General features: G+C 41.4%; 6 protein-coding genes across 9 annotated transcripts; 1 reads left to right on the top strand and 5 right to left on the bottom strand.

Annotated features, from left to right (window-relative positions):
- Positions 1–25,394: 25,394 nt before the first annotated feature.
- On the top strand, positions 25,395–26,387 carry LOC311050047 (P2Y purinoceptor 3-like; the record flags this gene model as incomplete). Its single annotated transcript, XM_084064013.1, has 1 exon — positions 25,395–26,387. The coding sequence occupies one exon, from the start codon at positions 25,395–25,397 to the stop codon at positions 26,385–26,387; it is 993 nt and encodes a 330-aa protein (XP_083920139.1).
- Positions 26,388–27,084: 697 nt separating this feature from the next.
- On the bottom strand, positions 27,085–42,736 carry mfsd1 (major facilitator superfamily domain containing 1). Of its 2 annotated transcripts, XM_084065433.1 has the most exons (17): positions 42,502–42,736; positions 41,580–41,632; positions 41,315–41,427; positions 41,169–41,211; positions 40,991–41,058; positions 40,701–40,809; positions 40,491–40,593; positions 38,933–39,031; positions 38,454–38,565; positions 35,975–36,031; positions 35,471–35,627; positions 34,901–34,998; positions 33,383–33,495; positions 33,050–33,097; positions 32,697–32,763; positions 28,076–28,181; positions 27,085–27,864 (listed from the first exon to the last, which is right to left on the bottom strand). In XM_084065433.1, the coding sequence occupies exons 1-17, from the start codon at positions 42,662–42,664 to the stop codon at positions 27,805–27,807; spliced, it is 1,569 nt and encodes a 522-aa protein (XP_083921559.1). In that variant the 5' UTR covers positions 42,665–42,736; the 3' UTR covers positions 27,085–27,804. The 2 variants fall into 2 exon arrangements, with proteins under 2 accessions (XP_083921559.1, XP_083921558.1); XM_084065432.1 differs by lacking the exons at positions 27,085–27,864; positions 28,076–28,181 and adding an exon at positions 28,444–30,180.
- Positions 42,737–46,161: 3,425 nt separating this feature from the next.
- Positions 46,162–51,886, bottom strand: LOC311050178 (P2Y purinoceptor 13-like). 3 transcript variants are annotated; one of them, XM_084064158.1, is made up of 5 exons: positions 51,707–51,886; positions 51,331–51,394; positions 50,390–50,591; positions 49,905–50,300; positions 46,162–47,230 (listed from the first exon to the last, which is right to left on the bottom strand). In XM_084064158.1, the coding sequence occupies exons 3-5, from the start codon at positions 50,570–50,572 to the stop codon at positions 46,802–46,804; spliced, it is 1,008 nt and encodes a 335-aa protein (XP_083920284.1). In that variant the 5' UTR covers positions 50,573–50,591; positions 51,331–51,394; positions 51,707–51,886; the 3' UTR covers positions 46,162–46,801. The 3 variants fall into 3 exon arrangements, with proteins under 3 accessions (XP_083920284.1, XP_083920285.1, XP_083920283.1); XM_084064159.1 differs by lacking the exon at positions 51,331–51,394; XM_084064157.1 differs by lacking the exon at positions 51,707–51,886 and having other exon boundaries at positions 51,331–51,520.
- A 3,829-nt stretch (positions 51,887–55,715) lies between these two features.
- On the bottom strand, positions 55,716–56,705 carry LOC311050584 (P2Y purinoceptor 13-like; the record flags this gene model as incomplete). Its single annotated transcript, XM_084064669.1, has 1 exon — positions 55,716–56,705. One exon carries the CDS (start codon positions 56,703–56,705, stop codon positions 55,716–55,718), a length of 990 nt encoding a protein of 329 aa, XP_083920795.1.
- A 3,195-nt stretch (positions 56,706–59,900) lies between these two features.
- On the bottom strand, positions 59,901–61,888 carry LOC311050582 (P2Y purinoceptor 14-like; the record flags this gene model as incomplete). Its single annotated transcript, XM_084064666.1, has 2 exons — positions 61,848–61,888; positions 59,901–60,868 (listed from the first exon to the last, which is right to left on the bottom strand). The coding sequence occupies exon 2, from the start codon at positions 60,858–60,860 to the stop codon at positions 59,901–59,903; it is 960 nt and encodes a 319-aa protein (XP_083920792.1). The 5' UTR covers positions 60,861–60,868; positions 61,848–61,888.
- Positions 61,889–66,167: 4,279 nt separating this feature from the next.
- On the bottom strand, positions 66,168–67,516 carry p2ry12 (purinergic receptor P2Y12). The gene is made up of 2 exons (XM_084065588.1): positions 67,251–67,516; positions 66,168–67,157 (listed from the first exon to the last, which is right to left on the bottom strand). The coding sequence occupies exons 1-2, from the start codon at positions 67,506–67,508 to the stop codon at positions 66,330–66,332; spliced, it is 1,086 nt and encodes a 361-aa protein (XP_083921714.1). The 5' UTR covers positions 67,509–67,516; the 3' UTR covers positions 66,168–66,329.
- Positions 67,517–70,000: the final 2,484 nt, after the last annotated feature.

The raw sequence follows: 70,000 nt of genomic DNA, 5'->3' as shown, positions 1-70,000 counted from the left end.
ATAAAGGACTTTGATTTTGGAGCAGTGTCCACACAATGCGTTTTATGAGCGGGGGAGCGCTTTGGATATCATGTCCATAGCGCTCACACAGAGCGTTCATTCACAAACGCAATGTTCGCATGAGCGCCATGTTACTTGCACAAATAGCTTAGCTGCCTGAAACAATGTAAGAATGGACTTCTCATGGTTGTGGTAATGACTTACGACTCAACGTCAGGTAAATCACCGGGTCGTTACACACGGCCATGATCAAATGAGCAGTCTCCTCTCTTAAAGTTCAGCTAAGCATATTGTGACACAGCACAAAACCCAAAGTCTGCAAATACTTTGAGTGCTCACATCCCCGGGTATTGACTAGCAAATATGTACAGTATTTTGTCCACAGACCTCCTATCAGAAAATGGTTTGTTTTGAGACCCCCACAAGATGTGTTGTGTTAAAATGGTTCAACAATATGAACCCCCTCAAGGACCCCCAGGGGTCCTTGAGGGGGTTTCCCAGCAAAGATAGTTAATATATCACCGAAATCAGCTAAACTACTTTAACCCTAATCATTGGAAAACAGCCGATCTACAATCACAACACGTCATGATGCGACGCGTTGTGATTGTAGATCGGCTGTTTTCAACTTTGCTGGGGACCCCCTGGAACCCCCTCAAGGACCCCTGGAGCCCCCCGGACACTACTTGTAGAACCACTGCAATCTCTCTCTCTCTCTCCCTTCCTCTCTCTCCCACTGATGTGCTGCCTTGGGATGATGCGCCATTGAGGAGCCAATGACCACTTCTCAATAGGCTAGATAATGTGTAATCTAGCCGTTATGTACACTATATATACACTTTAATGTCTCTTGTCTCTTAAAGACCCTTTTTGTCGAACGTGCTCTATTCTCCGAGGACATCTATCTCCTGTCGCCACTCCTTCCTTCCTCAATACCCTCCCTCCACCTCTCTCTCCCTCCCTGCCGAGTGCTTGTAAGCGTGCACGCGCACACACGCGCGCACAAACACACACACACACACACACACACACACACACACACACACACACACACACACACACACACACACACACACACACACACACACACACACACACACACACACACACACACACACACACACACACACACACACACACACACACACACACACACACACACACACACAACCCAGTGAAGGAAATGTTGTCCGCAGAGGACCCAGGATCCTCTGATCTAGTTAATGGACAGTAATGGTGGCTGGCTGAACAGAGGAAGGGGAGGAGAGATGGAATAGTGAGGAAGAAATTGAGAGAGAGAGAGAGAGAGAGAGAGAGAGAGAGAGAGAGAGAGAGAGAGAGAGAGAGAGAGAGAGGGGGGGGGGGGGTAGAAATAATAGGAAAGAGAGAGGGGGGAGGAGTATTGGATGGGAGGGGGGGGGGGTGGGGTGATGAGGGTGGGAGAGGAACTACTCCAGAGGTTTCCTATCACAGCAGGTCAGGAAGGAGATCAGCCCCCCAACTCTCCTCCTCCCTTCCTCTCATCTCTCCTCTCTCTCCTCTGTTCTCTCCTCCTCTCTCTCCTCCAGGGAGCTCATTACGGCACACTCACTGACCATGAGGACTGAGTCTATTTGACTGGGAGATGGGCTAAAGAGGGGCACAACGCGCACAAGCCCTATAATGTGTAAGAAAGAGAACGAAGGGGTGTGTGTGTGCGTGCGTGCGTGCGTGCGTGCGAGAGAGAGAGAGAGAGAGAGAGAGACATAGAAAGGCTGAAATAGAGCGAGAGAATAAAAGTGCAAAAGGGTAGCACGTACGGGAAGAATAAAGTGTAAAGAGTGAGGGTGAGTGGAAATGTGGCACGTGAGAGCGGATGGGGGGGGGGGGGTGGTACATAAAGTGGGGATAATGTGCCAGCAGATTTGGGTGCCGGCAGTGGGTTTCTGTAAGAAGCATAGCCTCGGGTATCGGGTTGTTATTACTGCTGCAGATGGTTGTGAGACACTTCGAGGAGATTTATGTGCTGTTAGAGCTCCTGCATGCGTGTGTGTGTGTGTGTGTGTGTGTGCGTGCGTGCGTGCGTGCGTGCGTGCGTGCGTGCGTGCGTGCGTGCGTGCGTGTGTGCGTGCGTGCGTGTGTGTGTGTGTGTGTGCAGAAACACGTGTTGTGTAATTGTTGTCAGTTAAATGGCACGCTTTCGAAATAAATAACCTATTGAAACCTCAGGAGAGGCACGCTGTGAGCCAAAGCATCCAATCAATCTATACACAGAGTGTAAACTGCCACTCCTCAACACACACACACACACAGGCTGCTGTAAATATCATATCACATGACATCTACCACATGTCTGGGTAGAAGTGGTAAATTAAAAACTTGCCAAAAAATAACGAATATACAAATCTTGGTTCAGTCAAATGAAAAATGTGTCTAATCTGAGTAGACAGAACCTCCATTTTAGCCCTAAATATAAGTACAGATAGGTCAGTCCCTACTTCCCTCACACCCACCTACTTTGTGGGGAACACAATGATACTTATTTCTATGGATACAATACAGTATATCCAACATCTTTCACGGGGGCTTCGATGGACTCGACTGATTACCCTCTCTTCCTGTGATTCACAGACAGACAGACAGACAGACAGATAGATTCAGCTTTACACATAAGAAGAGATGTGCTATTCAAGGTCATGTTCGTTCTATACATTCATTTCTATGGCTTTATATCCATTATTCTCTACTTGGCCATTCCATCTCTTCCACTCTTTTCCACATTACAGCTTTGTCTCCATTTGAGAAACAGCCTTCATTGATTTATTTTGCGGTGGGGGGGCATGAGATGCTCTTTATGTGCCACTTAAGGTTGTATGTGTGTTTGTCTACATTTTGTCTACATGTGTGCTGTGCAGTGTGTGTGTGTGTGTATGTGTGTGTGTGTGTGTGTGTGCGCGCGTGCGTGCGTGCGTGCGTGCGTGCACACGGGCTGTGCGAACTCTGAATGGGCGTGTATGCATGCACACGTGCGTGTGTTGTTCCACAGATCTAATAGTCAACATAAATCTTTGGTAAAGGTTGGAGAGGCCAGTAATGGCAATGAAATGACGCACACGCACGCAGGCGCACGCAGGCACACACGCGCGCACACACACACACACACACACACACACACACACACACACACACACACACACACACACACACACACACACACACACACACACACACACACACACACACACACACACACACACACACACACACACACACACACACACACACACACACACACACACACACACACACCTCCAGCCTCAGTCCTTGCTCACAGAGACGCTAATGCAGAGTTATTATTCCCATAATTACTCTAATATCCGCCACAGCATTCTGACCTCTTCCTACAGTCCCAACAACCATCCATCTGCCTCTCTACCTGGACACATCAGCTCTCGCTCCTCTCCTCCTCCTCTCTTTCAAACCGCATGGCCATGATAAATCTCTGCGATACCTTCCCGATGGCCTTGTGCAAAATCAATGACTAATTTGGAGCATTGCTTTATATACCCACTGTGTGTGTGTGTGTGTGTGTGTGTGTGTGTGTGTGTGTGTGTGTGTGTGTGTGTGTGTGTGTGTGTGTGTGTGTGTGTGTGTGTGTGTGTGTGTGTGTGTCGTTCATGTGCGTGTTTGTATTTAAGCCCAGGCCCCCAGGGCAGTACTTGCATGTATGCATGCACGCTCACAATTCTACATGTATAGGTTTTCATTTTGTGTGAGAGATCATCATTTTATCTCTACAACAACGTGAGACCAAGTGTTTCCCAGAAGACCAGCTCAGCCTGCTTTGACAGTAAATAAGCTAATAGGCAAATGTCATGGCTATTAAATGAGTTAAACCTGATCGATGTCGGCGCACACGCAGAGGTATATAAATTCATTCAAAATGAGACTCCAACTGACAGCAATAAAACAAGTCATCTGTTAGCATCTATCTGCAGAAATGGGGGCTGGCAAGTGTGTAAAATACATACTGTATATCGCTGCTGTCGGGTGGAAACCACGTGTCTCCATGTTTCAACCGTGTTTTCTTTCGTTTTTTTCCGTATACCCTAACTAGTCATACAAGAGTGTCGCACAAAAGTAGTGAAAATAGCAGATCTACAAGCACCTTGTGAACTTGTAGATCGGCCATTTTCACTATCTTAAAATGTTTTTAAAATCATAATATGAACGGTTTTGGACATACAAGGTTTCCACCTGACAGCGACGATATGCTCCTGTCACGCCGCACACACACACACGCACGCACACACACACACACACACGACACACACACACACACGCGTACGTTGTCAAGTGGCAGTAGGACGAACCGTGAGGGATGAAAAGGGGAGGGTGGTTGAAGGGATGGAGAGCTCGAGGCATGGATGAAGCCATCACTTTGCGCACACAGAGAGACGCATGGGGCAGTGAGAGATGAGGGGATGATCTCCCACGCATGGAGCAGGAATGCTTACTCCAACACTTTCCCTTTCGCGTGGCCCCCGCAGAGGAGACAGAGAGAGCAAACATGTCAGAGACTGGAATGAATCCATGCTCCCTCGCCCTCTGTATAGGGGAAACAAACGCAAGGCGTGCGCGCATAAAGATCTCCAGCGGCGATGCACACCGTATTTCAAAAATACCTGTCTCGTGTTGAGTTCTCTTATTTCTTTATTTTTTTTATTCGCTATCTCTCTGTGACAGACAGTTAACTCTGGGTTCTATCTTTCAGTGAAATCCTTCCCATGAGCGATCAAGAAGCCCAGGTAATGGTGGAGCTGCTGTGACGATAGCTACAGTATGTGAATGCATTCCATCGCCGTACATCTCCAACACACTGGGTTGGATCACAGGATTGCAGCTCACCCATATGTCCCTAGAGGGCTGGAGTCAGCTGTCAATCATGAACATGTACTCAAATCAGTTTCAGCAAGTATACACATATTTTACACACATTCAAACGCACGCACGCACGCACACAGTGTAAATTTCCTGAAGGAGAACTCCATAAAGTTTCCTCTATGGAGTTTCGTAATCGTATGTGCATATTGTCTGTATTTACAGACTGGCTCAACTGAATTCCGATGATGCTTTCCATGCATTAAACAATTATTTAGTTAACAGCAAGCTCACACTGCTGTGCAGTAGGTCACAGCTGGGCTAGCAGTTCCGTGACTGGCTATGGGTGGCTAGCCCTTTTTATATACATAAAAACATTTAAAATGTCATTCATTATCTTTAAGGAATTAGGAAACCCCCTTTAATTTCTCCCATAGCTTGAAATGCTAATGATGTCAAGACTTCCGAGGCCTTCTGCACAAACTATAACAAAAGAAATGCACCCGGATTCAAAAATCAATCACGGCACAGAGAGTATCCTTCTTATCAGAAATTCTGCAACTGAAATCCAGCCTGTCCACTCCAGAGTGCAGCAAAAAACAAACGAGCAACACATCTGTCAACTGGGATCCTCTCAAGGCTCTTGTCTTACCGTACCGTACCAGGCTCATCTATATTTATCACCACAACCACAAACCAGTCTCTACCAGTTTTCACTGTTTCAGCAAATTTATCAATATCAGTGAAGATCCTGAATGTGATCTTTAGCCCAGATAAAGGTTGCTTAACCACGTGAATACGATATACGAGGTTGTACGCAGTGGTGTAAAGTAACTAAGTACATTTACTCAAGAGCTGCACTTAAGTACATTTTTTACGTATTTATTACTAGTATTTCCAGTTTTCAGTACTTTTACTTCTACTCTAATACATCTCAGAGGCAAATAATATACTTATACTTACTTACTTTTACTTAATTTTGATACCAATACTTTTGTACTTTTACTCAATAACATTTTTAATTCCGGACTTTTACTTGTAACAGAGCAGTATACATTGCAGTATTGATACTTTCACTTAAGTAAAACGTGTGAGTACTATTTCCATCACTGGTTGTACACAGTGCCAGCTTAACGGAAGGGCTTTAGGTGCTGAAGCACAGGGCACCAACCTTGGGGGGGCACCAAACAGCGTGGAGAAAGTGAAAGAAGACAGAACTATCGCCAAAAAGCGCCGAAATTTAGAAGCAGCGGCTGCTGACAAAACGGTCAGGGGGGACCGTTTGTCAGCGGTTTGTCAGCCCCCCTGCTGACAAAACGGTCCAGGGGGGCACCGACACGGGTCGGAGCACAGGCCACCACGAAGGGTTAATCCAGCCCTGGTTGAACGTCACACTTTATAACCATTTTCTACACGCTCTATGCGTTACAATATAGCAGCGTTTTCACCAATATCATCATTTAATATGTTTTTGTTATTATTGGTATTTAATTACAAACAACAATGACATCATCATCAATAAACCTCATTTGACTGAGTTGATGTAATCGAGGGTGCATGAAACTAGACGATGGAGAGATGGAGAATGCTAAGGAAGGCCGACGTGCCGAAAGGCGTCCGTTTCTCTAGAATAGATAGACTGCTGCAGCTGCGAACCTATTTAAAAAATAAATTAAGAATATAACTGAAGAGAGTGCGGATAATCCTTTCATTATATGTGCGCTAGGCCTGTCACAATTATTACATAATCGCCTAATTGCAATTATGTGAGATAATCACAATTATTTTTGCATAATCGTCATAATCATTTCCATGTTGAAAAATGTTATATATTTTCCAACCTTACATTTTTGGGGGAAATAGAAGATCTACAAGCTCTATAGCTTGTAGATATATAGTTATTAAATTATGCCAGTTATTTGTCATACTGTATCTGCCCTGTGGGCCTTTTGTTTGCGAAGCCAAAAAGCTAAACAGAAATGTAATTTCTATTCATAATTGTCCAATGTTCAAGGACAGAATGACAATTAAATCCTCAATCACAATTATTTGAGTGACAATTAATCGTCAAGTAAAAGTTCATAATTGTGACAGCCCTATAGTGTGCTTGTGTATGGGCAACACACGGGTCAACTGTATAGTCAGCCAAATGGAAAAGGCTGACAGGTCCATCAAAGCGGAGCACTGTGTGGCCCCCAGTAGGACCCATTGATTTATGGGCAGGCCAGACCAGAGCACACCAGGACATGTAGAGCTTGACCCTCGCTGTAAATAATACATGTATAAGCTGCGGTGACCGTCACATTGACGTGGAATATAGTGACAGAGAAGAATCCTTGATACGGACAAAAGCCAAGGTTCAATGTTGTGGTGAGGTGTGTGTGTGTGTGTGTGTGTGTGTGTGTGTGTGTGTGTGTGTGTGTGTGTGTGTGTGTGTGTGTGTGTGTGTGTGTGTGTGTGTGTGTGTGTGTGTGTGTGTGTGTGTGTGTGTGTGTGTGTGTGTGTGTCGTGGCTGCGTGCGTGTATGTGCGCATGCACATGTGTGCATGTTTGTGTTTGTATGTTAGAGATAAAGATATACTTCTCTAAATGTATATTATAGTATACTGTATGTCTTTCAGTCTATAGAAATCTGTGCATGTGTGCGTGTGCACATACAGTGTGTGCATATACAGTACATGTGTGTATACTGTATGTGTGTGTGGTGTTTAATATCACAGCTTCATGAAATATGCATGAAGCATGTTGATACCTTCCCCCTCCCCTGCAGGCCACCTGCAAGGTCCCTCAACCCCACTGGACTACCAAGAGCTTATGCAATATGAACACCAACTCCCACTCTCTGTCTGTCTGTCTCTGTCTGGATTTGTCTTTGTCTGTTTTTGTCTCTGTCTCTGTCTGTATTTGTTTCTGTCTGTATTTGTCTCTGTCTGTATTTGTATTTGTCTCTGTCTCTGTCTGTATTTGTCTCTGTCTCTGTCTGTATGTGTCTCTATCTCTGTCTGTCTTTGTCTCTGTCTCTCCTTAACTCTGTCTTTGTCTCTGTATCTCCCTCTCTCTCTCTCTCTCTCTCTCTCAATCTCACGCACGCACGCATACTCACTCGCACCTACCTATGCACGCACTGTATACACATACTGTATGATGAAAACTGGCCTCACATTGATAGATAGATGCGTGTCCTTCAGAGAACATGGCAGCTACAGGAGAGAGATGGAGTGTGAATGAGGACAGAAAGAGAGAGAGAAATTGAAGCCAGAAGCAGAGGCTGAGAGGTGAGCGAGTTGTGTAGTGACAAAAGGAAGAGGTGGAGAGTGCGATGTAAGTCAGGGAAGACAAATAATGCGGTTGAATGGAGGACAGCAGTGCTTGAAGAAGATTAATATAGGGATGTCCCCTCATAGTCGAATAATCATCAATCGGTCGGTTTGGTCTTATTCGATCAAGACTTTATTCAGATATACATTTCTTATTAAATAACTATATAACCGTTTAATTCTACCAGTCTTAGACCAATAGAGGCCATTGTGAAATCAACATTAGATTGTTTAGATTGTTTAAAAAAAAAGGAAATTATACATCTATACACAGACTACCATTACAATAGGTCTGAAGATAAGCACCCAAGTTCCAACTCCCTCCACACACACACAGGCTCTGGACATGTTCCATGAGTCAGACAGTAAACAGAGGTTGAATAGAGGTTCTGCCACTTGGTTTTTTGGCTCCGCTCATTGAGCGAAGCCAAAAAACAATCTAATGTTGAACTACATCACCTACAGTACCTGAAAAGGCTGGTCTCTGCATGATTATGTAGCAAACACAATTTTATAGATTTGATGATTAGCCAATAAAGCCCTATAGAACCTATAAACTTAGTCGTACAACAAAAAGCTATTATTGGAAAATACATTTTAAAAAGTTACATTTTTAAAATATTTTGAATTGTGTACATTTCCACAAGATAGGGACAACCAGGGTTAATGTGGTTAAATCCAGGAATCGATTGGCTAAGAAATTCCTGAGCTGACTTAGAATTAGTTGAGGACAGCCCTATGAATCCCTATTAAACAAGAGGGCTGCAGGAATAGAGAGATGGGGAGAAAGAGAGAGACAGGGAAGTTACAGTAACTCTTTCTAATTAAGAATACATTTGCTGCTGTGCTAATGAACAGCAAACTCACTGATGCAGGACAAACAACCTTAAAACAAAAACACACACACACACTCGCACGCGCCATGCACACACAGGGTCTCAACAGGATATCAGCCCATCTGTTTATGGAGAGAATCTTGCTCCCTCTCCAGCCCACCGTGGGACAGTGGAGAAACAAACAGAATCCCTTCCCAGTTCCCACACACACTAGTGAGAACACAGACATGTCATCATATCTCTATGCTAAATCTCCAGAGTGCAGTTAGCGCTCAAAGGTAGCTTGGGTACTGTATGTGCACAGCAAAATGCTCAGTGTTAATTTAACCACTCTATATGTATACTTCCCCCAGGGGTCTATACGTGGCCCTTTTTTTTTACACCAAATCTCTTTGCCGAAAATAGTCAATCTACAAGCTCACACTGTGTCACATTGCAATGCATTGTGAGATGGTAAATCTGCTATTTTGGCGCTGAATGTTCGTATATTATGGCATGCCCACAATAGGATAATAAGCTTCATGTGGTTAACATATACAAATGCTTGTGTTGGTATACATGAGACCAGAGAGCTAAGGCCTAGCTGGGAAGCCGGATTAATACTGAGTTACGCGCCGGTGTTGTGGTGTGGTGTTGTGCCGGTGTGTGTGTGTGTGTGTTTTCGGTGCACGATACCGTGCGAAGTAGATCAAGCCCTTAAGACTAAGAGCAAGCACGAACTAGGACAAATGAAGTGCATAACGAGAGAAGTGCAGAACAAGAGAAGTGCACACTTCTGCGTTAGCGTTAGTGTGGGTGTCTAACACGTCCTTATCTGTCACTCATGACCCGGCGCATTCTGAAGGCCTCTCTTTTTCACCTCCACATTCATCTCTGCATCTCAGCCTTTTCCACGGCTTTGTTTTCTCTTTCGGTGCTTTTGTTCCCTATCTGCCGCTCAGAGTTGTTTTATCCTCTGTCTTTTGTCTGGCTGCCATGCCCCGTGAACACTGTTTAATTCTCCTCTCCTCTTCCCCAAGGGAAAGGGGGGGCGGGGGGGGGGTGAGCCGGTAGGGGGGGGGGGGGGCACAAGGGCAAAGGCACTTCATTAATCAATCAACCAAGTTGGAAAATTCACCTAATTAATGACTAATTACAGATCCAGGCACAATGCCAGATGCCATCCCACGCACTGCCACTGCCACCTCCCCCCGTCGTGCCCCAAATGAGACGAGGGGTAAACACCCCTCCCCTCCCTCCCTCTTTCTCTCTCTTCCTTATTAGTCTAACCATCCATCCACTCATCCATCTGTCTCTCTCCTTCTCTGTTGAATCACACAACCGCGGGTCATTAAAGTGAACTCAACTCAAACCGGAGAGATGTTTGTGATGAACATATCTCTGCTTATCTGTCAGTAATTTCCTTCTTACCAGAGAAAGTTCTGCAGTCATCACAGCAGTAGTCTGGAGGTTCTTCAGAGGTTCTGGCACAACGTGATGATCCGTGCTGGTTTGGTCTTCCCTCTGCCAGCTGCCTCTGCGAGACATGGTGGCACGCCAGGCTCGCTGAATCCTGTGTAAGTATGAATGGAAAGAATATACAATATGAAAAGATAAAAAGATAAACCACTAAGGACTGACGGACTGACTGACTGACCAAGAACTGTTTTACATATTACTGGAGTACACATATATTGTATTATCTCAACATGAACACCACCACACCGATAGAATTATTGTGGCAAGTGGCAGACATGACTGGAAGTATATCCTGCTTTGCATTGCAGATCAAATCGTTGGTTTCATTAGAATTTGACAAGCACAGGATCAGGAATAACAATGTCACCGTGCAGCAGATCACAGTTCTCCAGTTCTCACTCTCATTAACTCCAGCTCTCCTCAGCCTCTTTCTTCTCACTCTCTCTCTTTTAAAAATAAAATTGTATAACTTGTATCTTACTTCCCTGAATTTTGATGACATGCTTTCTTACCCCCCCCCCCGGCCCCCCCGCCACCACCTCTGTTTTGCAATACACCTCCACACAACCTTTCTCTTTTTTCCTCTGTTCTCTCTTCCCTTTGCTCTGATCACTGAGGTCCAGGATGGAGTGTAGGATCAATTACTCGATGGAGAAAAACATACACTTCCAGTGGAGCAGAGAGAGAGAGAGAGAGAGAGAGAGAGAGAGAGAGAGAGAGAGAGAGAGAGAGAGAGAGAGAGAGAGAGAGAGACAGAGCCACATGGAACAAATTGAATTAAGCCATATTCCTTTAGCTCCAAAACCCTTCCCTTCACCTTCACTGCTTTTTTTAAACCGTTCCATTCCCCCTCCTGCATGTATGTTTACCTGCAATGCTTCATAATAAGAACATCTCTCTCTCTCTCTCTCTCTCTCTCTCTCTCTCTCTCTCTCTCTCTCTCTCTCTCTCTCTCTCTCTCTCTCTCTCTCTCTCTCTCTCTCTCTCTCTCTCTCTCTCTCTCTCTCTCTCCTCTCTCTCTCTCTCTCTCTCTCCTCTCTCTCTCTCTCGCTCAGCCTCCACTCTCCAAGTTTATTCTGCACACTTTTCCCTTTGCTGCGTTGACCTCTCCAAACCCCAATCGTTTTTATTCTACCAGGCTCCATTGCCTCCCTCTCCTTCATCCCCCGCTTTCATAGAATTGAAAGCTCGAGGCAAGAGCTGTCCCTCCCCTCAGACAGCAGCTATAAAACCTTGGGCCACGCGCAAGGGAAATAGCATGAGATGGCTACCTAAGTGGGTTCTCAGACTCCACACTGACCTCCGATCTTAGCGTTTAAACTCGAGCACAGGGAAGATTGAATTAAAGTCACACACACTTTAGACTGATCTAATCACATAAACAACAATGCGCTTTTTGAGGTCACAGGGTATGCACGGGACACACAATGTGTGTGAGACTAAAACGATGCACCCACAGACACACCCACGGTAACACACACTCAAATGTCTTGGAGATGTACACTACACAAAAGTCTACGGGTTGCACTCACACAATGGCCTTGGTCTCTCGATGCTGCTGTTGCTCACTGCGATGGGGGCTATTGTTATCCTCCTCATCACTCTTACGGCAACGGTTTCTATGACAATAGGGAGGGAGACAGAAAGACGTGAGGTCAGACAGGGACATGTTTGATAAAGGAAAAGCCATGAAGGACCACAACTGTGATGTGGTATGTTTAGCCCATTGACTATTTAGTACTATTTAATTCAAATATCCATTACTTTTTAAGTGCACCATGATGCTTAGCCAACATTGAGTAAATGAGTCAGGTGACGTTTAAAAGCTAAATGTATTTTTTTTTGCCATTAATGGGAAAATAATCCATGTTTATGTACACTGGCTGAAGCTGTTAATAGTCAATGATATGTGTTGACAGCAGTATACTTTAAATCCTAAAGAACACAACTGTTTTCAACTCATCTCTCTATTAGACTATACTTGTAGTACACGTTTGAGAGACTCTGGAACAGTAAACGCTGCAGAATAGTGCTTTTCATCTGTGGCAAAGGTTTTTTAATGCAAACGGCAGCATACAGGTGCATGTAAAACCTATGGTAAAAGTATGCCTTAATGTAGCAGGGGTTTGCAATAGCAGAGTTGGGGCTTCTTGTACTGGAATATAGGCTTTGCATGGTACAGACCAGGTTTTCATGGTAAGGAGGATATTCGAGGTGGCATAAGTAATAGTTTCATGCAACAGTGAGAGTTCTTTCATTGTATAGCGACTTACCTTTCCACCTTGGGAACCCCTTGTCCTCCACTATGGTTACAATAGCGATGGTAGCGCTTCCCTTCCTCCTGCACAGACAGAGAAATGAATTATCCCACCACCGCAACACAGGGTTTCATTCTCCATACAAGAGAGAGAATGAGCTGTGCCTCTATAAGATCAAATGATAAATCTGCAGTCTTCGGTGTCTCTGTAATGGCTGTGCCACACACACACACACACACACACACACACACACACACACACACACACACACACACACACACACACACACACACACACACACACACACACACACACACACACACACACACACACACACACACACACACACACACACACACACACACACACACACACACACACACACACAGACAGACAGACAGACACACAGACAGTCAATGCATTGCTGAGCATAACTGCTCTCACTTTTCTTTTTTTATTCACTCTACTGTTTGTCAACCTGAGGATGACAGATTCTCCTGCTCTGTTGCCAATACAAACGTAACGTTTAACAGACACACGAACATGCAGGTTAAAGAAAACCACTATCGCGTATGTGTGTTTGTACACAGCTAAATCCTGTGTGTTAATTTACCTCTATTCACTCAACGTTTCACTATATGGCTGAGGGAGACAGCCTGCCAAGCCTACCTTGGCAGGCTGTCTACTAAAGATGCCTAATCCTGTGCCCTTGTGCGTACCCATTATGGTAGAATATTGTTGACGTGTTATAGGGATATTTGCATTTGTGCCAGTGTGTATTTGCATCCATGTGTGTATGTACACAGGTTCTTGGCGAACAGGCGGCGCAGATGCCAGTGTACTTGGAAGGTGCCAACCAGGAGCCAGACAGGGTGGGTGGGGTGGAGGGACGGACCCGGGCAGCTCTGGGGCTGTTGCCATAAAGCTCACTTAGACAGGACAGATGGATGTATTCACAGAGCCGCTCCTCTCCATCTCGCTCATTCACTGGCCTATCTTCAAGCCAGCAGGGTGCAAGCTGTGGGTTTGTTTGTCTGTTTGTATGTGAGTGTGTTTGTGTGTTTGTGTGTTTGTGTGTGTGTGTGTGTGTGTGTGTGTGTGTGTGTGTGTGTGTGTGTGTGCGCGCGCGCACGTACGTGTGTGTCTTCTAGAGACAAGTGTGTGTTTTCATAGTCATGCAGTACTGTTGCCGAGTGTTTTTGCTTCTTCATTCGGCAAAAGCCAATGGGAATTAACCACTTAAGCCTTAGGCTATACTTCTACAAATAGCAAAAGTAGCCGATCAACAAACTAACAATTTGTTGCATCGTGTTGTGAGCTTGTAGATCTGCGCTTTTCACTATTTTAGAACATTTTTGAACATGTTCACCTATGTCGAGAGCAGTGGGAGGGTGTCTCATAGTGATATGCTGTCTCATAGGAGCAATAGAAAGCACTATGACTACGACATTTTTACATTATACATTTTAAATGGAAATGAAAAATGGAGACCAGTTGAGTTTGCATCTAACTTTCTTCCCTGGAGATCTTAGCATCGGCTGCTGCATTATGGAAAAGTTACAACAGCACCACAGTACCAAGGGAGCAACACAAAATAAATGCAACGTTATTGGCAGGAATCTTAACGCTGTCGCATAATTTAATTGAATTACTATCATAATCAAAGTAAGGGCAAAAACTTGAATAGTTTGTGCACGTGAAGATAGTTAGTACAAGGGAGAGAAAATGTATGTGTTATTAAAATGATAATTTCCTACAGGCCTACTTCTATCACTGAGATCGATGGGAAACATACTTGATTGCACGTGTCGCAGCAGGCACATGCACAGGCATGCACGCACACACATGCCAAGACAAAAGCCAATTCCCTACTGTGTGAGAGGAATAGTCTAGTCTTGGTGGATGCCCTTCAGACAGCAGTGTGGTTTCCTCTCAGTGAGAACAACATGCAGACATCATTACCTACCCACACACACACGCACGGTCGCACGCACACGCGCACACACACACACACACACACACACACACGCCTACTTATAACACACTTACAGCACAAACAGCAATCCGATCCCAGGGTGTTTCATTACAGTTGTGAGGTGATGTGTTCTAACATCTGCATCAGGCTGGTTAGCTGGCGCGCCACTAGGCAGAATGGGCCCAGGGAAATGTTCAATCAGTGAAAGAGCTGTACCAGTATGCTTGTTAATTGTAGCATTGGAAATCAATTTACATGAGCAGCGCTCACAAGGGGTAGTCCACAAGACAACAGTTACTCTTTCACCTGGGTCCTGTGTGACGAAAGAGACCCTTAGTAACTCACTGACTACGGTGCTGGTACACTGTGAAATCCTGAATGTCAATGTAACTCTGAGCGTGTGAAAATGGACCCCGACGCTCAAAGTTTGACAGTGTATAATTGACACTATCATGCAATTTACACAACTCGAGTGGCCGTTTCAACTGGGTGTTATAGCTATGGGAAAACAGAGCTGATTTCAGCAGGAGGGAAAGGACATCTTTATCTAATTTTCTCACAATGCCCTCAATCCTTCTTGAGGAGGAATTGGATGGAGTAGGGCAGTAAGTCAGATTTACAGACAGATAGACAGACTTTCTGTCTCTACCCCATGCAGCTGCACCACCATCTATATAGCAGGCCAAGGCAGGGAATGGAAACTAGTCCAATAAGGAGAGATAAGGCTATGAGGTATGAGGCTACCAGCAAGTATGCAGATATGATATGGAATTAATTTCCTATCTATAATTAAACAGTTCATCAAAAGCAGACAGGCCCATCCCACTAAAATCACACACAGGTTTTATACCGTGTATTATTTTGTACCCATGTATGTGCTCCATGTATGTGATCCTATAGTGTTGAATGCTGGAGTTATGTAATTGCAGTAACACAGTGGACAGTAACACACATACTTGTAATTGAGTACTGTACTATAACTTTCACCCCACTACATTTCAAATACAAATAATATACTTCTGACCCCACTACATTTCTAGGAAGGGAAAAAGTGGTACACTTAAGGCCTATTTCAAATAAAGTGAAAATCACAGATCTACAAGTATAGTCTTTGTAGATTTGCCATTTTCACTATTGATATTTTTAGATTAGAATTTTTGGTAAAATGGGAAAGAAAATATACCTTGTAATTTGTACTAATTTGCAACTTTCACTTGTACAGTAGTTAAGTAAAATTTGACCAGGAGTATCTACTGTATACTTTCTTTACTTTGTGTATTCTATGTGGTCTATACTTCGACCCAAGTACTGGAGTTGAGTACTTCGTCAGAGAAATTAGCATTTGGTAGGTCTTGAAAGTTAGCTACACTTCAGCTTAGCTCCGTTTTTTTTTTCGGACACTAACATTATATACATATAGTCAGTGGTGTAAAGTACATTTACTCAAGTACTGTAAGAGAAATGTTGAGGTATTTTTTACTTTACTGCAGTATTTCCAATGTTCAGTACTTTTACTTTTACTTCACTACATCTCAAAGGCAAATATTGTACTTTTACTCCACTACAATTATTTCTAAACTTTTTTTTTACTTACTATGTAGATTACAAAACATACATTCACCACTTCACTCCTACAGTATATACATTTCGGCCATTAGAAAATATCCGATCTACAAGCTCACAATGCCTCACATCACGAGGCATATGTGAGCTTGTAGATCTACTATTTTCAAAACACATTTATACATTTGAAAACTTGTGAAATGGGACATTCTGCATAATGAGTACTTTGTACTTTTGGTACTTTAAGTACATTTTGATCCCAGTACTTTTATGCTTTTATATACTCAAGTAAATTTTGAATTCCGGACTTTTACTTGTAACAGAGTATTTCTACATTGCAGTATTGATACTTTTACTTAAGTAAAAAAATGTAGTACTTTTTCCACCACTGCATATAGTTTGATATTAAATATCAAACAATAATACAGTTACAAGTTATGTTGCAAGCTAGCTAGTAAGATAAGAGCTTGTTACCTCCAGAAAAAGTGGTTTCTGTCTTCTTAATGTTTGTTTGCTTAGTCCCTCAGCTCTCGTCATATTTGTTTACTCTTGTTTTATTCCTTGATCGATAACATTTTCCTCTGCAACTCTCTCTGTTTTTCTGCCTTGCTTTTCCCTTGTTGTAGTTTTCTTATATGATGCAACTAGCTGGGGATGTTTGCTTTGGCTCATGGTAAATAAAGTAACAGCAGTGGAGCCAACTACAGCTTGTCAATAATGTGTGCATTGCATGCTTGATTGACAGACAGGTGAAGGTAAAAGGTTGTTTACTGACATGTACTGTACACACACTACATGTATGTACAGTAGGTATGTATGTACGCACGTGTGCGCGCGCGCGCTCACACACTCACACACACACACACACACACACACACACACACACACACACACACACACACACGCACACACAATGCTGGCAGCAACATTGTAAGTGAGATCATCAACAGTATGGACAACAGTTGTCCTTGACAGCCCATGCATCCAAACAGAAAAGTCATATCTGATTGCATTAAACAACATTAAACAATGTTAAACTCACTTTGCCACTCGTTTTGCCACTCGATGTGCCATTCACTTTAAGCATGCGCATATCCTCTATTGTTTCTTCGCACAGCTGCCATATTGGAATTGGGCCTCTGCCTCTCCCTTACTTCCTTCACAGGTCTTACCAATTATACTAATTAAGGCTCTGTTCCATTCTGGTCAAACAGAGTCAGGGTGCTGATATTGTGCTATTGTGTTGGCTCACTGGAAACACTCTGCTGAGTCTGCTACACTAGTGGGTCTCAAAGTGTGGTCCAGGTACCCTCATGGTTCCTTGAGGGGGTTCCAAGTAGCCCCTTACGGGTGTGTAACTCTGAGAGTTATGAGGGTCCTTGAAATTAAAAGGTTTGAGAACCACTGTGCTACACTAAATGGAACTGAGCCTTAATTTGTGTAATTTAATTGGTAAGACCCGTGAAGGAAGTAAGGAAGAGGCCCAATTTCTTTCCAATATGGCTGCTGTGCCTAAAGCCTCTACCTGGAGTCCTGCTCTGTCTAGACCTGTCGACCATAATCCTTAAAATTATAATCCTGTGCACGTGTGCAGTCTATAATATGAACTGATATGTACTGTATATAAATAACACTGTCACATAGAAGGCTGTAGAGGGTAAAGTGAACTGGTGGTGGTAAAATGAACATTCTAATAGGGGTGCAACAGTTAATCGAACTAATCAATGTAATCCATAAAATAAAATTAAAATTAAAACATGGCAAAATAGCCAAGCTTGTTTCTACAATCTTGTGAGCTTGTAGATTTCCTATTTTCACTGTTTTTGCACTAAAACATTGTACTACGTTTAAAATACTGTAGAGCTTGAGTTCGAGTTAATCAGACTAATCGATTTAGTCAATTATAAAAAATCTATTAGAATTTGTTTTGTGTCGATTTGTTAATAAAAAAGAAAAATGTGCTTCTTGACTATTCGATTAATCGAAAAAGTAGCCCCACATTCTAAAGTGCAGTGAAATACGGGGAAAATACCAAAAAAGCAATTCAAAATGTGATAATATGTGTACAGTCCATACGGTATATCTATAAACTATTCCTATTGCAGTATATCACTTTTTATTTTAATCTTAGAAGTCTGGGGATAAGGCCTAAGAATAGAAACTGCTCCTGTACCATTTGCCAGTCGGTAGCAGAGTGAGTAGCAGAGCTGGGTTTCCTAATGCCTACCATACAATAGAAGACTTTGAAAAGACTTTGAAAAGACTTAACATCTGACACCCTCTCACATCATACACACACTAGAAGACATTTTTTTTTTAAACTTTAAAAAAGAACGTGTGACACCCTCTCACATCTAAAGACAATGTGTCGTAAGACAGAGATTTTAGTCACACAGAAATGTTGCCTAATAATAAAAAGTCTGCCTGTCTGTCTGTTTGTCTGACTTAGTCAGATGTAATTTCTGATTTTGCTATATGCAACACAGCTGACTGGTGATCATCACTCATCAGTGACACAGACTCTGTACAATAATTTGATTGTTGTTAAACTTTTCACATGTATGTTAATCCAAAGATAATGTATTTGTTAATCCAAAGAGAATACGCATTCTCTGAACATGCATGGTCTTCAGCAATTTTTTGAGCCCCTGATTTTTGGCGAGGTACTTTGACTTAGCTAGTCAGGGTGCAGTTCGCTTTACATTAGTGGCACATATGTGTATTCTGTATATCTGACTGGACAAGTGTTTCGACCGCTCCATTTTCACAATAACACCACGGGGTGGGGTATCAGATGACAAGTGTGTTTTAATGATAATTCAATTTCAATTCAATCTTTATTTATCATGTAAATACATATGTTTTAAAGATTGACATTTTGGCCAACGTCCTATAACTGATTAATTGCATGGTCAAATCGATATTGATATTGCAATACGTAAGTATACATTACAGTAACTGTGATTCTGGGTGCAGATTCATAATTAAACAGTGCATTCTGATTACTTATTTGATTAGACCTTGTGATGCACATATTAGTTCAAACTTAAATTAAGATGTAACATTTAATTTAACATTTTCCAACTTTATTTGTTCTATATGTAGACCCTTTTGAAGGCTTTGAAAGTCATTCAGCTTAGGGACAATGATGGTGTTTTTTTGGAGGTTATGTTTTTGTCCCTGTCTGTCCGTCTATCTGTGTGCATGTCTGTGAACAGGTAATATCAGGCACCACTGGAGACTTTAAAGTAATACTAGGTAACGTTTTCAGTAAAACTAAAGTTAAATTGTATATCTTTTGTAAGTGGCAAATGTTTCACATCACCCACTCCATGAATTTCACCTCCGAAAGCCTTTTATTTATATATTTTCTATTGAACGCTGTCGAGCATGACTTTCCCTCGGAAATTACGTCAGCTGGCCGGAAAAAGGAAGCGGAAATCCACCGGGTTCCTGTTTGGCCAGGAACTACCGCGCCGGTTTCCTGTTTGGCCAGGAACTACCGCGCTAATAACAAAAGGAAACTCACGCTGATTTTAAGAGATTGTATGATTTGAAGAACGAAAAAAAGCTGAAAAAGAAAACACAGCTCACGGTAACTAAAGCTCCACTGGCTAAGAGAAATGATCCACAGATCGTATAAAAACAATTAAAAGAACGCTTTTTGAAACACTTCCGTCTTCCGGTGAAAACGAATGGAATTCTGGGTAACAGAGGATAAACGAACGGCCTGCAGTGACGGTAATGACCAGCAGAGGCTGCTAAAAGTAGTTTTTTGGAAATTTGCACAGAACAACTTTAAGTTTGCATTCTCCCTCTAAGTAGGCCAAGGAAGTTGGCCTCATTGTGGTGCTATAACATGTCACTTCACGTTTTGGCCTATAACTCTTAACCATAGGTCATACAATCAAATTGGTGGATTCCTTGGATCATGACACAACTTTTCTTCAGAACACACAGTTTTTGCTACTTCTACATATTTTGTCCAAAACTCACACACATCAGTTTACATCTCTGCACATTTTATATACTTGATCCAAAAACATAATGCATGAGCATTGCATGCACACTTCTGCCCATGGACAATGTTGACCAGTTATATAGAGTGGAAGGGAGGGGAGCCACCTGTGATGCTGGGTAGGGGAAACAGGTTTTATCATACAAGTGAGAGAGACAAGAAAGAGTATGTGCAAGGAAACCCAGGGAAAATGGAAATGAAGTTCTTGGCACCATTCCCCAGCTGCTATTAACCAGTGAAGAACGGCACTGGTTAACATATGGCGAGGGACGGAAGAGGAGCAGTACCAAATGTATGCATCTACTACACATGCATGCACATACGCATGTGCATGCGCACACGCACACGCACACACACACACACACACACACACACACACACACACACACACACACACACACACACACACACACACACACACACACACACACACCATGGCCAGTGAGCTGGGGTTTTCAGTGATCAAAGACTCAGCTCCCTCATTTAGACCAGACCAGTCTTCCAAGACATGGTAATGGGATGGGATGGAAACGACTGAGGGGGGTGGGAAGGTATTTCATGTCCCCCTGGTTAAGTGGAGCATGTGCATGTGCATGTGCATGTGCATGTGCATGTGCATGTGCATGTGCATGTGCATGTGCATGTGCATGTGCATGTGCATGTGCATGTGCATGTGCACATGTGCACATATTTTGCAGTCATATATGACCAAGGCAGACAGAAAGAGAGCGCTATCCGTCAGCATGCAGGCTTGGTCTGCTCCTATGCAGGTCATTACAACTCAATCGCAGAGCGGTTGAGTGAGCTGGTGCAGACAGAGACAGCACTCAGCAGAGCTCCGTCCCACCGGGAGATAGAGAGAGACGATAATGCACTTCTTGAAATATGACACCCTTTCCCTGGCACAAGACTTCCACAGTACTGTCTATCCCTCTATTTGTGACAGCTCACCAACTGATTGTCATGGTTTCTGTTTACTAAGTGTTGTCGTCCAATGAAACAGTTCCTGAAAGACATACATTAAATCCCTTCAACATTGGGTTGAAGTACATCAGTTTAAGAATGGCAATGGCACATATGCTACTACTGCCGCCCCCCCCCCCCCCCCCCCCCCCACGCCGTTTAATAAATCAAGTAGCACTAACAAGGACCACTGTACAGAATGTTGATATGATTCCAAAATGAAGTGCTATCTTGAGAGCATCCCATGCAATGTATTCCATGCTTAACCCCATTAAAGTATACGTAATATGGTTACATATACTGTGGGGCTGGCAGGCTGTTTAAATAAGCTTTGTGTAAAAGGGTTAACAACACAGGCCCATGGCTGTAAAATTTCAGCTGTCCCATTGATTACGAGGTAATGGCTGGATGGCTAGCTGGATAGATTAATGTGTTTCTCGGGGTGGGGTGGGGTTGGGTGGGGGGCTCATTGCTCGACAATGAATCTGACTCACTCACATGCAGACACAGCAAGCAGAGCTGCCTCCATATCCAATAACCTGCATTTCTATCCTTGTTCATATTTCAAATGCCAATTACTGGAGAGACCATTCCCTCAGCCATCCACCCCACATCCTCTCTGCTCTGTGTTGTTCTGAAACTCCACACACTGTGGTATGGATCAATTTGTTAACATGATCTCTGGGAGAAAGCATGTGAAATGCAAGTGTCACTGCATGCATATTGTGGCTCATATTAGAAACCTATAGGGAAAGTTCTGTAGAAAATAGAAATAATGACCAGAAACTTGAGGGAGCACACTCTGAGAGAACAGGGGTGGGTTGCGGGGGACTGCACCATCATACAGTAATATATTGCAGAGAACGTTGAATGCTATGGTGGAGCTGTGCTGTGCACACACGCTCAATATCTCCCGGCCACTGATAATGCGCCATACTACATCACTGTGTTAAATATTCAGAAGCTCTATATAGCCAGGTGAATGAACATACAGTACACGTTCACACACATATGAACATACAGTATATGCACATATGGATGCCCAGAAAGTTTGAGTATTTTCTGGAGGTGATTCTATGACATTTCTGTATATATTTCCGTGATGAAGTCGTTTGGTGATATTGAACCAGAGGCCAACATAAACCAATTTATGGTACTATGTTATGTTAATCACACACTTATCAACCTTAAATGAGTTCTGTTTTCAGCACCGGGAGGGCATGTCACCTCATTCAACATAGGGGAGGTCAGCTGTATCCTTGGCATTTCTACTTGGAAATTGAGTAATTTAGAGGATGAGACATGTAGTTTAATGAACCCTTTTCAGCTCTGCTGCCATGAAGAATATCTATAACCCAGAGGAATAAGCCATGTCAAAACCAAACTTCAGTCTATTTCCCCCCCAAGGTGGGGGAAAAGCTTAAATATATACTGAGAGGAGAGAGAGAGAGAGAGAGAGAGAGAGAGAGAGAGAGAGAGAGAGAGAGAGAGAGAGAGAGAGAGAGAGAGAGAGAGAGAGAGAGGCTGCAGGGAGAGAGAGGTTGCTTTACTGGGTGCGCTGTCCATGGTGCTGAAACCACTTGTGCGTTTTAGTTTTCTGTAGCTGGTTCTGAACCACTGTTAAGAATGTGTCTAACACCATTACCATATAGCAGATTCTAACAATGTAGCAAACCATGGTTCTATTGGTTCTGGGTGTTTGTCATGCCTGCAGGGGCTTGTGTTTCCCTTTATAATCGTAGTCAGCTGCTCTGCTCTATAGCAGTGGTTCTCAACTGGTGGTCCGAGGACCACGAGTGGTCCTTGAGGGGGTTCCAAGTGGTCCCCAGCTAAATGATGAAGAGTTGGTAACCAAATGGACACTTATAGATCTTTAACTCTTGAGAGGTAAAATGAAACCAAATGAACCCTTACGGGTCCATTTGGTTTCATTTTAATAGTAAAATTATTGTTGTAAGATCTGCATTACTTAATTTAAAAAAAAATATTTTGATAAATGTTTGCCTGTTATCTCTCCTATGGTACCACAGCAACAGCATGGAATTGTGGACAAAATCGTATCCAACAATAATAAAATAAGTCTTGGGTCTGAGAGTCTAAATCTCATCAAATGGTGGTCCGTGGCTCAAAATGCCAAATAAATAATGGACCTTGATATGATAAGGGTTGAAAACCACTGCTCTGGCGTCAAGTTTCCGCGCAGAAACTGAATGACATCATCACCAGTTCACGCTGGAATTGCCCGCTCAAACGCGCCCCACCAGACCAGGCGCATCAAGGTTTCCCTCTGTACGGATCAATGACACACTACACGATTCAGATTTGAATAAATAACCCTTAGAATATGAAGCTGGTTCTTACCTGGTTATTAATGCAGAGAGCGAGGTGTTTCCTCTCGCGAGCCACCACTGCCAGACCCCCGCTGCGCAGCCTCGCGTCCTCTCCCTGGTACATGGTTGTTCTGGAACAACACCAACACACGACTCAAAGTTAAAGAGCACAACCTATGTGAGATCAGCATCAAGTCTTCTGCGTCTAAATGGCAACAACACCTATATTTCCCCTATCACACTACCACTGAAAGCAGACGCAGCATTCCATCACTCAAGTATACCGAAGCTGCCGATTTATCTTTTCACTTAAAAACGTTTCAGGATGACAATTCAACAGTTCAAGTTCTAGAGACACAACACAATCTCAGTATTTTAAACTATATAATCTCAACATGGCCAAGAAAAGGCTTTCCGATGACGTAAACAATCATCGAAAACTAAAAGTGTAGCTCTGCATAGATAGAGGGACAGCAGCCATATTTAAGGCAAAAAAAAAAGTTTAAAATAAATCGTATGCACATACAATCCTAATGAAAATGAATACAGTTTTGCCTGTAACGGTTCGGCATGGTATAATGATATAGGTGGGACTAACCGGTAAGTGCCGTTCCTCAGCATGGTAAAGCGTTCCCCTGGTCGGAGTGAAGTGAGCACTTTGAGACGGGAGGAGTCAGAGAGAGACCACACTTGTCTTGGGGAGCGCAAACATCCAATGAGGTGCCGATGACTGCCGAGCGTGGGCTTTATACCATCCACGCGCGCATGTTGCGCGCTATAGCAGCAGGGGTGCCATTTCATTTAGCAATTACCGTTAATCAGAAGCGTAATTATTCCGCACACTTTCTCAGTTGGAAAAGGGCCGTCACATATCTAATCTACGGGACAATGTGCAGTCTTGACAACGCTGTGGATCACGGTGCGCTTGTATTTGCTCACCTCCTAGATCAGTGGTTCTCAGGGGTTCATCAGGGGTCCCCACATGATTTATTTTTGAGGGGGGGGGGGGGGGCAGATGACAGTGAAGTGACAATTAAGGACTTTTTAATACCTCAACAAAAACAAAGAATGAAAAGAAAAAGACCATTACTGCATCAAGTAATCAACAAACTATACTATAAAAACATTGGCCAAATTGTCAAATAATATAAGAAAGGGGCAAAACACTTGAAAATAGCCGATCTACAAGCTTTAGCAGATAGATTTGCTATGTTCACAATATATATTATGTGGAACCGAGTCAAACAAAATTGAATGCCTCAACTCCTACTCACAATTGCTTGTCAGGTGTGGGGTCCTCAATTCAAATATGATTATTTTGGGGGGTCACAGCCTGAAAAGGTTGAGAACCACTGATCTAATCTACGGGACAATGTGCAGTCTTGACAACGCCGTGAATCACGGTGCGCTTGTATTTGCTCACCTCAGATATGACACTGTATAGCCTATGTACACTGCCCTGGCTTGGACGGTGTGTGGGAGGCAAAACTTGAACAAACAACTGGCCTGGATTGTGAACAATAATTATGCACATGTCACATGATCATCACCAATAGCCTATGTGGGCACTCTGAGGACATTATACAGATGACTTGGGTAACCAAAAGGAATGAAGGACTATTTTTTTAATTTAACCTGTATTTCCTGTATGTTTTGAGTGTTTGGGTGTTAATTCAATCTGTTCATTCATTGCCATGTTTGTATTTGATGGTTTGCACTGATGGAGGAAGCTAACACGTGTGTGTCTGCATAATACCAACTTTTGATGTCGAATGCTTCTGTGGAAAATCCAATAAACAAAGGAGGAAAAAAAAGAATGAAGGACTTCCATCTCTGTCCAGTGAGGGATTCCTTCGAATACATCATGCTGCCGGTGACCTACAGCCTGGTGTTCCTCACGGGCCTGACGCTCAACGTGGCTCTGCTGTGGTCCGTGCACTGCCGGGCCCGCAGCGGCGGCTGGAGCGGCACCGTGATCTACCTGACCAACCTGGCGGTGGCGGACCTCCTCTACGTGCTGTCCCTGCCCACGCTCATCATCAGCGACACCATGGGGAGCGCGTGGCCCTTCGGCGACTTCATCTGCAAGACCGTGCGGTTCTTCTTCCTGGTCAACCTGCACTGCAGCATGATGTTCCTCGGCTGCGTCAGCGTGTACCGCTTCCTCATGGTGTGTTTCCCCATCGCCGCGTTGCGCTTCAGGAACAGAAAGCTCGCCGTGTTGGTGTCGTCCTCCATCTGGGTGCTGGTCACCCTGGAGGTGTTGCCCACGCTGGCCTTCGCGCACACGGGCTTCATCAACAACATGACCGTGTGTTTCGAAATGACCGATCCCGAGCAATTCAACAAGTACTTTCCCTACGGGATGTTTCTCACCGTGGTGGGCTTTTTGCTGCCCTTTCTCGTGACTATAACCTGCTCTTGCTCGACGATCAAGGCGCTTTGTTGCGTGTCCGATGGGACGTGCGTGAGGACGGGAAAGGTGCGCAACAAGTCCCTGTGCACTCTCCTGGTGGTCTTTGTGATATTCGTGGTGTGTTTCGTGCCCTACCACGTCAATCGGACAGTGTATCTGTTCGTGCGGGTGTACATGGTGGGGAATTGCCACGCTCTCAACGTGATGCTGGCTTCCTTAAAGGCCTGGAAGCCCCTCGTCAGTCTGAATTGCTGCGCAAACCCACTTCTCTACTTTCTGGGGTCCGATCGGCACCGCAGAGAACTCCGTGCCTGGCTGTGCAAGAAGAAGAGAAGATCCGTGCATCCAACGGTGTGTTTGGTCGAAGCGCACACCACCAATGGTGTAAAGTAATATTAAGTAGCCTACATTTACTCAAGTAGCCTACTGTATACTTCTACAATGTTGAGGTATTTTTTACTTTACTGGAGTATTTCCAATTTGCTGTAGCCTACTTTTACTTCTACTCCATTACATTAGGCAGCATCTCAGAGGCAAATGTTACTTATACTCCATATTTGTTACTTTACAGCCATATATATACATTTCGGCTATTTAGCCGATCTACAAGCTCACAATGCATGGTGATGCGACCATTCTGCTATTTTCTAAAGATTTGTATACATTTGAAAACGTGTGAAATGGGACGTTCTGCATAAGGAGTAGCCTACTTTTACTTTGGGTACTTTAAGTATATTTTGATACCAATACTTTTGTACTTTTACTCAATTCCGTACTTTTACTTGTAACAGAGTATTTCTACATTGCAGTATTGATACTTTTACTTAAGTAAACTGCACAACACGCACCTGTCTGGGCCCATCACGGCTCTGCCATGCATAAAACAGTAGGCTGCCTATATACGTTTAATTAAAGGGTTAACGCCGTACAGTAAACATCACATGATACATATTCCACCCATGCTTTGAAAATGTTTTTTTTTTATTATTATTTCTCAAAAAATAAAAAATAAAAGCATGTAAAGATTCAACAGGTCACAAAAGAAATAAGTCGAAAGTGTGCTAGTGTAGCTGTGTAACGTTATGTGACAATGTTGTTGATGAACTGCATTAATAAGCATTTCACAAACCATGACAATTACAAAAAGTGACAGTGCATACTGTATCCTAGACAAACATTACATCCCCTAGGCCTGTCCTGACAATAACAGATCAGAGCATTAGTGCCCTCTATTGTTCATCCAGTTAAATGTCAGATAAAACCAGCATCTACAAGTGCTATAAACCTATTGTTATGACATGAAACCTGCACATATTTATGTCAGCCACAAACCATAAAAAGGCAGAGAATCCTCAAGTGTAAGGTAAAGAGAAGCTTACAAGATATACAAATAATGTATGTATATCTGGAAAGAATATTTAAAGTCATAACAAACATCACACAAAAGAAAAACAGAATTGTCAGTATGCCTTAACCACTTAAAGCCTAATAGCCTTCATGGAGGCTATTACAGCCTTCATGGAGTCCCCCAGGTCTCAAGTCCACTCTTTTTTTTACACCAAATCTCTATCTGGAAAATAGCCGATCTATAGGTGCTCACATGCAGATCTTCCAGTTTTGATGAATGTTTGCCCCAGAATAAGGTCACTCGGTTTCAAGCGCTTAAAAAGACATCAGTGCTACACATATCTAGTTTAGAAAGGGCACTTTGGCATGCATCCTTGGTTTAGTCAAGTGCATATGCTTGTCCGAAGTAACAGAGAGCAAGGTCATGGTTAGTGTTAGGAGACAGAGCAAGGAAGTACTGAGATCACTTCAAAACACTCCGAAAGGCCAAGGATGACAGATGGGCAGAACAATGGTGTGGGAGCTGAGAGGGGAGGGGAAGGAGTGTGTCAGATAACTTAAATCAAAAGCTATACTGCTATACAGCTTTACTGAATGTTGGCAATAAAGGTTACATTTCCTTGGATGTATGGTTATGTTCATATATTCAGTGTTAGAATAAACAATGACATGTAATTCTGCCCGTATCATCTCTTGTTTTGAACACACAGGTGACTGTAGTCACATATACATACCTGTGCTCCCAGCCGGGAGAGGTAACGGTTGCGGAGACCAAAAGCAGACATTGGCTTTAGTCTGTCAAGGTCCCTGTCAGACAGTTCACTCAATCGCCTCTTAACCCTGTAAGGATGCCGCCATCTTCATCATCATCACCACCACATTTAGGATCACATGTATGTAAAATAAATTAGCAGAATTGATCAGTTATATTCAGCAGGCTCAGGGCTATATGCAAATGAGTAATATCACCATAGGTTGTTGGGAGCAAGACTAGCAGAACAGTTGCATTGTAATCCTCTTACACAAACTTATATTTAACTTGATATCATTGTTTTTTTGAACAACACAATAAAAGGTCAATTCATTCAAATTAAAACATTCATTCAGGTAAATAGGAAATCTGCTTTATTTGTACTGGCACTTTTGTTTTTAATAACAATGTATATGTACTTTTCCTTTTTGTCAGTAAGAACATGTTAATAAAGCAATGTAATGATCACCAACACTAGGCGGTTGAACACAAGGGTTATAAATACGTCACTCCCGTAATCTACCCTACGCAAAGACTGCACTGCAGTCACAATACCATAGTGCAAATGATTGGCGAAGAAAGTAGTTCTGTATCAGATGGTACCATTAGAATCACTTCAATCCACAAACATCACTTTATCTTTGTGGAGTAAGCTATACTATAATCCTTTCTGGCCTCATTCCACTCCTCTAATGTGTTGCTCTGCCCAGGACTGCTTTGCTGAGCAGAAGTAGTGAAAGTTACACCCGATAACAATACAAAGAGACAAAGCTTTATACAAATTGCTCTGAAGTGTTACCAAGGTAAAACTGAATTAAACCATAACATAATTTAAATGATCTTGTGCCTGATTAGGGCACATCGATTTGATTCAGTACATTTAGTAAATTACAGCAATTAAGTAAGTGAACAAAATACATTGTCCGTATGAATAGGTAACGTTATAACATCACGTAAGATCTTATTTTATAGCCATTACAAGCCAGGTAATCTTGAAAAGGTCAAGATGAAGCTGTATTTTAAAAACTACAGCTTTAAAAAGTTGAAAAGTGAATGTCATTACATGGGTAAGTGCTATCAAAAGTGTGTCCCTCTCCTTTTCTAATTCTTTTTTTTTATTGTTTTATTAATGTCCAATTTGATGGTGCAACAGAAAATAAACTTTTATGAACCTTCGGGACCAGCGAAGATACAAGAAATGAAGGAATTGAGCCATAAAGATTTGAACGATGAAGAGCCATGCTCTTTCTGAGATCCACCACCATAAACGGTCAATGATGCATATGATTAAAATTGAATATGAACTCACTATGTGCAAAAGCAAAATAGAGCTCCAGTCTAGAGAGGGACATTTGGTTGGCAATTATATGGATTGCTAGCCAATGACACATGCGGCAACTCATTGCCATTACTTCTTAAATAAGGCGAGAGAAATACCTGCTAAAACAACTTAAATAAAAAAAAAGAAATGTATAAATACATTTAAACCATAATCAAGATTGTTACCAAAAAATATAAAATATAGAAAATATTTGGGATGCATTATGCACTATTTGTGCATATCAGGATGGTAAAACCTATTCCACAGGATACCAGTTGCAATCTGTAGAGGCTCATACTTTTTAGTGCCTTTAAGTGTCTTCTGAGAGTTCCGGCACGCACGCACGCACACGCACACACACACACACACACACACACACACATGCACGCAAACAGTCGCATACGCACGCACACACGTGCACAGTCGCATACGCACACACAGTCTCAGCCAGGCGCGCATTTGCAAGGAAGCGTCAGTGAGATGAGAAGGTGGTAGAGTCAGTATGAGAAGGTGGTAGAGTCAGTATGAGAAGGTGGTAGAGTCAGTATGTGAGTGAAACTGAGTCCAAACTTTGACTTGTCAGTGTGTTGATAGGGAGGTCAGTTCGGATTAAAAATACTATTTATAATTGTCACGGCCAGACAGTCAGAGTTCTGTTGGGAAGAGGCACAGATGACAGTACTGGGCGGAGTCAGTTGTGCAGTCCAGACAATGCAGCTGGCTCTCAAGCCCAGGACCATGTGTGTGTTCCCGTTCATCGTCATCATCTGGAAAATAGCAATTACAGCACACAGCAGCCAAATTAGTCCATCTTTTCCCATACCGATATTCCAAAAGGCAACCTAAACTACTGAATCCACATGAACCCGGTACATAATTTCTTCAGTTGTTTGGGGCAAGCTCAATGGCAAAGTGTAAAGTATGATTTTTTAAAATACTGACTAGTGTAATGCCATAGGCTCAGGCCAGCAGTTGAGTAAGATAAATGTAGTTACTGTATATCAACATGTTAGACATAGAACTGAGAGCTGGGACAGCCGTGGTTGTCTGTCTCATAGACGCCGGAGGGGGTGTCACACGGTTTCAGCTATCAACTTATTTTTCTCTAAAAGATGATCTAGCACCTCATCCTTCCTATTGTGTTGCGCTATCGTCGTCGTATATTGGCTGCATGCTTGCCTCTCACCGCAATGACTATTCTTTTTTTTCCTCTAAATTTTCATCCCACGATTTTGTAACCCCTATTTTTTCACCCTAGTGCCAATGCCTAAGCGTGTAATCCAGGGCACTACCTTCCCTCTGCCAACCTAGGGAGGCCAGGGCCGAGCTCATGCCTCCTTCAATGCATGAGAGCCGCCTGACCTTCTTATCACCTGACAGGGGAGAGTTTCCCTGGTTGGACGTAGCGCGTGGAAGGAACACGTTATTCCAACCAGTTCCCTTCCCCTCCATCAGGCGCCCCGGCTGGCCAGGGGGAGGCAGTATAGTGACCAGGATTACTGCATGTTTTTTGTGAGGGTACCTACCCTAGGAGACACGGGGAGAACATGCAAACTCCACACAGAAAGGCCCTTTCGCCAACCCCACCAAGGGTGTGGGCACTGATGACGCGGAGGAGAGAACACGCCCCCAGTGCCCACAGCGTCCCCTGCGGGAATTGAACCCAGGACATTCTAGCTGTGAGGCGACAGCGATACCGACTGCGCCACCGTGCCCCCAATGCCCCCCGCAATGACTATTCTGATACTGGCTACGTGCAGTCTCTCTCAACTATAGGGGCCAGACAAGCTAATACACAACACATCGTTGTTCTTTGTAAACTGGCTGTAGGTGTGAAATAAGGGGGGCTCGGGCTGCTAGAATCAAGTGCTGTTGTCCCATCAGTTAAAGTGAGAGCGCACGCACATACATACCTCCGTGTAATCAAAGTGCACCGTAGCATGTGTGATCATGGATTCCGTATTAATCGAGGTTAAAACATGCAATTTTATGTCATTGTCAATGTCTCTTATAGGCTGCTACAGTTAGGCTAGATTTCATATGATATAGCTGACATCTCGCCTACTGTGTTAGAACAGCATTTTGTTTGTCGGGTCCATAAAATAGTGGGTGATGTCCGTCTGGTGTCCGTATGTGTCTCTGATATGTAGTAGTGGAGTAGAAGTAAAAGTATTGAAAATTGGAAATAGGCCTACTCCAGTAAAACTCAAAATTGCGTCTCAATTCTTCTATATGGTATAGGTATTTTATTATTAGGCTATAATGTTATTGCAGTTTGTACAGCTGTGGACAGTTATTTTATTATTATTATTATTATTATTATTATTATTAATGCATGTCATAAAAAGTTTGGGAAACACAAACTTAATTTAAATTAAATTCTTTAACCAGAGCTACTTAAACAATTGTCATCTAACAACACATTAAAGTGCTTATTTTAGTTAAAGTCCGAGGTGTCCATAGTCCATTTGGTTACATGTGTGCGCTATTTGGAGCTACACCAAAACGGAATGTGAGAGTCATGATGTCACCACTTGGCCACGCCCACCATGACGTCATCATTGTCCCCCCACCTATTTAACCCCTTCCGGCGTGCATGGTCTGTCTAGTAGTAGAATCAAACCATTCCACAAGCACGTCATCTGAAAAAAGTTACTCAGAGAGAGCAAATACTATGATTTTCATACAATGATAAATTAATACACTGTTAATAATGTATTACTGGGCTGCTAAATGCTTTGCCTAGCGCCAAAATCATATAGACTCCAATCCTTTAGCCCAGAGAAGTGATCCATATTAAACAGACCACAGTGGTTTCAGCTAGAGTCAGACCAACAGCAATGCAGAATTGGGGTGAAACGTATATAGTAGAATAATTGATGAATTTATCGCCAGAAAATCTAATTCAATTTTAGTAGTCGAATAATCACTTAAGTGATCAGGTAAACGTTTTGCTAAATATTACACAATGAAAAGTTATGTTTTTGTTTGCTGGGTAGATATTTCAACAATGTCAAGATGTTTGTAACATGCGATTTATTACCTTACTTTACCATAAATGGAGGGGTTAAATTGATTGTATAGATATACAATCAGAAATATATTGGACACCTAATCTGCCCTAATGCAGAATAATATACTTGAGACGTGCTCTTAAACTCAAAACATGCCTGTACCACTTGCTTGCTACGCACACTGTTCACAGTCTCTCTGAGACACTTGTGTAGATGTAGTGGGTGAGTGAATTAGGTGGAATGAAGAATGGAAGATCAAAACTACTCACTCGGAGTCTGAAGTGGCTTCTTTCTGGAGTTTGGCTCTGGCTGAAGCTGACATGTTCAAATCTCCTCCTGACCAAGAGGAACAGATAGCGCAAATAAGAAAAAAAAAACATTGATTAAATGTAAGAGAGAAAGTTGAGAGGGGATACATGAAATATGAAAGAGAAAGCGTGAAAGGAGACAGAACTAGAGAAAAGTAGGGAATGAAGAGTATGTTGAGGAGAAAACATAATATTAAGACGAATGAGAGAAAGGGCGGATCAAAGCTAAAGACATGCTTCAGAGAATATCAAAAGCTACACTTGACACTAAGTGGTATAATGATGTGACAGCTAACAGCACTCTTCTCTCTTACCTCGGAGATAATCCACAAAGTACAGCATCACCACCGCTATTAGTGCGACTGTTGGCAAAGAGAGGCGAAGGAGAGATTGTTAGAATTATTGATTATGTCAGTCAAAGGGGTCTAAGAGAAAGTTCAAAGACGAAGCTCTAACAAATGCTTACAGAGAAACACACGCGTGCACGCACGCACGCACGCACACACACACACACACACACACACACACACACACACACACACACACACACACACACACACACACACACACACACACACACACACACACACACACACACACACACACACACACACACACACACACACACACACACACACGTTACTCACTACAGACGCAGGCACAGAAAAAGACTTCTAGAAAGAGGTATCCTTTGTCATCTAGAATGGTTCCAGCTGCCATGGCAATGAGAGCAAGTCCCAGGTTCTGGATTGACTGCATGCTGAGGAAACAGAAGGGGAAACATTAGAGATTAGATTAATGTCAAGTACAATTAACACAACAAAATTAACATATAGCCTATGTGATTAAAATATGAGGTCATACTGTATGAGGATGGGGTTTTAGGAATGGGTGTTTGGGCCTTTTTGGGGCGGTGTAGCCGCCCCCTATAAGTGAGTTTTGGACACCGACCAAAACATTTGTGTACCCCCTAACCCTTCCATTGTTAATGCAAATCGATACTTTTTTCATATCAGCCAATCACATTACAGCTAGTGTCATCACCACTAACTGTAATGTGATTGGCTGACTTTGCAAATTCAGGACTGTGATTGGCTAGCGAAACACATGACACATGTGCAGCCCTATGGATAGCAGTATGGACTTTAAAAAAAGTCATTTATGTTGTGATGACCACACACCGCCCACTTCACACTGGGTGTGATTTTTTTGTAAACGTGTAAACTTGGAATGTTAGCCATTATCTGTGTTTACCCATAGCATAGCATCATCTCTCAAAATAGATTCCGCTAAAAACAAATAAATGGAAAAAATTTCCCCCCTTTTTTTTACCGAATGGGTTCCCAGATTGCCCATTGCATGACTTCATATCAATACAATTAAGGTTGCAGTGCACATCACAGGGAAATAACCCACAGGAATCAGGAGGACAGCACTAACGTTATAGGATGGCTCAACATAACCCCATCAGAGACTTGAAGCCACCTTCCCACCATCTTGGATGTCCAAATCAATATTTCGGTGTTTTAAGTGGAGTACAGGGTTTTTCCTGCATAGAGCATGTCGGACCAATACGGGAAAAGTCACATTTCTAAGACATCATTCATTACAGTAAATAATTCAATGAGATGAAATGATCTTGCAGTTTGGTGCTAGTAGACAGCCTTATCGTGTCACCAGTGGTGCACATCGACATTTCGGCTCACTTTGGTGGAAGAAGCAGAGTGCATTCCATATTAAAGCTGCATCCAGTCTCATGGCTGTTGACAGTCGCTTTGAAAAGCAGAGCAAATGTGTAGCACTGCTAGAGCAGCACGGTATTTTGCATGCGGAACAATAATTTATCATATTTCTTACATTATTTATCAGCTGTTTTTAAAATTTCAGTTAATCCATCCTAAACGGTTAATGGATAATTTTGGTCCACAAGGTTAACAGTGTACCACACACCAAAAGGCCACAATAACAGTGAGATCATACTAGGAGTACAATAGTTAATCGGCTATTTTCACTATATTTGTATGACACTGTTGTGTGACAAAGTATAAAATATGGTTAATTGATTCTTTGAAATTAAAATTAAATAAAAAAAGAACCTGCTTCTCTATTATTTGATTAATCAAAAAAGTTATTGATTAAATAATGATCATACTGTAGGTACATACAATCCATAGGCAGTCCCCAGCATATGTTCTGGCACCACAAAGGCTACCATGGGCCACAGAGCACAAGCCAGTAAGGAATAGGACACACCCAGCAGGGACTGAAAAACACACACACACACACACACACACACACACACACACAGACACAGACACACACACACACACACACACACACACACACACACACACACACACACACACACACACACACACACACACACACACACACACACACACACACACACACACACACACACACACACAATAAATATGGAACATCTGTGCCTACACCAGATGAAAATTTCTCACTACTAATATAGAACATTTTAACAACATGAAGCCTGGCCTCCCTATTCTGGGGCCAACATTCGGCAAAAATAGCAGATCTACAAGCTCACAGCGCATCACAACGTGAAACGTTGTAGATCAGCTATTTCCGGCGAGATGTGGTGTACAGTGAAACTATTTGGGTGCCTAGTATAGACCCCTGGGGGACTCCTCAGTCAATAGTAATACTTAATTTTAATACCCGCATATGCAAATGTTTATTCTCCTAAACATAGGTATTACCATGGCTATCCAAGGGTTCCAGAAGGTAAAAGCCAGCATCATATGAGCAGCAAGGGTAGTGACCACAGCACATATCACCCAGATCACATTCTTCCCCGTCTTATCCACCATAAAGCCCAGTATTGGAGAGGCAGGGGCTGAGATGATGTACACAATACTGGTATTTAGAAAGAAGTAGAGAAAATAGAACAGGGGGAGAACATTTGATTGTTGGAAGAGCAGGTTACAAGACAATGTAAGGAGTTAGACTTTTACTTTGGTACTGTAAGTATATTTTGATGCCAATACTTTTGTACTTTTACTTAACCCATTAAGATCTGGAACGCATCTGTGTAATTTTTTGATTTGAGGTAAAAAGCATTGTTTTACACTTTGGCTATTCAAAAATAGCAGATATACAAGCTCATAGCGCTTACAGCTCTATTACAAGCCTTTCACTTGTAATAGAGCATTTTTATATTGGTATTGATACTTCTTCCACCACTGATGTTTGATCCCGGTTACCTGTTGATGAACCTGGCTTGAGTAGGGGTGAAGTCAAACTTTTCAATGAAGAACACCCTGAAAGAATAAAAATGGATGATTTAACCACATGAACCTTAGCGTTCCCATTCTTGGGTGAACATTTGCAGAAAATAGCAGATCTACGATGCATTGTCAGCTATTAGATCTGCTATTTTTGGCCAAGATATTTGTTTTTAGAGGGAAATACAAACAGTCCTAATATAGAGTATAATATAGGGTTTAACACACACAGAGTGTAACATGGCCATGGTACTGAGGTAAACACCACAGCGAGTGGTTATAAAGCTGGCCTCTGCATTCAGGTAACTCACAATTGGATACACTATTGTTCGGTTCCCTCCAGTCCATTTGCATATAATCTACAGTATTTGCTCTGTAAGCACTGACCATCAATGGAAAAATCATGTTGGTTGCCAAGTGATTTGAGAGTGCCTTTCAGTGAAGGAAATGTGGAATTTGATAAACCCTCTCAAGGCTCAATTGGTTTCTTTCTATACCAACCATTCTCTCTCTGGGGGGCCATCTCTCTAACTCTCTCTTACTTTATGGTTGTTTTAAAAGAGAGCTTTGTGTAGCTGAACCATTATGTTCTCGTGACGAGGGTTGTTTTTCTTTTCATTCCTTTATCACAGGTTGAGGATTACATTATGATAAAAAGGAAAAAGAAAAACAGACGATTTATTCCCCAGACAAGACAAGGCAGAATGAGGGGGAATAGAGTATTTCACAGCCAGAGTTTAACCAAATTGGCTTCTCAATTATTTTAAACTTAAAAGGGGTTTTTCACTTTAAAACACTTCTGGGGACATTTTAACAACCCAGGCTTTTGTGTGCAACCCAGACTGTTTTTAGGTTTGATCACACACACCCCCTCCTATATAAGCTCCTTGAACAGAAGTGTTTTAAAGTGAAATGCCCCTTAAACAGACAAATATATTCAAATAATAATCCAAAAGGAAATTCAAGAAAGCACTGCCTTGCTGCTCAATAGGAATAAGAGCTGCTGTTCCAAATAATAAATACTAAATGGTTGCCATGAACTGATGTAGACTGCTGCTGCATCTGCCAAAGCACAGAAAATGTGAGCTTCTTTATATGATACCGTTTTTAAATGCTTTATTTTATGTGTGTGAGTGATTATTACTGTGCTTTGAACTGTAATACATACTATTCTCGTTTTGTGAAGCGCCTTTAATTTACTGAAATCTGCTACATAAATCAAGTTGACTTGACATTCACCTGTATGTGTATAGTAGGTTACATTACTTACTACCAAGCACCACCATTATTCCAGGAATACTGGGAGGAAAGGGTCATACCGTTCAGGTCTACAAGATTTGCAGGCAATGAGTCGGCATATTTGATTTTGGTGTCATGTGTGAACGAACGTGCACTGAATTTTGAGTGCCGGCAACCTTGTTTCGGCATTTGTGCCTGCTTGGGACCTACAACATTGCAGGAAAAGTCTTTGCGGAAAGCAAGTGTGAACACCGTGCTGACAGCATCGTGATATTGCTTGCATATTCTGAGTGCGACTTGTTGTGTTCAATATTAGTTTTCCATTCATGTTTTTACATCAACTGTTGAACACTAAGATCTATATGAATCTGGCAGGGGATAAATTAATTCACATGAGCTGATAAAAAATGGCCTCTCTCTCTCTATGTTTGGAGTGGACATGAGATTTTAGGCTGCAGATTATTATTCTGCCTGTAAATGGTCGGTTTCATTGCCGTTTCCTCAGCAGAAAACCATTTGTTCTGCCCTTTTTTATTTCAATGAAGTTACAGCCATCTGCCAGCCTGCAGATGGATGGATCATGGATGCGATATTGATAATTCATCAGCAAATGCTTAGTCTGCGTGCTTACTGTCAAATCTCACGTGAGTAGCAAGTACTGCACTTGACTATTCCGCGAAGAATGACAACGGTACAGTACATACCGCAAACTGCACAGGAAAATAGGGCATGTGAGAACGCCTCCTACTGCCTATGCCAGCAACTTATGTTAATTAGTTTCCCGAAAATGTAACGGTATCCATATCTGAACATAGCTATAGTGAGGTATCAGTAATGTGCTACCAAAAGCACTTCTATAAAGAAGCAATTCATTCTTGTTCAGCAGTTACTGGTGCTAGAGCACAGAATGTGCAGAATGACTTGGACTCTATGATAGTCGATTTAGACAAAGTCTAGATCCATAAGAATGAGTCACTGGATGGCCGCGCCGTGGTTGGCCAGTTGATAGGTTGTCGGGGAGACAGCCAATTAATCTGCATCAGTTGTCAATGCTAGCACAAACAATGGTCTCTAATGATTACTCAAATTAAATTTACATTTCTATATATAAATATAATATTTTAGTTCTTGGTAATAAAACAAGTAATTGCATAGCATCAAGCGCTATATTGTATGATGATATAAACTTATGGGTTTATGAGTAACTGGTGTTACTCACTGTCCAAGTCCAATGAAGGGGAAGACAGCTACATAGTAGCCAACACAGATGAGGAAGATGAGCCAGAGCTGGAATGGGAAGTCTTTGACATCTGTCAGTTTGATCACCTCACCTAAACATGCATTTAAGTAAACATACAGAAATAGAATGCTTTCATCAGATCTCTCAAAACATGCAATAAAGAAGATTAGGTTCTTATTCAATAATTTGCATGGTCCCCCTGCCTTAAGCTACATGTCCCATTCAACTCTAAAAGCTAATTGCACAATCCTTTATGATGTGTTGTTCCACAGAAATTCTATATTTTCAACTGAAAACAAAGTATAGATTAGCCTTTAGAAGGCATGTCAATGAAGGTAGATAAAATAACAAAAAAAAACACAATCTTTCATCTGCGTCAACACTGACAATGAAGACTACTCTATTCATTATCTATTGTCAAGCGTAGGTCAAGGATGAAACAATAAAGGATTATTGACCTGTGTTGCTTTGCTCCTTGTGGAGGATCTTTTCCGCTCGTCTATCAAGGAAGCCCAAGACCAGAGCACAGATCAGAGAGAATAAACATGTAAATGCAGCTATAGAGGGAAGAAAGAAAAGAATACAGATAGAATAGATGAGTTAATGGAGGTGATTGGCAATAAAGATTAACAAAGAGTTTCAACACACACACACACACACACACACACACACACACACACACACACACACACACACACACACACACACACACACACACACACACACACACACACACACACACACACACACACACACACACACACACACACACACACACACACACACACACACACACACCCTCCGCTGTGGTTATATGAGTTACTGTTGCTTGTTACTTTTTCGCCCACAGAATTGGAATAACTGGAATGTTTTTCTTTATCACACCATTCTTTGTAAACCCTAGAGATTTTTTGCGTGAAAATCCCAGTAGATCAACTGTTTCTGAAATACTCAGACTAGCCCGTTTGGCACCAACAACCATGCCTCGTTCACTTAGATAACCTTTCTTCCCCATGCTGATGCTAAATTTGAATTGCAGCACATTGTCTTGACTATGTGTGCATGCCTAAACGCATTGTGTTGCTGCCCGGTGAGTATATAGAGTATATATATATACATATATATATATATAGAGAGAGTTTAGTCTCTGTATATTCCAGATTAGCCTTGAACAGTCCTGATGGGGACAGTGCACGTTCACGGTAGTGTCTAAAATGAAAGTGAAACAAAAATGTGCTCACAGAGAAGTGGAAGCAAAGCACAAGGACAGACATTTCTTCTATGCAAGTGATTCATCAATGCCAGCCAGCGGCAGTTTTACTTCTTTCTCTCAGTTCTCTTTTTACCCCGCTACAGACTGTTATCTGAGAACATTAGTTTCTAGAAACAGGATCTAATGTCTATGTCAGAGCCAGAAATATATAGTATATGTAACCGGAGTCGTAACGTTGAAGAGAAGACTAGTGAATGTCTCTGCTCTTTCCTGTAACACACGCAAGCAAACATGCCATGGACAGAAAGGACATGTATTATATATCGCTTCATAGAAAAGGTACAAAACAGACATTTGCATTCATAGCTAGAGCCAGGCCGATGGCAGATTTTTGTATCCGATGCCGTTCCCGATTTTGGACAGTCCTAGACCACCGATGCGATTACCGATGTTTTGACTGATATTTTGTCAAAAATTGCAAAAGGTTTCTAATCAACTTGATTGGAAATGTCTGTGTGAAACATGGAAGAGGGAGTATTTGCAAACCAGCTTGCGCACCGAAAATGGTCGATCTACAAGCTCATAATGCGTTGCGGCGACGCGTCGTGAGGTTGTAGACGGGCTATTTTTGGTGCCCGCAACTAAGTATAACTCGGGCTTAAGGCATCCACAGGGGCCTCCGTGACACATGCCCCAGTAAAGTATGTGGCTGTGAACATGCTAATAGTGTGCTTATAACCTTACCTATCTATACAATTTTGTATCAGTTTCATATAATTGTCAGGCATAAAAGTGCACCTTACCTATCATGAGTGATACACCAAGTGTTGTGTATCCTGGGGCACCGACGATGGCGGCAACTCTGTTGTATACCCAGCCCATAATGTTCATGTTTACTGTACTGCCCTACAGGAAGGAAGCAAAGGGGATAAGTGAGACCACACAGTCAAGATATCTGCATATTTTCAATCTCTAAAATGTAATTAATTTAAGGCATTGTATACTGTGCTCACCAGTCGAGCCATGCTAAGCTGTAGACCGAACACCAGGTTGAGTTCCTTTCCTTTGAACCAGTTGACTGCATAGGTGTTCTGGGCCACAGCCAGGGACTCTCCTCCAATTCTATCCATAGATGACATTAGCGAGATCATTCAAGCTGTGTGAGGCGACAGAGGCGTGAAGGATAGGCCCAGGTTTTCCTGTGCATTTAGAGGCTAATACCACGATGGTACAAAACTAAAACAACATACTGTATTATGTTGTTTTATTTTTGCCAGTAAAAAAGATACAGCAATATTCTTACCCAAATACAAACCGTCCAACTTCCATTAACCAGAAGCGATTCAACAGTGCTCCAGCAGCAAATATTACCTATGCACAGATGGGGGATTATATATATAAAGAAATGCCTACATATTGACAGCCAGTCTCGTCATATAACTTTTCACACACACCTAACTTGCAAACCAAACCTAACCTACCTGTCCTATGCAGACAAAGAGGGAAAAGATGATCGTTCCCAGCCTACAAAGTAAAGAATGACAGAGAACATCCATTAGCAGGAGATAAATGACAGTGGCACTTTCATTTCACAGTTTATCTATACTGCCCTGGAAAACACTCCTACCTGATGCCAAAGACCCTGTCAAGTAAGAATCCTCCCAGGAAACAGAGAATGACATTGGGCCAGGAATACCAAGCATACAGCGCCATGAACTCAGAGGTGTTCAGCTTCATATCCTGGTACAATCAGGGAAGAAATATATTGGCCATTTATTTTATCCGGTTGTAATCTTTAGTGGTCTACAAAGTGATATGATGTTCGATATATTATTAAAGTGTAATAGATATCTTATCTATATATGTGTGTGAAAAGGCATCAGCTTATTTACCTGGGTGATCTCCGTCTGTAGTGAGGCAGGGTTATCATAACAGAAGTAGCTTCCTGAAATGAAGTAATAATATAGCCATAATGATAACAGTGTGTCTCTGCTCATGTGGGATAGCAGTCACACTGACAAAAACAGTGTGCAGTGGTGGAAAGTACGATAAATACCTCAAAATTATACTTAAGTACATTTACTGTACTTAAGTACAATTTTGAGGTAAGGATAAGGATAATTCCTTTTTAACAGGTTGTTCATGAAAGTCCTTGCGGTCTTGTTTCCAATGAGAACCTGTGAGCAATTAGGGGTTAAGAGTCTTGCTCAGGGACAAATTTCATTTCATCGACACATATGCTAATCTGGCCTGGAATCGAACCTGGGGCAACCAGGGCCTCTGGCTCCCTAGGCGGGTTCACTAACCATTCAGCTATGGCCGCCCCCAGGTATTTTACTTTACTGGAATATTTCCAATTTTCAGTACTTTTACTTCTACTCCACTACATCTCACTCAAGAGGCAAATATTACACTTTTACTCCACTGCAATTATTTGAACACTTTAGTTTACTTTGATTATTATCACAAAACAATAAACACTTCAGCCCTATATACCATATAGCCATTTCTTGAAAATAGCCGATCTAAAGCTCACAATGTGTCGCATCTGCTATTTGAAAACTTGTGAACTGGGACATTCTGCACAGTGCTTTCTAGTTTTGGTACTTTAAGTACATTTTGATGCCAACGTTGCACTTTCCACCACTGCTCAATAGCCATAGTGATAACATTGTGTCTCATCTCATGTGGGATAGATAGCAGTCTCACTCTCACTGACAAAACCAGTGCAAGTGTCTGTTGTTATCTAAACGATAAGGCATTTCGTTCAATACTTCAATTGGGCTACAGTCAGTGTTTACTTTCTCTGCTCACCGAATCCCAGGAAGCACATGAAAGTCAGGACAACGACCCGGTGCAGTAAATGACTGGGGTCGCAGATCGCTGACATCGGTCTACCAGGGGGTCCCCTGGAGGAAGACACATCATCATCATCCTCATCTCCTAACAAACTCCGCCGCTCCTCGATATCCGCCATGTTCCTTTAATCTGGAGCTGCGGAAGGAAAACGTAAATAAAGGCAGGAGCAACACAGCGATGGAGCAGGCGGTCGATCATATGACCGACCGACACGTCACGTGATCACATCAGCAGTCTATACGGAAGTACAATTGTTGTGAAAGCCTGGTGTTTGCACGTTCTCCCTTTTTGGCCCGCCGGCGCCGTACATCTACATAAACGTTCAGATGTCAATATAATGTGCTTACCCTAGCTGTAGTATACAACCCTCGTAGACGTATTTATGATTCTGACGTTTAGATTTACACGTATGTTCCGTATTGTTCAATGAAAAGCATTTTAATCCGATCGGTGGCTATTTTCTCATAGTTATAATGTATCAGAGTGCAATACAACTCCCAACCGATAGGTCGCGTAGTTGAAATCATAATGGCGAAAATACGAAGAAAATGGTCACCGATTGGATTAAAATGCTTTTTATTGAACAATGCGGAACATACGGATACTTTTGAGGGCCCGTATATAATTGTAACATCCGTGGCCATGGGGTAAGAACTTTATGTTTGAAATCTGAACGTTTATGTAGATGTACGGGCCAAAAAGGGGGAAAGTGCAAACACTAGGTTGAAGTTCATCCATGACTGTCATGGATGAACTTCAACCTGGTGTGCTGATATTACATGAACTGAACCTGGGATCATCGTGGCTGCATTTAAAATTGTAGTGCTGTGCGCACACTGTGCAGTCAGTGGCCAGCTCCGCTTGTTGTCATCAAATGTGCATTTAGTGAAATATCTCTCCTCCACGAGCTTCACACGCGGGCCACATTCTCTGTACGTGACAGGAGTGGGACTGCAGTAGTTAACTCCCTAGTGAAGTCCCTCCTCGCAAACAAACGCATGCGGTGTATGGCTGTGTTGTGGAATACAAAGGAATATATTTAACTCTATGAATGGAATGCATGGGGCTGGGGCATCAGTCATTCAGTAGCCTCGATCTCCAGGCTTTTATTGTTTAGTCATTCAGGGCTATACCCCGTTGCCCGTTCTAACTATTGTGTTATAGTGTTTTCTGAGTTCAAAATAATTAGAATGTGCTTAAAGGGCCAATCAGTTATACTTCCTTCTTCATCACCTAAAACAAAACAATTCATTAATTACATTAATTTCAAACAATTTGCAATATTTTGGGTCCTATGTGTAAAATGTTGCATATTATGTTATATTGTGGAATGTGAATTGAAGATTACTCCCCATTGCACATTCCTCTTTATGTTTTATTAACATTGGTAGTGTGTGTCTTAACCTATTCTCAACCCTTTTAAACATTTTAAATGTGATATTATTTTTCTTATTTCTTAATCCTCTTGTTTTTTGAAGAATATTCCATCATTTACTTGATGCAGGAAAGGTTTATCAGGAAAGGTTTATTATGGTGTTATAGACATAGGCTATATCTATATATACAATTTGCCTTCACACAGGTGGAAGTATTTCCATCTCTTAGTTCATGTAATAAATGCTGAGGTAGCATTGGCATAATTGGCTGACATAATACACATTTCTATGCACCTCATACTGCACATTTAAGAGCTATTCGTCTCCTTCAACATTACAACTTGTGCCAGACCATCTATATTGCGTTTATGCATTGATGCTAGAAAATTCTACAACCATAATACATATGAGCAATACAACTGCATAAATACAAAACAACCCACAGATCTCTCCATCATCTCTTTTCACAGAAAAACATGACTGCGATGATTCCTGTCAAGTAAAGCAAAATGTACCTCGTAACAAATTGGAACATTTTACACACAGAGTATACTCTCTGAGAGCAATAACTTAAAGTTTAGAACTTTGAAGGAATAGCAAAGCATTCAGATTCATTGCAGCTATGATAGTCTGCCCTCTGTAGTTAGGTATGGCTTTGGTGCCCCCTGCTGTTTAGTTAATATAATGTCTGTCAGATAGGAGCTGAGGTCACAGGTCAGATAGGAAATGAGGCCACATAGTTCAGTTCTGAAAGCACAGTGCCAGGGGAAGCAGTGTGTTTGCATGACTTATGCCCTTGAAAAACATATAATCTGTAAGAACAATTATTACCACAGTCCGCCCATAATGTTTGATGGTGTTCTTCACTTATGTGAACATCAAGTCATCTACTGTTCATGGTAGTAGCATCTTTCTGTCCATACTGTACTACTGTGGGTTACATAATAAGCGAATACCTACCATGTAATACTATATTATTGTTAGGTTTTGAACAGTTATGCATTTGTGTACAAAAAAAAACAAGGTACATTTTTCTAATTTGTTTACAGCAGTTTTACACCACTTCCATTAAAAACGCCTGAAATTAGTGCAAGGTCTCTGGTACAGTACTTTTGAAGATGTCCACCTTAGTGTTTTCTCCGGATATTTTACACAAGCAGCACTTTGAGAATTATTGCACAACTTCAGGCTTAAGTTAGTTTCTTGCATTGTCCACACATTTTAATTCAATCTTTTATTGTCACTTTTTGGTCCAACACACTCAAAACAGTGCTCTTCAGTGGTTCTTTTGGGGTAGTTGAGGTCTATATAGCACCACTGCTGTACACAAAACCTGTTCAGCCCCTGTATGGTTCTTTAGCGGTTCTCTATTGGTTCTTCAGCTTAGTGTAGGCACCTCTAATGATTCTATACAGCACCATTTTACAAAGTATTATATAGCACCTTTAAGATACAGGTAGGTATAACACCAAAAGAGGTTCCCCTGCGAGCCAAATAACCACTTTTAGTGCTATTTAGCACCATTTGTTGTTTTATTGTGAGGTATGATCGACTGGACAACAAATGTCAACATTAAGTTGATGATAAAATTGTCCGCTTCTGTAACTTCATCTGTTTCCCCCCATAGAAGCAAGTAATGTCAAAATATCTCATAGTTTTATAAGCCTGTACAATACAACACTGGTTTGCAAAACATAATTGTAACAATAGACTATCATGCTGAGGCCCTTTCCCAGCCTGATTTTTGTTTCCAGTCCGCTCCTGAGTGGGTCTCACTTGGCCTAATGTTCTACAGGCCTCACTGACATTTAGGCCCCTGGGCCTGGCATGCCCTTTTAGTTATCCAGTTCTTGTTAAAGAGCATACCATTTTAGCAGATTTACAGTGTTTTACTTTAATTTCACATTTCTTACAAGCTCATTTTCTCACATTTCAGTCATACAACTCAAGGGACATCTGTCACAACAGTATGGAGAATATTTAGATTGTACAGTAATGTTGTAATGTTTACACAAAAGCTGTGGCCATAAGCCGTGTCCATTGGAGGCCATTGTTTGCCTGTTGTCAAAGTTTAACTTTAGTTGAGAAATTAGCACTGTCAGGTTGCTTTCTGCTGAAGTAATACACAGGAAAATCTGTACAAGTTTAGATGAAAGGAAGTGCAGAGGGAATGTAAGGAGAGTTGAGTAAATGTTTTGGACAACTTATACAGTAATGTGCTGCAGTGGTTCTCAAACGTGTTTGGCTTCAGAACCCCCATTCTCTGATTTCTGAATCCTAGTACCCTATTTACCTGAATACAACATTTTACTTAGAAAGGTGCAAGAATAACCATTGCTAGCATATGATGCTATGAATGAAGGACAACCCACCTTTCGAACTATATAACATTGTGGAAGAAGCGGGCTGAAAGAATTGCAATTAGTGCATCCTGAGCAGATTTATTTAAAACCGTAATTTCAGTAAGTTTTGATGAATATGTTCAAAATAAAACAGCATAACAGCAAATAAGCATGGCTCTCTATTCGATAACTGTTGCGCTAGACAAGTTTTTGATTTAATTTGGTTTAACACTTTACAGATCCGCAGGTTCAAGTTTGTCAATGTTGTATCATTAAACATTAACATTAATATAAAAATGTTCACTTTCTCTCACGTACCACAGGTAGTACCTCTGCATACACCTAGGGGTATACGTATCCCCATTTGAGAATCACTGATGTACTGTGCCAAAAATATATATATATATATCTCTTTTTATTCTATTCTGTTGTACAATATGTCACATCACACTTGGTGATGGAACTCAAAATTGCATGGCATGAGCCCTACTGAAGAACCTCTGAACTTTCATGACTACATTTTAACAGCCTTTCCTGTCAATACTGTGACATCTCTATTTGCGTTACAGATACCGTGTCCATGGTGACCTTTGAAACGAGCTTGCGGCTGAACGTAGCCGTCAGTCGTTTCCGGAACTCCTTGCACAGGATCACGTAGATGAGTGGGTCCAGACATGCGTTCGTGGCCGACAACCATAAGGTGGTATTCTTGGCGATGTAGAGGGCGTTCTCTGCTCTGCAGCTTTTCTCCGTGTTCCGGGTCTGGGTCAGTGTGTAGGGAACGCGGACAAAGTGGTAGGGGGCGAAGCAGATGAAAAACACTGCCACCACCACAAAGACTTTTGCTTTGGTCCTGCGACTGGTTGCTTCGGAGCTGCTCCTGGAGGCTTTGAATGACTCGTACACCTTCCTGCTGATGAAGGTGTAGCAGACTGCCATCAGAGCCAAAGTGCCCCAGAACACCACCTGGACACAATACATCAATAGAAAGCACAACAAAGCATTCACTTCACTGAAAAGTGTTTGGACCTTGTTTTACTTCCATGCACACTCATTGCAATTGCCTTTGGTTAATTAAGCTGTGCTCACGCTACAAGAGAATAATTTTGGTCGGAAATGCCCCACCCCAGCAATCGGAGGGGTGGGGGGCCTTCCGGGGTCGAGGCTGGTCGATGTACTCTAATTTAGCTACATTTCATGCCCCATGCCAGAAAGGAGGCCTACTCTGAATGCTGCCACAAATTAGCAAGAGAAGAATACAGCCAGCACTCAATACATGTCCTTTTCACATTCAGTTTTATTCACCACAAATTAGCAGGCCAACATAAATGTGTTACGACTAATGTTTGCTTCATAATGGTTCCATGCTGAAGGGACAGTGCGATTACATTTTTTACTGAAGGAATATCATTATTACATTACATTACAATCATTTAGCAGACGCTTTTATCCAAAGTGACTTACAATAAGTGCATTCAACATACTGTAGGTAGGGAACAAAACTACTAATCACCAGAAGTCTTAAGTGCATTCTCTTCTAAAACAAGCAACTAAGAGCATACCTAGCGCTAAGGTAAAAGTGCAATGTATCAGCTACCTACTTTCTTAAACAGATGAGACGAATAGGAAAATCAAATGAGCAAGAGCTACAACAAATAAGTGTATTGAATAAACAAGATCCAATAAAACAATGAAACAAGAACTTGTACAACTAGTTAACAACAAGTAGGCAATTATGAATGTCCAACCTCCCCACCCCCAGTTCAACAAATACATAAATAAAGGGCATAAACATGTTGGATTTTGAACAAAATGTTAACCTAAAGGTATGTCTTATATAGTCTAAAAATCATGACTGAAAAAAATATAGTTGAATTGAGGTACTGTAGATGATGATATACTTCATTCATTCCAAAAGGGGAAAGCATATGGGGGCTGCTCTATGTTTTCATAGAGTATCATCATTATCATCATCATCATCATGCGGGTGTGTGGTGTCCTATGTGTCGCTGCTCTTAAACAACTGAAGGCCTATAGCACTAACACCCATAATGAGCAAATTCTTCGAGAGAGATGTCAGAGAGCTGATCAACAACAAGTTGCCACTCACACTCGACCCCCTACAGTTTGCCTAATGACAAAACAGATCCACACACCACCCTCTCACACCTAGAAAGAGACAAGTCCTTTGTGAGAATGCTGTTTATAGACTACAGCTCAGCGTTCAACACCATAATCCCCCTCAAACTAGACACCAAGCTCAAAAGCCTAATAGGTCTCAACGCCACCCTAACTTCCACCCTGACCCTCAGCAGCCCCGCAGGGATGTGTTCTGAGCCCCCTTCTCTACTGCCTGTACACCTATAAGTGTGAGTATGACCACAGTAATAGGCCTGATCACGAACGACGATGAGACAGCCTACAGGAGAGAAGTGGAGGTGAGGACATCCCCTGGGATGTGCAGAAAAGAGCGGGTAGTGAAGAAAGCTCAGCAACAACTCTACTTTCTCAGACAACTAAAGAAGGCATGGGCCCCAAAGTCGTAAGAGCTTTCTACAGAGGTACAGTACCACCGAGAGCATCCTGATTCCTGACTGGCTGCTTCACTACCTGGTATGATAACTATATCGACCTCAACCGCAAGGCAATGCCAAGGGTTGTGCGTACAGTGTATCAGTGGATGTGACCTCCCCCCATCCAAGCCCTATACGACTCACACTGAGCCTGCGGAATCATCAAAGACCCAAGCCACCCCAACCATGGGCTGTTTCAGATGATGCCGCATGGAAATTGGTTATGCGGTCTCAAGGCCACTGGCAACAGGCTGCCAAACCATTACTTTGCCTAGAGTTTGTTAGTTTGACAAACAAGCAAAATCGGTTGTTTGTTTGTCCTGTGTGCACTGAAAAAATCGCACCCTGTGTGAAGGAAGCGGTGCCTTTGATGAGTGGCCTCCTGGTGGCGCTATAATAGGGCGGGGCGGGGCTTCAGCAATTAATGCTCGTCCCTATTGGTGGTGTAAGTCCACATACCAAAGTTGGACTTGGTGGCATGCTGCAAACTGGAGTTATAGCTGTTTAAAGCCAGTGGCCTCCTGGTGGCGCTATAATAGGGTGGGGCGGGGCTTCAGCAGTCAATGCTCGTCCCTATTGGTGGTGTAAGTCCACATACCAAATTTGGACTTGCTGGCATGCTGCGATCTGGAGTTATAGCTGTTTAAAGCCCGTGCTCAAACGGACATAACGGACAAACGGACAAACGGACATACGGACGGACATAGTCAAGTGTAGAGCGGCTGGCACCGCTAAAAATAAATACAAATAAATAAATAAACGTTTTTGGCTTTTCTGAGTGCATAAATGCTTGTTTTGCTTGTAACTATTAAAACCATGGCTGTTGTCAGCAGTCAAATTAATTGTCAATTCATTATTAGGAATAACACACTGGGTTGTGTCATGGGTCAAAAGGGACATAGGGTCAAAGGTGAAAGGTTTGTGCTCCCCTGCTGTTACTTCACTCTAATGCACGTGTTAGAGTGAAGTAACAAGGCTAATTCCTTGCCCTACCATAATGCTAAACAGTAATAGCTATTCAGTATGTTGCATTTAGACAATATTAGTGCAAAGTTAAGATGTGTTACCTGACAGAAATAGTTGTATCCCTCATGCCAATGCAGACCAAACTCACTCTTCAGTGAGGCACACTTGAGTTTGCCTCCAGAGAGCTGTGGTGGCGGTGGCTGGTCAGTCAGGATGGCGTTTGGCAGCGTTAGAGATAAAATCACTGCCCAGACAGCTGCGCTCAGCACCTGACCAACCCTGACCTTCTGCAGGGCACACTTCCCAAAGGGCCGGACTATCTTCAGGTAGCGGTCCAGGCTGATGAGGCCCAGGAAAACAATGCTGATGTACATGGTGATGTAGAACACAACGGCCGAGTATCGACAGTAGAAGACACGCAGTTGCCAGGAGCCCACGCCAGCATCACTCATCACCCTCAAGGGGAAGGTCAGAGTCATAAGCATGTCAGCCACCACCTATTGGTGAAGGATCACAATGATTAATCACTTTCTTTATTTATTTTTGCACTGACAAATATATTTTAAGCACAAATCCCTTCACTCACCACATTTTTTAGGTAGACCATAAAAGTAGAGGTAGTGGTGATGTTAAAGAAGATCCATGCTGCCAGGCTGTTCAGTGCCAAGGCCACTAGGAAGAGGATACTATATAGACAGGGGAAAACCACTGCTGTCACACTGGCATCTCTAAAGCACTTCATTGAGTTATTGGATACTGTGCTGTTCATCTTCACAACCTTGGTGGACCTTGAGAGTAGAAAGGAATAGAAAAGAGAGATGATGGAATGAAGGAAAGAGGACATCGAGAGAGGAATGAATTTACAGTGTGAGATACACGATGTAAGATGGATTAGCTGCTGGATGAAAAGTTTCTGTAAGAATTACAGTAAATGAGATATTTTCATGTTTTCTAACAATAAAGAATTGTACTTTGTTGACTGATTTATCTGCAACTTAGTCTATTAGTTGCAGTATTTTACTTGCCTGTGGGACCAAAAAGGAGTAGCATTGCCAACTTCTAGGATGTTGGCAATGCTAATGATAACATAAATAGACATAGCATTGAACATATTAACATAACATGATAATATTGTATGGAGCTTTATGTAGCATTACAGACATCGGTTGCAGCCTGAGCTGTTATTCTTATATGTTTTCACAGTTTTATGGTACAATAAATCTCAATACCAGCGGATGTAAAGATGTTTTCCATTCATAGGCTAGGGCCTCAATTAACATCCTGAGGCCCATTAACTGTGAATACATGGCACTACATCTACATAGCTTTACATAGAAAACAGTTGCAAATAACATTCAGTGCAGAAGCAGGTGCTAAGGCAACCAAGACATACTCTCAAAGTATACTCTCTTGGGCATTTAGACTCTTGCTAAATGGGACAGTTTTGTACACCGCATGAGACTATGTACTGTACATAATATAGCCTACATTGATATCTTATCTGGAAAACCCACAATTTAGCCTTACCTCTCAGTGTCCTTGTCCTCTTTGGTTTACGGAGATGTAAAATCCACAGGAGAAGAATATGTCCCTTAAATATGAAGAAATTAAACATCCAATTCAGTTTTGTCTCAAAATCCAAAGCCTTTTAATTTTGCTTTGGCTTCCAGCTTTACACTCTTGGTCTTACCCCGGCACCCAAGAAAAGCTGTTCTTGTGTGTGTGTGTGTGTGTGTGTGTGTGTGTGTGTGTGTGTGTGTGTGTGTGTGTGTGTGTGTGTGTGTGTGTGTGTGTGTGTGTGTGTGTGTGTGTGTGTGTGTGTGTGTGTGTGTGTGTGTGTGTGTGTGTGTGTGTGTGTGTGTGTGTGTGTGTGTGTGTGTTTGCACTTGTTTGATCCCCTTACAATGGGCGGCCTCTGGAGCTAATGTGTGGCTGTCTTGTCACAATCCCAATGAGGTTGCCAGTCTTCCTCTCAGTGAAAGACCCTTTCCTTATGCGCTTCCTGTTCCAATTGTCCGCCGAGGGGTCTGTTCTGCTCCGTGCCAGTCCGCCTGCCACATGTAGCTTGCGTCAGTCTCTGGCACTACGGCTGTTGATGGGTGAACACCAAAGGCATGAACTCATTTCTCAAGCCAGATCTAGAGAGACCTCCTGCCCCCCTTCTGCTCCTCCCCCCGGTCCGGTGGCTTGCCCTAGTTCCTTCACCTCCTCTTTTCCGGTGTTCAGCCGTGCTGTGGCTGCAGCTAACCCCAAAATAAGAGAGACAAATGTCATACTGTATATACCAGCTGTGGTTGTGGTTGATGAAAAGGACATGTATCATGTATATTTCTCACAGAGGTTTCTCACGAACCTACAGTATATTAAGGTCACTATCCTCTGGCACAAAGAAAGTGCATGCTAGTTGATTTTTTAAGGCTGTGTGTGTGTGTGTGTGTGTGTGTGTGTGTGTGTGTGTGTGTGTGTGTGTGTGTGTGTGTGTGTGTGTGTGTGTGTGTGTGTGTGTGTGTGTGTGTGTGTGTGTGTGTGTGTGTGTGTTTGTGTGTTTGTGTGTTTGTGCGTACATGCAATGTTGTCTAACCACAGCCATGGCATACAATCCCAATGACCAAACAAACGTTACACAGTTCTTTCCTCTCAAAACTGATGGGACTTACTTGGCCCTCATTTGCTTGTATTCCCTTTTGTCCTATTATGACAAAAAAATGTGTGTTCTGAGGACAACACAAGATTCCGTAGATATATTGCTTGGATCTGGACCAGAAATGTTATTGGATGGAAAACAGTACATGTGTAGTGTTTGTCATACAGGTATGTTTACCACCAGTCACTCAATCAACCAACAATTAGTGAAAATATTACAAGGCTTCAATGCCATATTACTAGCAGGCTTTGAGAAATTCTACTATTCTCCACACAAATTGTTTCCTAAAACAACAGGAACAACCATTTTCACCAATCACAGCTACTGTATGTAGTAGAGTTTCAGGAACATGACTTCCAGTCCTAGAACACTAACCTACCTAAGTTAGTTTATCCTACAACAATTGATTTCATCCACTCCACTGACCTCACCTGATGGTTTCCATTTCAGTAGTTCCATCAGATGATGATATTAGGATCAAGTCCCCAACAGTGCACGCTGGCAGAATGGAAGACAAATACCTCAATCTCTGCTGTCTCTGTGCCGAGACAATACACAAATAGTCGTGTCAATACAAGTAAGCTTTGACTGGTCAATCCAAACATGTCTTCATTGGTAAATTACAAACCTTGTGAGAAAAAAAAGTCAGTTCTGATCATGGATGTATGTTCTGACAGGTTTTTTCTACATGAAACTTTCGCCTCACCTTACATCCTGAAGCTGAGCTAGGTGTATTCTTATTTACGCCATGGGCACTTGCTCGGGCAAGCCTTACGTCCTGTCAGTGAGCCTGCCTTGTGATATAAAAAGTCATGAATTTGTTGTAAAACCATTCTTCATTTCAGTAAATTCAAAAATGATAATCTTCTTCTTTTAGCTAATTCCCATCGGGGTAGCCACAGCGGATTATCTGTATCCATGTTCAGTTTTCTGCCTCGGTAACTCCTGCCACCTGCATGTCCTCTCTCACCGCATCCATCAACTTTCTCTTTGGCCTTCCTGTTCTCCTCTTACCTGGAGATGAGGAAGGCCAAAGAGGAGGTTTAGATACGGTGAGAGAGTATAAAAGTTATAGTAATCAGCTATATATTAATACAATAATAAAACCCATAATACGGATTTGAGGCACCAGTCAGTAAAACATGCAAAACATCTGGGTGTGATTTTGGATGCCAATCTTAACTTTCAGAAGCACATAATATCTCCCAATACTTTTTGCTGGACTGACAAAGCAGGTGTTACTTACTGTAACTACAGCTTGTTCAGAATGCTGCCAGAGTATTAACTATAAGAACATCACTCTTACTTAGCTTTTCGTTGCAGATGCAGCAGTCCTTGTTAGTGAATTTATGGTTTAGACTAAGAATAACCAAATGTTTGGAACAATCACTGAAATAGTTCAGTTTGCTAAATTTACACTACGTTGGAGACACTGAAGCAATGACCTACTAATAGGTAATTTATCAATGTATGAAATCCACTCAATGCAAAACATCAACATACTGTAAACAAATATCTAGTATCCTTGTTCTGTGTTAAAGATTGTTTTGATGGACTACATTTGCAACCCACTTTGTTTTTTTGTTTCACAGGTCATTGCTTTTTTCTGAATATGGAAATACAAATGACTCTTTTCTTGGACACAAGGCACACTGATGCAGTACTGATGCTCTATTGCACATTATGCGTGTTCACGCGTGCGTGCACACACACACACACACACACACACACACACACACACACACACACACACACACACACACACACACACACACACACACACACACACACACACACACACACACACACACACACACACACACACACACACACACACACACATGGATAGATAGTAAGATGCAAGTTGCTCAAAGTATTTTTATTGGTACTGTACTTGTTTTATTAAACACAAAGCAATGAGACAATAAATAATATATCACCCATCCAAAGATCCCACTCAGACAGAGACACAACCTTGTTATATTATTGTACCATTATAAACACAATTTAAAATGCCATGCACAGAAAGAAAAAAATAGAAAAAACGAAATAGGTTTTTAGGTAATAGGCAAGTAAATAATTTATACAATATACAAGTACAATGGGGTTAAATTATGAGACATAACATCAGCAACATTCATTCTCTCTATTTAAAAAAACATTGCCAAATATCATTAGGAAACTGTGTCCCCGAATCTCCCTCCCAGTGACTATTTAATGATGTCAGGGGTTCCATATTATGTGAATTGAATAAAGAATAGATTATGCCAATAACCCCTCTAGAACATGGATTAAAGTTTCAAGATGGAGTATTAATTTTGATTGTATTTATTCTTCCTGTTTCTAACAGTGACTAACAGTGGGTGAACATTTGATTTAAAGGGTCTTTAAAGTTACGTGTAACCCAGATTCTTAAGTAAGGTGCAATTTTTAATTTGAATATTAAATATTAAGAAAAGTTAACCAATTTATCTTGATTAATCAATTCTCGTTGTATTTCATGTTAGTGTTTTTACTCAATCTTTAGTCACTTCATGTATGACACACTTTCATGAAATACCATATGGCACAATTTTTCCTTTATTTGGAAAGGTCAACGCAATGCAAAGCACAATGTAAATATCAGAAAAGGCCCTGGAACCTGGCGTTGTGTAAGGAACACTTAGGTATACGCCGTACCCGCTTGTCTGGAAAAGTCAATACAATGCAAAGCACAATGTAAATGTAAGACAGAAGTAAGACCCTCAAGAGTGTTGTACATGAAGCCCTATATCCACTAACCCACTTCTTTTTTAGTTGGCATTGCATGGCTAATACTCACTTCTAGTGTCACAAATATAAATATTTTTAAAACATTTTTATTCTGAATATTTTAAACTCATTTGCTGCACAAGGCAGAGTACTTGTGAGTAAATGCAAATGTTCTATTAAAAACAGCCAATAACATAATGATGTTTACGTGAGAAGTGGCTGAACTCTCTGCTTGGTTGGTCATTCAGAATTATACATTGTATTTCCTACAGTAACAGTACAAGTTATATAACTGTCCATATGGAACCATTATGAAGCAAATAAGTTGAAGAAGGGAGTATACTTCTCCAGACACTGCTACAACACTAGCCCTGGAGAACATGTTTCTATTTAGTACAAATATTGTTTAAACTAGCCTATATTTGATTTTACTCTTGATTTTATTTTGATTTATTTACGTTTACATGAACGTCAATACCACTGTTCTACAGTTACAGAACCTCAATCGTCACCCTCTTTATGGTGAAATGTTCTCTGTTCTGCCTTCTGCAGCGACTCGTGGGGATCTGATCCCCATATTGTTCATCATAGATATTAGTTTCTCCCTGAACTCTCTACACAGGAAGAAATAGAGAAGTGGGTCCAGGCAGACATTTGTACTGGATAGCCATTGTGTAAATGCCTTAGCAAACCTGGCCCAGACTCGAGGGCAGCCCTTCTGTCCTTTGGTCTGTAGGAGAGTGTAAGGGACCCGCACTATGTGGTATGGTCCGAAACACACGAAAAACAAAACAAGAACCAGAAAAACTCGCAATTTGGTCTTCTTCTGTCCCTGGCTGTTGGTGCTCCCAGAGTTTCTGAAGGACTGGATAACCTTTTTAGCTATACAGATATAACAAGCCACAACCAGCACACTGACACACCAGAATAAACCATTCATGATAATGACTATGCTTCCATGGTAATAAATTCCGACTGGTCCTTTTAGAGACATGCATGTGATTGGGCCTGTGGAATTGGCAGGTTGGTCAGTTAGAATCATATTCGGTATAGCCATACTTCCAAACAGTATCACCCAAACCAGGGCGGACATCAGTTTGCCAAAGATGAGGTTCTGGCCTAGCAATTTTCCGCAAGGTCTGATGATCTTGAAGAAGCGATCCAGGCTGATAAGGCCCATTAGAGCGATATTTATATACATACACGTGTAGAAAACGGGAGCAGAGTGACGGCAGACAAATACGTGCAGCTGGCGCGCTTCAATGGCAAGATCATTGACAGCGTTGATTAGGAATGTCAGTGTCATGAGAAGGTCAGCGGCTACTAGGTTCTTCAGGTACACCATGAAGGTAGAGGTGGACCGGAGCCGCAGGGAGACCCAGGCTGCTACTCCATTGATGATCAAAGCTATCGGGAATATCAGCAAGTAGATTATTGTGATAGCCATGAAGTTGGGCCCTGTGGCACACTCCACAGGGCCATCATGATGTGTAAGATTAGATGTCATCACTGCACCTGAGAAAATGGAAAGAAATATAAATTAAAAAGAGGTTAAAAATATATTTTAACTACTTGTTGACTTAAGGTATGTGTTTACATTCAATTTTCCCTGTGATGTTTGCAATTCTGAGAAAGGAAGCAATGCAGTTAGACTTCAGCTAGTCTTAAAAGCAATAAGTAATGGAAAGACTGCTGAGAGCCTGGACTGACCTTTTTCCACAATGCCATTTGATGTCATTATCAGTTAACACATTTTTTACATTATTATATTTTACAACATTGCTTGTTAATTAATAGATTTTTATGCATCCTTGAACTTGACATTGCATTTGAAAACATATATGACTGGTCTGACTTATAAGTTGCCACATGTCTTTCATAATAGTTTACAAGCAAAACCCAGCAAAACACTACTACTTTTTCAATAATGAGAGGATTAAAAAGATACATTTAAAAAAAAACTTACAGGTGGTACTGAAACTTTGCTCACCCTCTTGATCCAGGACCTCAACTGAGAACTAAGATGCAATCACACTGCAGATGTATCACTGCAGAACAAACCCTTTCATTTTCCTAATGTGCAATACAATATTTCATCTGTGACCACTTCGTCCGGGAAGATGCAAACATAGGAAAGATGATACTGGCCCTTAGCCAATGCCAACAGATGTGTTAAGCCCTCATACTGTATCTGAATGTAAACCGAAGAGTGGATCCACAGGACAATGTATATACATGTAAGTTCAACTTTTAAGCTGTGAAATAGTTGATTTCCTTTTTGATACAGTATATATATCTCTAAAGTTCTCTAAAGTTTCAGCTTAGTGTAAGAAATCTGAAATCTCTCCATGCGATTTCCAGTGTGTGTACTGTACAGTAGGTAGCTATAGTATTAGCTACTGTAGCTAGAGAATTAGACAAGAAATAGATAAACAAATAAATGGCAAAATAATGAAGTCTATTATAATAAATAGTGTAGTATGAAAAAGTACTGTAAATAAATACTTGATTACTTAATTAATATAGTAGCACAATAGTCACATGAGTTTGGATTCCTTTTCAGATCAATAGAGGGCACTACAAGTCAAGTTTATGGAACAAGTTTATAAGTCCACTGAAGCAAATTTTGCTATTCTAGTAAATCCTATTTCTACAAGAAAAGAAAATTGAAATGTATAAATACATAAAAACATAAGGTACACAATCTACTTATTTTATTACTTAACATGACCTCAGTAAATCAGATGAGGATGTTTTTATACAGTGCAGTGTCTGAATTTGGTGCAGCTAGGGCCGATCTATCTTTAACCAGATCAACCCTTATAGTTTTTGAACTCTCTGCACAAGTAGAGAAGAGGATCTATTAGTCATTGAGAGCCAAATGGCAAATTTATTGTTGATCTCTAACCACATTTCAGGGCAGACGCTGCACTCATCCTGGACATTCTGTATGACGTGAAGAGGAAAAACATACAAAGAACACATCAAGAACACTCATAGTTTGGTCTTCTGTTGTTTCTGTTGTTGCCCCCAGCTCTTGAAGGGTAACCGGAAGAGTGGGGACCTAAACATTGTGGTCACCTCAATGTTAAATTGGCTATTTTCCAAAAAGTAAAAGAAATAAAGAATTTAGAAAATGGTCTGAAGTAATACAGTTTAGTAAAGTATACATGATTTGATTATGGGCATAAACAAGAAGTTGAAGAGTAAATTTAGGTCTGATAATGATGCACCGTGCATGTTCAAATCACTTTAATTCAGACCATTTTCCAAATTCTTCTTATTAAGCCTTAGTATTAAACGCCTTCAGGTACATAATATAAATTTGAGATATTATTATTATTATTATTATTATTATTATTATTATTATTATTATTATTATTATTATTATTATTAAGTTAGCCACAATATTTAAGAGCCCACTCTTCCTGTGTCCTTCTGAAGGACTGGATGACCTTGTTGGTGATGCAGATGTAACAAACCATAATCACAATGCTGATGTAACACCCAAGATTTGAACCCAGGTCTCCTGTGTGGGAAACCAAACATCTACCGCTATAGGTCAAGAGGGAACTGGCAGACCAGAAAAGAACGTCACTAAATAAAACGACACCTCTGTTTTTTATAAGCACATTATTATGATTGATTATCTTTTATCATCGACAGATGATGATGATGGTGTGAAGACTCAGACCATTCAGACATATTAGACTTTTTTTTGTTGAATTGCCAGGGTCCTGGTCAGTTAGAATCACGATCGTGAAACCTATGCCTCCAAATATCACTAACCAAGTCAAGGTGGCTGTAACTCAGCTCAAGACCAGGCTTTTGCCTGTAAGTCGGTACCACCTGTAGCACAGGTACCACCTGTAGCACACCGACAGGTGTCACTGAAACTTTGCTCGCCCTCTTGAACGGGACCTCAACTGAAAACTAACTATGCAGTCACACAGCAGATGTATTATTGTAGAACAAAAAACTTTAATTTTCCTAATGCGCAATACAATATTTTATCTGTGACACAGTGGTCACAGCTGGGCACACTTCACAGAATTTTGCATCCGGGAAGATGCAAATTAGGAATAATGATGGCCATTAGCAAATGCCACAAGTTAAGCCTTTGTACTGTATCTGAATGTAAACAGAAGAGTAGCCCAACAGATCATTTGAATCTTAAGGATTTTATTCACACTCAAGTCACAGTTTTAGTTACACAACACAAATAACAGTTCAACATCACTTTTAAGCTGTGAAAGGAGTTGATTGCCTTTTTTTCCCAGCTACAGGCTGTACTGTTGTTTCAGTAAGAAATCAGAAGTGCATTTACAGTAGGTATCTACAGTATTAGCTACTTTGTAAATAACTAGTTAGATACTGTAGTTAGACAAGTAAATGAATGGATATCTAACTAAATAAATGGCAAAACAACAAAGTATATAAATTACAATAAATATCATGTATCATCAAATATCTTAACCCTATAGTACTATAAAGTAATGAAATACTTGTACATATCTAGTATATATCTAACTCTAACGCAGATAATGTTTTTATGAATATATATTTTAGATTATTAGAGTCGTTTAAAATTGGGTTATTGTTCTACTCTATACAGGATTCCATAGTGGACATGCAGTGTCTATCCTTTTAAGATCAAGATTAGAGGTCAAGTTTATGGAACAGTCCACTGAAGCATTTAATCTCAATTTAATGCGGCTCTGATAGCTTTTACAAGATGAACTAGTTTGTCTTTGAACTCTCTGCACAAGAAGAGATAGAGAAGTGGGTCCAGGCAGATATTAGTTGTTGACAGCCAAATGGTAAAACGATTGGTAATCTGTAGCCAAATGTGAGGGCAGACATGGTCCTCCTGCACTTCATGAAGTGTGATTGGAATCCGTACTATGTGGAGAGGAACAAAACACACAAAGAACACCAGGAGAACCAAGAACACTCGCAGTTTGGTCGTCTGTTTCCCTTGGCTGTTGTTGCTCCCGGAGCTTCTGAAGGATTGGATGACCTTGTTGGTGATGCAGATGTAACAAACCATAATCACCATGCTGGCAGACCAGAAAAGAGCGTCACAAAATATAACAACACCCTTGTGAAGACTCAGACCATTCTGACCTTTTAGGGACATACAGAAGTTTTTTGTCGCATTGCCAGGGTCCTGGTCAGTTAGAATCATGGTCGGGACACCTGTGGCACCAAATATCACTAACCAAGTCACGGTGGTAGTCACATAGCTAAAGACCAGGCTTTGACCCAACAGCTTGCCACAGGGTCTGACAATTTTGAAGAAGCGGTCTAGGCTGATGAGTGCCATGAAAGTAATATTTATGTATAAACAGCAAAAGAAAATGACGTAAAAATAACGACAGGCAAGCACTTTTAACTCGACCCGTGCTCCCGGCAGGGCGCTGGCTGATATTATAGGGATTGTTAGCGTCATGAGAAGGTCAGCAGCTACTAGGTTCTTCAGGTATACAATGAAGGTAGAGGTGGACCGGAGCTGCACACAGATCCAGGCTGCTACTCCATTCAGCAGCAATGCTATAGGGAAGATCAGGAAGAACAGGCATGAGACAGCCAAGTCAACTGTGTCATAGTTGAATGGAGGGCATTCAGCGGAGGGAGATGATGTGCTGTTAGATGTCATCATGATAAAACCTGCTATTAAGACAGAGATCAAAGACATTTAGTGTGATTAGCATAGTTTGTTGCTTGAATTGAGGAAAAAAACTGGAAATAGTTAAAATATTTATGTTTCTTCATAGTTTCCAATGTTGGAAAGTAACTTAAGTACAGTTTCCATTGGGGTCCTTTGTACTCAATTCATCAAAATCTTGTAATGCTCAGTGGATTATTTACATGTGTCAAGCCTGACCCAGGTTTTGTTTGGCAAGTTAATAGGACACCAGATTTATAATGATGCACTAAATATCCAGCGATACAGAATGTTTTGTCCTTCTGATTTCTGAATGATGCATTATAGCCTATAATACATACGTTAACATATTATTTTTGTTAAACTTATTACTGTCACTCATAACATATTAGCACATGTTGGCCTCATATGGCATTGCACTTTGTTTGGAGCTTAACTGCTTTAATAAACAACAGAAGTTGTTCAAAGATTGTGTCTCATTATCAGTTTGAGCCCAGGTGTGGTTTTCATTTATCTGTAAGTTATTAATTCATCATAGACAGTAAAAGTCTTAGTGTTAATTTAATTCAAATGAGTTTACAAATGGAACCAAATGGACCCATCATGTCATGGGTACAGTACACTTTTCCGAGTTAAATCAACAATGAGGATTTTACAATGTAGGCTGCAGAAAAGGGAAAAGAAAACAACTGCTAATGTTGAAAATGCAAAGTAAGTAAGTAATGAGTAATGAGTTACTTTTGGCAGGGAGTAATATGTAAAGTAATAAAATTACTTTTTAAACAAGTAACAAGAAATAAGTAATATATTACTGTTTTTGAGTAACTTGCCCAACACTGTAGTTTCATATAAAAACCTGCAAATCAATCTAGCAAAAAGACAAACCTCTGTTCATTTATATATTCTATAATTGATGTAGTATTTGCTCAACTATGTTCAACTATTGAGAGACGATTAAAATATATATTTTCAACAACTTACTGTACAGGTGGTAGGTACTGAATCTTTGCTCGCCCTCTTGAACACGACCTCAGGTGAAAACTAACTCACACGGCAACTGTATTAGGCCTACTGTAGAACAAACCTCAAATTTTCCTAATGTGCAATACAATATTTCACCTGTGACCAGTTGGTCACTTCATCCGGGAAAATGCAAAAATAGGAAAAATGACCCGGCCCTTAGCCGATGCCAGATCATGCCACCCCCTTTAGAGTTGTTAAGCCCTTGTATTGGATCTGAATGTAAACAGAAGAGTAGCCCCACCACATAAGCCCAAAACATTGTTACTGGAGGATTTTGTTCACACAGATTTAGAGGCATTTAGTTATACAAAATATACAAATTATGTCAGTCCAACATAATTTTTAAGCTGTGAAAGGAGTTGATATAATTTAATTTCATTTATATACAGACATGTAAGATCAACATGTCTGTAGTTTCACCTCAAAGTCAGAAATCAGAAAACACTCAATAGATAGATAGATGTATCTATCAATAAATATGATGTTTTTATATGTACTGTATACATTTGGAAACAGAATATCATACTAATTTAAAATTGGGTTCTTATTTTACTGTAGGATTCCATACAGACATAGTGGACCTGCAGCATCCTTAGATGATAATCCTTTTAAGAGTATCATTGAGACAGGCAGACATTGGGAGCCAAATGGTAATTGTATAGTAGTCATCAGTAGACAAACACACTCATTCTGGACTCCATAAAGTGTCGAAGGAATTCTGTTCAATGTGGAGAGGAATACAAAAATACAAAGAACACCAGGAGGACAAATAACACTCGTAGTTTGATCTTTTGTTACTGGCAGACCAGAAAATAATCTCATAAAACATCATGACACCCTTGTGAAAATGCAGACCATTCAGACCTTTTAGGGACATACATAAGACTTTTGTTGAATTGCCAGTGTCCTGCACAGTTAGAATCATGGACGGAAAACCTGTACAACTAGATTTCACTAACCAAGTCAAGGTGTTTGTTACATAAAGACCAGGCTTTGACCCAACAACCTGCCACAGGGGGGTCTGACAATTTTGAAGAACTGGAGTGCCATCAAAGCAATATTTCTATATTAACAGCCAAATAAAACAATGTAAAAATTACAGGCAACCGCTTTTGACTTGACTTGCACTCCCGGGAGGTTGACTGACATTGTCAGTGTCATGAGGTCAGCAGCTACGAGGTCCTTCAATGAAGGTCGGGGTGGACCGGAGCCAGTGACGGCTCCAGAGAATTCTGACAGGGGGGGCTATGTGGGGGCTGACTTTTTTCCAGCGGGGTGCGTCCCGTGCGCACGCGCACATTTTTTTTGCGGTTTCGGGTCAAAAAATGTGCGGGTTTGGGTGGGTTTTGGTACTTTTTTTCCTTTACTTTATTTCGGTTTTAGGGTTAGGGTTAGGGTTACGTTATTTAATTCTCATTCAAAAAAAATCTTAAAAATTGGGTTTGTGGCAAGGGGTGCTTAGGGGGGCTAGGCCTTCGCCAGGGGGTGCTTGTGCCCCCCCAAGACCCCCCCTGGCGCCGTCACTGACCGGAGCTGCAGACAGATCCAGGCTGATGCTCCATTCAGCAGCAATATGGGGGACATCAGGAAGTATCTAAGCAACCGACTGTGTCATATAGTTGAATGGAGGCGGGCATTCAGGTGAATCTGGAATTAAGACAGAAATCAAATAAATTGCTCAAGTTTTCTCTTATGTAAAACAAAACAACTAAACTCTGGAAATAATCAAAGTAGCTATAAATTATGTCTTCATACCTTTGTTTAGAATCAAAACCCTAATCTACATAGCAAAATGCATATCTTTCCAACTGTTAAAGGTAGGGTATATTTGCGTTGGTTAAAATAATTGTTAAATAGCTCTATATTCTGATAGTACTCATTGCAATAGAGTGTTTGTTCAGTATTAGGAGTCTCCTTGTCTCTCCGCCTCTTCATTAAACAGAAAATGCATTTTCGTTTCAGTTTCATTTCCAATTTTATCCAATCAGGACAGAGAACTCAATCAGGATACAGATTAAACAAGTGAAATTGGAAGTGATGACACTAAGAAATGAGCAGACAAAATTGGAACTGGAACACTATACAAATTAACCTTAAAATGGGTACTTTCACCTGATTGGCTGAGATATTGACACCTACCGAAAAATGTATTTTCTGTTTATTAAAGAGCTGGAGAGACAGAGAGACATCTGTGACTCAAAAAACACTCTATAGCAATGATTACTATCAGAATATAGTATTTTAACCTTTTAACAAAATACTTTTTGTTTTAACCAAAAAATATCACTTACCCTACCTTTAAGTAAAAATAACATTTTAAATGTATTCTAAATTAAACTGCAGTTTCAGCTAATGAGACCATTAATAAATATATATTTTCATACTTATATGTGGTATGAAAAACGTGCTCACCATTTGATCATGATGTGGCCAACCTCAGCCGAAAACTAACTACAGTATGCTATCACACAGCAGGGGTAATACCGGTACTGTGGAAACACCTTTCATTTTCCTAATGTGCAATACAATATTTCATCTGTGACCAGTCAGACGACACTTCATCTGGCATGATGCAAAAATAGGAAAATTGACTGGTACTAAGCCAATGGCAGAACAGCCTACATTTTACAATGTAGTCTGCTGAAAAGGGAAAAGAAAACAACTGCTAATGTTGAAAATGAATATATTATTCAAAATATATATTATTCAAAAATGTTTTATTGAATTGACAGGGTTATGGTTAGTTAGAATCATGGTTGGGAAACATCCACCTCCAAAAATCACTAACCACATCAAGTTGGTTGTCACATAGATTATAGAAGACTAAGATTTGACACAAAAACCTGCCAGAGGGTCTGCCAATTTTGAAAAAGCGATCTTGCCTGATAGGCACCATCATCCAAAGCAATGTTTATGAATAAACAGCAAAAGAAAATGACATAAAAATGGTTACTGGCTGATAAAAAGATTGCCAGTGAAGGTCAGCAGCCGCAAGGCTCTTCAGGTATACAATAAAGGTAGAGGTGGACGGGAGCTGTTACTTCAGCAGCAATTCTATGGGAACACCGGGAAGCAGAGGCAGAGACAGCCACGTTAACTGTGTCAAAGTTGAATGGGGGCATTCAGTGAAGGGAGCTGGTGATGTGTTGTTAGGTGTCATATAATCTGGTATCAAAACATAGTCTAAAACAGACTCTACGCTACAGACTATAGTCTTTTGTTTTAATTGCTTAAGGGTCATAAAAGAGAAGGCAAAACTCTGGAAATCATTTAAATATATGGCCTTCTTGTCCAGCTGAACTTGATTTGCATCGTTCATTAGTTGGAGATTTGTTTTCATCACCTGAGGATTTGAATGTATCCCGGCAACTGAAACTGACACCAACATACTGTAGGATTTGTAAGTTTTACTTGTCACTGTTATTACTATTTATTTCTACGTGCATTGGTTTAAAATATATACAGGCTAATTATTCACATCCATTTATTATGTATCAACATTGCTCCCTTCTGTACATGTGTAAGCAGGAGGATATCTTGAGCATGTATGAACATATTTTCTCTAAACTTGGAAAGGTTGGTGTTGGGCCAATTGTGAACCGATTCATTTTGTGTGCCAATTGCCAGAGGGGACATTATAGTGAGCATATCCTGTCACAGGAATGCATAAAACTTCTGAACAGATTATCATACTAGTCTGTACCACAATACTGGATGATACAAGGTTTTTTATTATTGGTCCAGGAAGAACTTTTTAACTGGTTGTATCGGCCATGGCCTCAGAAGCACCAACAACACTTTATAGACAAACTCTTACCTTGACAGAGGGCTGTGTTCTACTAAGCAGTAAGCTCATTTTCTAGTCAGTATAGATTTCTTTCAGTACAGAGTTAGACATTGTTAGTCCATTTAAGCAATATGGTTTGTTTCTGCGGCCATCTCTTCTTTAGCAGGATGTGTTATGGCAGTTTTGCAAAGAATATGCTCAATTAGGATAAACAGAACGTGTCCATTAGTTTGACAATTTTGCTGATATATAGATAAATGCATACAGTATGCTGTGAATACCTCAAAATATGAGGTTCAGTTTAAAAAATAAAACATAAAATTAACTTTCGCTTATGGCCAACTGTGGTTAAGGCACGTACCACAGACTTTGATGCCTAACAGCGTGTCATGCACAGTATGGATCTGTTGTCGCCTGCATTGCAACAATGAAAGTCAAAACAGAGCTCACTACCCAGCGAGTGACAGACTCTGAGGAGAGTTCACTATATGATTCTTGGTTAGTTTGTTGCAAAAACATTTTTAAGACTAACAATACATCAGTGATCTACAATACCAGAGCGCTATGATGTTTAGTCTCTAGGCTGAATTTACATTTCTGCTGACTCTCCACAGCAGGGCAGTATAGTCTTGCACATGAATCTACTGTTGTACTTAAGTACAATGAGAAGACTCTGCCAGTGGAGTGCCAGCTGAGCTGTCTTCCGACGCTCCTCCCGTGAGGCAGCTGCAAGTGTCAGGAGGTAACTGCAGGGTCTTGAACAGTGTGATCCTGAAGGACTTACAGAGGAAGAAGTAGATGAGAGGGTCCAGGAGGGAGTTCAGAGATGACAGCCAGAGAGTACTCTCTTTTAACTGAAAGAAGAACAGTTTGAGCTGGCAATCAAAGCGACGCCCTTGGGTCTGGCTCAGGGTGTATGGCACACGGGCGAAATGAAAAGGCACGAAGCAGATGAAGAACACAGCGAGGACCAGGAACACATTTGCACTCACACTTTTCTTCCTTGGTTGACGTGGCCCTCCGCTTGGGGCCTTGCGTACCACTCCGCCAGAGCGGCGGGCCTTAGTGCGGGAATACAGTTCTTTGGTTATGAGGACATAACAGATGATCACGGTCACCAGATTCCCCCAGAAGATAACCTGACAGACATGGTTAACCACCTCGTGCCAGGAAAGCCCGGCGCCTGTCTTCAGCTCGCTGCACTTGAAGTATGGCGAGGTGGGGGTACGACTTGTCAGGAGCACATTGGGCAGACACAGAACCAGCAGGAAGCCCCAGATGGCCCCAGAAAGGAGCTTTCTTCGGGTCAGCCGTGCCGTGTTGGTTCCCCTGAAAGGCATGAGGGTCTTTCTGCACCGGTCGATGCTGATGAGGCCAAAGAAGAGGATGCTGATGTACATGGTGAGATAGAACAGCACAGAGGAGACTCGACATACAAACACACGCAGCCCAATGGACGCCATGTTGGAGTCGGACAATACCTGGAAGCACACAGCATTTGGTTTTTATAATTGTATTGTTAAACTCTTATTCCACATTGGTGCCATACAGTAAATTGTGTTTTTTTGTGTTACCTTGAAGGGGAAAGTGAAGGTCATGAGCACATCAGCCACAACAATATTCTTCAGGTATATGATGAAGTGAGACCGTGAGGGAATACGCAGAAATACCCACACAGCCAGGCCATTGAGTGACAGGCCAAACAGGAAGAGGAGAGAGTAGAGAACAGGAAACACCACAGTCTTCAGCACATTGTCACGGGAACACATGTTGCTGCTGTTGGTATGGTTTTGATAGCCAGGGAAGAAGGGGAAGCTTGCATTTCTGTCCATTCTGCAAGTTGTCTAAAAAGAAAAAACACAGAAACTTGTTCTTTATTCAGTCTCCCTATAACACATTTTGAAATGTTGATTTGAAAACTGAATTCAAGTTCATAGTTATTCATTCACAGAGTTTTGACTGTTCTGGATTGTTTGCCTTATCTTAATAAAAAGTTGGATTAATGCTTCATTGGTTAATCTATAAGTATTGCCAATTCACATCTGAAATGTTTTTTTTTTTTAACTGTAAATGCAAATATTACTGTTGCCATCCATCTTTGTGTCTCCCCATCTGCCTCTCCCCTCACTTTTACCCCCAAAGGTTTCAGGCAGATAGCCGCCCACCCCTAGCTTGGTTTGGCTCAAGGGTTTTCCCATTAAAGGGGAAGGCTCTCTGCTCTATGTTAAAGGGCAAGACCACTTTGGTAGAGGTTTGGGTTGTGTAGTTACCTTGCCATGATGTAACTCCAAGGTGGACATGGAATCAAAAATAATTCCTCTATCGATTAGAAATTGAGAATTCAAAATATGCTCCTCATTGTCTTACATCGTACGGTAAAACGGCTCTAAAAGTCACTCTTAGCACATAAACGAACGCAAATAAAGTTGATTCAGACAATATAGAACATCACCAAACCCAGAACTGTTTTTTTTTTAAATAAAAATGTTAACTTCCTGTCGATTTTACTATTTTCATCAAGAAGAAAACCCGGACTCGATCCGCGTATCCGGATCTTCAAATAGTAAAATCAGCAGGAAGTTGACATTTTTACACAAAAAAAATTAACAGTACTGGGTTTGGTGATGTTCTATATTGTCTGAATCAGGTTTGTTTGTGTCCGTTTGCATGCTAAAGAAGTGACTTTGAGAGCTGTTTTACTGTACAATGTAAGTCAATGAGGAGCATATTTTGAATTATCAATTTCTAATCAATGGAGCAATATTTTTTTAATTTATTGTCCACCTTCAGAGTTACACCATGCCAATGTAACTACACAACCCAAACCTCTACCAAAGTGGTCTTACCCTTTAAGTGTCTTGAGACAACTTTGGTACTTTTGGAATAAAAATGACAAGCAGAATAATTTAGTGTCACAATGTGTCAGGTGAGGACCCAGATGTAGACGACAAACATATCAAGTCCAGTCAATACTTTAATGAACGAAGAACAGGCTTACATCACATAACACAGGCAAACAGCAGTTCAGACAAAGACATGTAACATCAACCAAGGCTATTATTTACCTTGACATCAACTAGGATCTGGCTCCAAGCAAAGGGAATAAGTCCACTTTTATAGGCTGCAAGCTTATTAATTACATGGAAACAGGTGAGTTATAGTCAGGCAACTTCAGGGCTGATGAGAGAATGGAGACAGGTGTGTAACTGGAGACAGGTGTGTAACTGGGAATGAGGTGAGATTGCAATGTGGGAGTGGCCGGAGTAGAAAGACACAAAGCAGACTAGGCAACAGAGAGAGAGAAATAGACAGGTGGAGAGACAGATCGTACCAATTCAGAAGTTAATGGGATGAGTTTGCCAGCAACAGTCAAGGATTTACGTCATTCTTTGGGCATTCTTTTTTGATCATACTTCCCATGCAGCATATAAAGTAACATACAAACTTTGTGTTCTACTTTTAGTCACTATTGCAAACTTTCAGAAAGTTTTGTCCTCAGAAACAGTTCCTCATTCCTGTAGCAATGTAGGCTACATAAAACTCAAAATGAGTTAGATTTACAAAACAATACAAGATACATTTCTTTAAAAAAAAAAAAAAAGTGCATTTTTTACCAAATATTCTTCAAGTTTGAAAAATGTACATAATGCTGTCTTGTCTTCATTAGATGTGATTTAGTTTAACCGACCTCTTCCTTTTCGTTCCACAAACATCAAGTTCCAGCTGAGTCCCAGTTGAGTCCCAGCAGCGGCCCAGCGGAGTTTAGTGCTTTGTCCTGTCTCGTGGGCTATTTGTAAATCTGACTTTTCTCCCATCTGTCTAATCTGTGGCTATTATATATACGTACATAATTTCATCCTTTATAGCGGGAGGTGTGAACTCTGTTAAAGGATGTTTCTTTGTTTTCTCTTCTGCTTTCTCCTTACTACTTCCTGTAATGAAGAAAGACTGTCTGGCCATCCGGATCCAGATCAACAGGAAAAGAGGCTTCATCCTCTTTTATACTGCTTTTATTGCACAATCAGTGTTATTTACTGGATGGCTCTGCAGGAGGCTAGCTGTCTGAAAGTATAAGAGGGTGTGGTGTCATGTCACCCCCGTGTGTGTGTGTGTGTGTGTGTGTGTGTGTGTGTGTGTGTGTGTGTGTGTGTGTGTGTGTGTGTGTGTGTGTGTGTGTGTGTGTGTGTGTGTGTGTCATCAATATGTCCGTACACAGACAAAATGTGTCCATGGCGAGACTTGTCCTTGTCCATGGCAAATTTTTGATTTTGTTTTTACAAAACATTACAATGTTCTCATTGTGATCATAAGACCCAATTGCTGA

This window comes from Gymnoscopelus microlampas, assembly GCF_963454915.1.
Source record: "Gymnoscopelus microlampas genome assembly, chromosome: 8".
Lineage (NCBI taxonomy): Eukaryota > Metazoa > Chordata > Actinopteri > Myctophiformes > Myctophidae > Gymnoscopelus > Gymnoscopelus microlampas.
This window is presented reverse-complemented; position numbering and strand designations above follow the sequence as displayed.

Excerpts from the sequence above, each read along its gene's own strand:
- LOC311050178 (XM_084064158.1), bottom strand. The coding sequence starts at position 50,572 with ATGAACAGCACAGTATCCAATAACTCAATGAAGTGCTTTAGAGATGCC. Across the intron at positions 50,301-50,389 it reads TGGTCTACCTAAAAAATGTG|GTGGTGGCTGACATGCTTAT; the intron begins GTGAGTGAAGGG and ends CTTCACCAATAG. Across the intron at positions 47,231-49,904 it reads GATACAACTATTTCTGTCAG|GTGGTGTTCTGGGGCACTTT; the intron begins GTAACACATCTT and ends TATTGTGTCCAG.
- p2ry12 (XM_084065588.1), bottom strand. The coding sequence starts at position 67,508 with ATGGACAGAAATGCAAGCTTCCCCTTCTTCCCTGGCTATCAAAACCAT. Across the intron at positions 67,158-67,250 it reads CCTTCACTTTCCCCTTCAAG|GTATTGTCCGACTCCAACAT; the intron begins GTAACACAAAAA and ends GTGTGCTTCCAG.
- mfsd1 (XM_084065433.1), bottom strand. The coding sequence starts at position 42,664 with ATGGCGGATATCGAGGAGCGGCGGAGTTTGTTAGGAGATGAGGATGAT. Across the intron at positions 41,212-41,314 it reads GACAGGGTCTTTGGCATCAG|GCTGGGAACGATCATCTTTT; the intron begins GTAGGAGTGTTT and ends TTTACTTTGTAG. Across the intron at positions 40,594-40,700 it reads AGCTTAGCATGGCTCGACTG|GGCAGTACAGTAAACATGAA; the intron begins GTGAGCACAGTA and ends TCCTTCCTGTAG.